This window comes from Pinus tabuliformis, chromosome 8 (assembly GCF_031772625.1).
Source record: "Pinus tabuliformis cultivar Carrire ecotype Pingquan chromosome 8, CPIR1, whole genome shotgun sequence".
Taxonomy (NCBI): domain Eukaryota; kingdom Viridiplantae; phylum Streptophyta; class Pinopsida; order Pinales; family Pinaceae; genus Pinus; species Pinus tabuliformis.
In genome coordinates, this window is record NC_142294.1 from 1059456484 (window position 1) to 1059528572 (window position 72089).

Consider the following 72089-nt stretch of genomic DNA (forward strand, 5'->3'; position numbering starts at 1 on the left):
GGGGTGAATCAATATTATCAATTTAATAATATTTCATTTTCATAAACAGATTTATATACGCTACTTCGGTTAATGAAACTTGCGTATATACGCAACTATGTCTAGAGAAACCAAAGTACACCTTGTAAACTTATATTTTAGTCAGTTAATCTTTAATCTGTGTATCAGAACCATATAAGCAATAAAAAGTACAGTAAAAAAAAACAGAGCAGACAATCACACACAAGAACACAAGAGATAAGGTGGAAACCTAATGTGGGTGAAAACCACCTATTGCAATTCGTCTCGATCTTCTTTTAATAAGAAACTTACTTTTACAATATTTTTGTACTGGTGCAGTCTTATACCAGTATGTAGGCTTCTACTTGCAAAAGGATACAACCTTCTCTCATTCTCCAGCTTCTCCTGTGTTAGGGCCTAAATCTACCTCAGGATAAGAAAGGCAAGATCTAGGGTAACATCAAACCATGCTTAACCTGGTAGCTAGCCCTACCAGGTCGGGAGAGGGCTCTCTCCTTGTCAATCTCAGAAAAGATGGCCAATGAAAGCTTGAGATGACTAATGTGATGACTGATTTTAGGCTAGGTATGTGTACAGAGGTGTTTGATTGAATTTAATGATGTTTTGTTGGCTCAAATGTGAAATGCAGATTTAGGTCCGGGGAATGAGACTAAGTTTTGCAGAGATCTCTATGGGGCAAGGTAGGAAAGTGATTTGGTACTTCAAATTGAGTGAGATGGAGAGATTTTAGACAGGTGAGGAGTTGGAGAGGGCATGAAAAACTCAAGGATCCTCTTCAAATAGCTGAAAACATAGATAACTAAACAAACCCTAGGTAGAGCACTGCACTTTCAATGTATTCTACCTTTTATCCTTGTTTGATTTAGTTAAGATGAAACAAAGAGATATGATGACATATATAAAACCATGTAGACTTACAACTATAGAAGAAAACACAATACCAAAGAAATATGCCACATGAATCCCATAAAGTGATGCAAACCACTGGTCTACTCCTTAGCCAAAATGTTGAAATGAGTATACAATAAGCTCCAAGCTTTCCCAAAAGTCCAAAAATGCTAATGACTGAAAAATTACAAGATATAGGCAACCAACAACTCATCCTAGCCTCTAGGGGTCGAGCTCATAATATTAGTAGCTGTTCCAAGAAAATCTAAACTAAGAACTAAAAAGAAGGCAGTGGAATAGCTTGCCTTTAAAAACTAGGAAACTGATTCATTCCGTTGCAAACTACCTTTTAATGGACGACTCTACCTCTATGAGTGAAAATTTAGCATAGTTACATCAAAATCCATCATGTCACATTAAATTACATCATGAGTTTGACAATTAGAAGGAAAAAAGTCAAACTGTGAAAAACTAGGCGAAAAACAGAGTTTTTGACCAAAAATGAGCAAAATTCCTCCAATGCGCCGCGCTGATTTCCCTATGCGTAGCACCTTTTTTCAGCTGATTTTGGAGGCCTTCCCGGTGTCCAAATTTGCTCCAAGTGGGCTTGTTTGAAATTTATACCTATCTACCTTCCAGCACAAGTGGAATTTTTGAATTTGACCTCCATTTGGCCCTCCAAAACTAAGTTTTCCCAACACTGCTTCCAGTGTGTCAAAAAAGGGGCAGAAAGGTCATTTTTGAGGTGTTTTTGACCGTTTTGGAAGCTCAAAACCTGTCAAAATTTCTTGGCTATTTGTGAGCATGCATATTTTTCCATGAAAAATCAAAAAATGCTGAGTTTTCCTCAAAAGGGGGCCCCCATCAAAAGCGAGCCCTAGGTGGCGCAGCGCATTGGGCAGAAAGCCTTTTTTTTAAGGCAAAAATTCCAAAATTGCAAAAAGTGTCCCAAACTTTTTGAAATTTGGGTTGAGTTTCCTCCATTAAGTGTTGTGCCAAGGAAGCCTCAGCCAAGATCTGAATTCCGTCTTTCTCTTTTTGCCTCCTTGATGCCTTCTTCAACTTGGCTTTCAAATTCCTGATTCTTGCGTTGCACACCATATTTCTTGACAAGTAGTGGTATGCCATGTTTCTAAACATATTTTTCTCATTGATGGCCTTCTCCAGCATCTTCTCCAAGTGGATATTTTCCCTCTCCAACCAAGATTCACGATTGGCATTGATTTCTTGTTCAAGTGTTGTGAGCTTGACTTTCCTCCTTTTGGTAGCTTCCCAGTTTTCTCGTATGTTTCGTAGCTCTATTATGGTTTGCTGATCCTCTAGATGTTTGTTTCTTTGGTCCAGATATTTGATTATCTACTTGGCTCTTTCTAGGTTGAGAGACAAATGCTAAATTTCATCTTGTTGCTCCTGGATGATCTCTCTAAGCTTTGAGCTTTGTGAGCCCAAATCGGTGTCATCATCCTGAATAAGAATAAAATCTGTCTCTTGCCCTCCTGAAGGCCCCTCATCCTTTAATGGATGCTTGCCCTTGTCTTGTACTTGCTCTGCTGATGGAGGAAGCGAGACCCCTTCCACCCTGGGTGGAGATAATACTCACTTTGCTACTGCAAACAACCTTCTAGTGCCCTTTTGGTAGGTGACAAACACTGGCACACTAGCGGTTTGTGTCTCATGAATCTCCTGCCGATGTGAAGGTCCACCTGTCTCATGAAAAGATGCTAGAGGTACTTGAGGACCTATGAAGATCTCATGTGAAATGAAATCCTCCCATGAGATGTTATGTAAACCAAGCTGATGCATGACCACAATCTTGATTAGTGCAAAATGATATATGCTGTTATACTGCTACTGAGGAGTCTTCTTGTGCACTAAGGTGGTCACATTCTCAATGTTTCGGCAAATAAAGTAGGGGAGATCCATCATTCTCACCCTAGTGAAGTGCATCAACAATCTGATATGATAGGCATATAGGCGAGAAGATCGTCCCTCACAGCTAAAATACTTAATTATGAGTTTCATCAAGGGAGCATATGAGTCTTTCAGATACCAGAAGGGAAAAACTCTGCTGAGATGTCTCTAATAACCAGCCTTGTTGTACGGCTCATAATGTTCTCTGTCAATCTGCTGCCTTTTATTCCACTGCTCACCGACATTTGGAATACCAGTTGCTAGAGAAATAGACTCCGGTGTCAAGGTGGATGTCACACCTGCTAGAGTGACCTGCACAAACAACTTGGCCAATTCATGATGGTACTGGACTCTCTCTACCATCTCACAGAACTGATAACAGGATTGGTGTTGAAAGCATGTGATAGCAAGAGGACAGGCCTGCAACTCGGCAAGTGAAGTAGGCTCCTCTCATATATGTTTGCCACCCTTGTGAGGTCTTCTTGGTGCATGAATTTCTCTAGGAGAATCACTGTGTGTCTCCTCATCTCGGTCATAGGAAGGATCAGACTCCATGTTTGCAAATGTGTGAGTTTTCTTGATGAGTATGAAGAGATTTATGGTGTCTTTTGGTTTTTGCTGTCAAGGATTAAAATGTATGAGGTACTGTGAAGGGAAGTGTATGACGGGTTTTGGGAATGTTGTTGACAAGTTTTTTGGGAAATAGGGGGTTTAGGGAATGGTATGTAGGCTTGGGGACAACAATTAGGGTTTAGGAATTTGTAACTAGGGTTTGGGATAGTGGGAGTTAGGGATATGGGTTTAGTGAATTTAGGAATATGGGAATTAGGGAATGAGTTGATGAAACTGGAAAATAAATGAAGAAGTCAAAGAGTGAGGGAGTGATGGAGTGGAATTGGTAGAAAAAACACAAATTATAAACCCTATGCAATTGTTTTTGAGCAAAACTTGCAAGAAAGTAGGGTTTGAGTTTTATCTCATTAAATCACCATAAACTTTAAGAGAAAATCATTCACTGGCAGTGGAAGAAGGCTTGACTTACTTGAACAAGTGGAAATTGAGCAAATTTGGCAGTTTGAATGAGTTTATGGGTGAAATCGGGCTTGAAGCCCTGTGCACCATGCCACAAGCCCAATGCGCCACGCCTTCTCTATGCGTCGCGCCAGTGTATTTTTTTCACTGTGGAGAGTGGCCCAATGCACAGTGCCAACACTATGCGCTGCGCCCATGACCCAATGCGCCGCGCCCCTGAAACTTGCACAGTTTGCTGTGATTTTACTCTTTTTCTCCAACACGGCCTTTCTCTTGCTCAATCCTTCTCCTTTAGATGCAAATGAGCTCTTTGAACATGAAAAATGATTTATATACAAGAGATTTTAATTTTTCACTCATAAAACCCACTTTTGTAATGTTTGCATTTTCACTTACTTTTCAAACTTTGTTTTTGGGCAGTTTACTTTATTTTTGCCTTTGATGAACTGAATGATTTTGACTTTTTGTTTGCCTTGCAGGGGATGGAGTTTCTAAAGCTTGGCAAGGTGACCAGGGTTGCCACTAAAGTTATTTACATATGAAAAAATTGAAATTACATCAAATTTATACATAAAAACATAAAATACTTTGTTTTTCCTCAAAACAGGGTTTTGAAGAAAAATCAATCACTGAGTGAGTGATTATGGAAATTTTTGTTGTTGGAACTTTATTTGACCTCCTCATGTGCCTGCTGACTGTCACTGAGCATTTTGAGACCTTATTGACGAAAACCATAAACCTAATGAGACCTAAAACCCTAAAAATAATTTTTACAGATTTAAGGACAAAAATTGACTACAGATGATCTAGATGAATGAAAATAGGCCAACACATGATGTAAAATGTATAATAAGCCACTACCATCAGATGATCCATGATCCCAATGGAATGCAGCTAATCGGGTGAGACACCTAACATGCAATGCAACAAGAGAATTTGATCACTGACGGAGGGATGAAGATGCCGACACTAACATCCTGGAAGGGAGCTACAACGCCCTTAGCTCTTATACTAGCTGATGTACTAGTATGTAGGTGCTGACCTACAGAAGGATACAACCTTCTCTTTTCTTCCAGGGACCACGTTTCATAAATTTTCAGACTGGATCCATTAATAGCATCAATCAAACATCAAAATATATCTGCATCAAACAATCTCCCTTGCACAAAACAATCACTTCTCTGAATGTTGTAACCAGAATACAGTAACAGTACCAGAACCCAACCAGACCCAAAACACTACAACAGTAAACAGAAGTATATAAAACATATTTTATGAGACGTACGCTACTTCAATATGTAGAACCTGCGTGCATACACTGCTATATGAAGGCAAACCTGCATATATGCTGTTTTGAATTGCCGAAACAGCGTGTATACGTGCCTTTGCTATACTAAACCCGCATACAGATCTGTAATAGATGATTTACCCTTTTAACTATTCAGACATCAGTTATACCTAGATCATCTGATTTATAGATCAAGACATGCGCCAAATATAAAAGATCAAAATCATAGAAAGATACTTCTCTTCAAGCCTTAAGATCTTGACTCATCAATAGAACTTATCCTTCTTCTAGCACTCAAGTTCCTCCTTGATTCAGATCCAGCTATGCACCATAACCCAATCACCAGTATTCTAGATCTTACTCTTCATTAGATATTCAATGCTTGAGTGCTTTTGCCTAATGATCTCTTCCTCCTTTTATAGTCTTAGGCCTTACTCAATACCGTGGTCCAAAACCACTTAGAAGCAATACCTTGGACCAAATACTTGGGGTCAACACTTCAGTCAAGATACCTTGGATCAATACCATAGGTCAAAATACCACGGACCAAAACCAAGTTTTCCAACATGTACGCACTTTTCCTTGCATGAAAGTGCATGTATATGCATACGCGTCTTCTGGACTGCTAACTCGCGTGATACACGGCTTGGTCAAGGGGAACCCGCGTATATCTCTTTTCCTTCATTCTGAGAGCCTGAACTATGATCTGTCATTTGAGTGAGTTGCCATCAAGGAGGACACCTGTGTCAGAGCGCCAAACTTGTGTCATAATGACAACAATCTCCCCCTTTGGACTTGATGGCAACCCCAAGTCACTCAAAGTCATTCTTCCCCTTTGTCATCAAGGGCAAAGGGTTATGCTCCCCTTGAGTACATGCTGAACTTTTCAAATATGTTGAAGTGTACTGTTCATGCTCCCCCTGACTGAAGGCAAGGTCTGCAAAAAGATGTTCTATAAGAAGAACATGACTCTATACATCATAAATGACCTTCCTATCACCAAAGACTCATACATATATCCATCTACTAACCAAGTGGGGATATACTATGGTTGACTCGTCCACCCAACCAAGTGGGGATACACCAAACGTTTATACATGATAAAACAAGAACCTTACATCATCCATCCCAGGCATAATGGGGAAACAAAATAGGTCATTACATGACCTTGATAATAAAAGATATACATGAAATATCTAAAACAATACTATGATAGTCATCAAAAACTATCATCAATAGCATTTGTCAATCACCATCCAGACCAGCAACCATGATCTCCCTCTGTACCTGTTCCACCTGAATAAAAAACAACTATAAAATTGTACCAAGTATCTTCTAAGGTAATGCCAATAATGATAATGCATTATTAGAAGTATATGCTCCCCCTAAACTTGTTCCAGATGATCACTGATAGACCCATATCAGACTCTTTTCATCCTGAGTCTGGCCCACTGATATTCTTCAAACCAACATATACGCAGTTGTATCCACAGAAACCGGCGTATGTACGCGGATACGCTTCATGAAACTTGCGTACAACCATTGTTCTCTGAAATAGATAAGTGTCAACAATAAGATGATGCATCAACTACTCCCAGCTTCTATATGAGGTATTCAAATGTCTCTCTGGGCAGTGGTTTGGTGAATATATCAGCAACTTGTTCCTTCGAGGGAACATACTCCAATTTGACCTTTTATTCAAGCACTTGTTCCCAGAGAAAATGATATTTGATAGGTATGTGCTTGGTCTTGGAATGCATGACTGGATTCTTTGAAATAATGATTGCACTTGTATTATCACATAGAATGGAGATGGGTGGAGTACATGTGATCTGAATGTCTTGCAATGTTTGCATCATCCAAAGGAGTTGTGTGCAACAAGATGCAACAGCCACATATTCTGCTTCAGCTGTAGATAATGCAATTGAACTTTGTTTCTTGCTGAACCAAGACACCAATCTGGAACCCATATAGAATGCACCACCACTAGTGCTTTTTCTGTCATCCACGCTTCCTGCCCAATCTGCATCTGTATATGCATGAAGTGTGAGATCTGTATCTCTGGGATACCATAAACCAAAGTTTTGTGTCCCTTGAAGATATTTAAAAATCCTTTTGATTGCTTGAAGGTGTGCTTCCTTTGGATTTGCTTGGAATCTTCCAACTATTCCCACTGCATGCATGATGTCTGGTCGGGTACCTGTTAGATAGAGCAAACTAACAATCATAGATCTGTAGGTTGGTTGATGTACTGCTGTTGATTCATCATTTGTGCTGAGGCTGCATCCTATTACCATAGGCGTACATAATGGTTTAGAATCTTCCATTCCATATTTCTTCAAGATCTGCTTGAGGTACTTGGTTTGTGATAGAAAAATACCATCTTTATTTTGTTGAATTTGTAAACCAAGAAAATATGTGAGCTCACCAATAAGGGACATTTCAAATTCTTTTTGCATTACCAAAGCAAAGTTTTGACTCATGGCTTATTCATTACTCCCAAAAATGATATCATCAACATACACAACAAGTATTAGCAATTTATCATTGTCAAATTATATATATATATTCCTATCAGCTGATCCTTTTGAAAAAACCTTGTTGATGAAGGTATTTGTCAAGACAATAATACTAGGCCCTTGGAGCTTGTTTTAGACCATAGAAAGCCTTTTTGAGTCTGCATACAATTTTTGGATCATTTCCAAGGATGAATCCGTCTGGTTGCTCAATATATACTTCTTCTTCTAGGTCTCCGTTAAGAAAGGCAGATTTCACATCCATTTGATATACTTTGAACTTCTGAAAGCTAGAAAGAGCAAGGAACATTCTTATGGCTTCAAGTCTAGAAACAGGTGCAAAATTTTCTTCAAAGTCTATACCTTCTTGTTGAGCATACCCTTTACAAACAAGCCTGGCCTTGTTTCTAATAACTTCTCCATTTTCATTCAGCTTGTTTTTGAATATCAATTTGGTTCCTATGACATTCTTATCATGAGGTCTAGGACCCAAGTATTATTCTTTTCAATTTGCTCAAGCTCTTCATTCATGGCCTTGACCCAACATTCGTCTTTGCATGCTTCATGTACATTTTGCGGTTCTATGGAAGAGAGCAATGCTACATAGCTTGAAGCTTCTGTAATAGTTCTTCTTGTCTGCACACCTGCCTCTTTTTGTCCCAAAATTTGAGTCTCTGGATGATTTTTCTGAACATATCTGGATGGAGTCTTTTCTTCTGTCGCTATCTACTCTTTTGGTGCTTCATTGGTTTCTTGTTCTTTAGCATTAGTCTGATTTGATGTGGAAGGATAATCCTCATCATCTTCCCACTCTTCAGTTTTTACTTGCTTTGGATTTTTGCCTGCTTGGTCAACCACAACATCAATACTTTAAACAATTTTTCCTAGTCTTTTATTATAAAACTTGTATCCTTTACTTCGAGAAGAGTAACCAAGGAGAATGCCTTCATCTGCTCTAGGTTCAAACTTGCCAACTTTTTCATCAATCCTTTTGATGTAACATTTGCTTCCAAAAACTTTGAAGTATTTTATAGTAGGAGTCTTACCATACCAAAGTTCATGAGGAGTTTGAGTGATGTTTACTCGAACATTTGTTTTGTTGAGAATAGTGATGATGGCAAATGCAGCTTCACCCCAGAAGGTTGCAGGAGTTCCAGACTCATCTAACATAGCATGAGCCATTTGTTGAATAGTTTTGTTCATCCTTTCTACCACTCCATTTTTCTGAGGAGTCCTTGCGGTAGAGAATTCCCTTCTTATTCCATGTTCTTCAAAGAAGTCGAAGAATTCATCTGAGGTAAATTCCCCTCCTCAATAAGATATGAGACATTTGATTTTGCGATCTGATTCATTTTCAACCAAAGCTTTGAAGGCTTTGAAATTTTCAAATGCTTTGTCTTTATGCTTTAGAAGTCCTATCCAGCACATTCTGGAAAAGTCATCAATGAATAATATAAAGTATTCTTCTCCACGAGGTGACTTTTTCCTTGATGGACCACATAAATTAGTATGGAAAAGTTCAATCAGCTTACTAGCCGATCCTTCTTACATAGGGAAATGTGTTCTGGTTTGCTTACCAAATTGACATGATTTGCATATTGTATTTTCTATAATTCTGATGTCAGGAAGATCGCGAACATACTGGAATTTGCATGCTTTCCTTATCTGAGGGAAGCTTAGATGCCCCAAAATTCTGTGCCATAGCCAGTGTTCATCATTGTTGCTTAGATAGCATTGCTTTTGTCCTCCCTTAAGTATGCATAAATTATTTGGAGTTCTTATGCCTTTGATCACTATATTCCTGTATCAAGCTCACGAACAACACATCCATTTGATTGAAATACTACTTCATTTTCTTGATCACACATTTGACTAACACTCAACAGATTATGATTTAAACCATCAACATACATAACATTCCCAGCTTTGACTTTTTCTTTTAAGAGAACAGAGCCTTTACCTTTTATGACTGCAGGGGTGTCATTTCCAAATGAGACCTTCCTTTCCTTTTCTAAGGCAATATATGACTGAAGTTTTTCTTTATCACCCGTCATGTGTTTCAAGCATCCACTGTCAATGTACCATTGATTTTCTTGTCCTTCTGCATATAAGGCTATACCACAACTTTCGGTTTGCTGTTCTTTCTTTTTCCATGTTTTGGGACCCAATGAAGCTTGCTCCTTCTGAGTTGTTTGCTGAAATATATTTCCGCATTCAGAGTCTTCACGACCAAAGTTGTTACAGATAGAGAATTCTATTTCATTTTCAAGAGCAGAAAAGTTGTTGTAGGTCCTTTTCATGATCCCAGTCACATTCTTTTGATTTCGTACTTCTCTAGTCATGATGGTCTTATAAGCAACACATTGAGCAGCTTTGTGTCCAAAGTTATGACATGAAAAACATTGGCCATTAAAGAAATTCCTGCGGTTATCGAATCTACTGACCTGATGATTGTAGTTTCCATTGACATTCATTCTTGAAGCAAATTGAGAATGATTTACCTGTGGTTGGTTATAGCTTCTATTCATCCTTGAAGTAGATTGAACCCGATTTACTTGGTGATCTACTTTAAGCCTCTGCTGACGATTGTCAACCTGTTCATTTCTCCTTGCTACATCAAGATAGATTTTGGAGGTTGATGGCTTCTGTGCTTGAGATGGTTCTTCAGTATATCCAAGACCTGTCTTTATCAAACGGGAACGCTACACTTTGATAATTTCATCTAAATTTTTTGATCCTTTAGAAAACTTAAGATTGAGAGCTTTCGTTTTCTCAATTTCTTTTCTTAGACCCACAATTTCACATTCTAACTTTTCATTGTGTTTTTCCCTTTCAGCAAGTTGGAATGTAAGAGTATCTATAATCATACTCTTTTCTTCTAAACAGATTTTAAGTTTATAAATTTCTTCATAGAGACCATCTTCATCTAAAGCATCCAAGAAATCATCATCTTCAAAAGCCATCAGAAGTCTATAATCATTACTATTTTCATCTTCATCACTATTTGATAAACCATTACCATCTTCATGCATATAGTAGCTCTTCTCATTTACACTTTGTTTTCTATTCCATTTTGTTGATTCCTTACCTTTATCAAGCTTATCTTTTTGAGGACATTTGGTAGCATAATGACCTACTCTTCCACAAGAAAAACATTTGAAAGCTAGTTTACCTCTAAATCTTCCAGAACCCAGTTGAAGGTTCTTGACAAAGTTTGATTCCTCCTCTCCTTCTGACGTATGTCCTGACTCATTGAGTTCTCCTTTTCTCGAAGCTTTGAATGCAACTTCTCTCATATCTGATGGACACCCTTTTCTCATTTTGAAATCAGTTAGGATTCCGTGCAGCTGTGACATAGTAATACTCTGAAGATTTCACTTTTCTTCTATGGCAAAAACTTTTGATTCAAATTTAGAAGACAAGGATCTTAGAACCTTTTCAACTAAAGTAACTTCTTTTATCTCTTCACCCAAGTTTTTCATGCGATTAATAATCTCATCTATACATAGGAAATAATTCACTACACTTTCATCATTGTGCATTCTGAGAGTTTCATATTGAATTCTAAGAGATTGTAGTTTTGCACGTTTTACCTGATCGTCTCCTTCATAGCTTAGAATGATCTTGTACCATATTTCTTTGGCGGTCTTGAGCTGCATAACCTTAACGAATTTTGATTGTGATAGACTCCCCAATAAAGTATTGACAGCCTTTGCATTTGTTTCATACTGCTTTTTACCTACCGTATCTATAGGAGTTGCTGATGGAAATGTGTATCCTCCTTCCACGATATCCCAAACTTCTGTTCCAAGAGATTGAAGATAGGTTGTGGTTCTTACCTTCCAATAGATGAAGTTGCTCCCATCAAAAATTGGTGGCCTGATGGATGCCTTTTTTTCGTAGTTGCTCATGATGATAGATCTTCCTTCAAGCGATCAAGCTTCTTCTGAAGGACCTGCTCCGATACCAATTGTTGGAGATAATACTAAGAGGGGGAGTGAATCAATATTATCAATTTAATAATATTTAATTTTAATAAACAGATTTATATACGCTACTTCGATTAATGAAACTTGTGTATATACGCAACTATGTTTAGAGAAACCAGCATACACCTTGTAAAATTATAATTTAGTCAGTTGATCTTTAATTTGTGTATCATAATCATATAAGCAGTAACAGGTACAGTAAAAAAAATAGAGCAGACAATCACACACAAGAACACAAGATATAAGGTGGAAACCCAATGTGGGTGAAAACCACCTGCTACAATTCGTCTCTATCTTCTTTTAATAAGAAACTTCTTTTTACAATATTTATGTACTAGTGCAGTCTTATACCAGTACATAGGCTTCTACTTGCAGAAGGCTACAACCTTCTCTCGTTCTCCAGCTTCTCTTGGAAGGGAGCTACAATGCCCTTAGCTCTTGTACTAGCTGATGTACTAGTACGTTGGTGCTGACCTACAAAAGGCTACAACCTTCTCTTTTCTTCCAGGGACCACATTTCATAAATTTTCAGACTGGATCCATCAATAGCATCAATCAAACATCAAAATATATCTGCATCAATCAATCTCCCTTGCACAAAACAATCACTTCTCTGAATGTTGTAACCAGAATATAGTAACAATACCAGAACCCAACCAGAACCCAGAACACTGCAACAGTAAACAAAAGTAGCTAAAACATATTTTATGAGATGTACGCTACTTCAATATGTAGAACCTATGTGCATGCGCTGCTATATGAAGGCAAACCTGCGTATACGTTGTTTTGAATTGTCGAAACAACGTGTATACGCACCTTTGCTATATTGAACCTGCATGCAGATCTGTAATAGATGATTTACCCTTTTCAACTATTTAGATATTAGTTATACCTAGATCATCAGATTTATAGATCAATACATGCGCCAAATATAAAAGATCAAAATCACAGAAAGATACTTCTCTTCAAGCCTTAAGATCTTGACTCATCAATAGAACTTATCCTTCTTCTAGCGCTCACGTTCCTCCTTGATTCAGATCCAGCTATGCACCCTAACCCAATCACCAGTATTCTAGATCTTACTCTTTATTAGATATTCAATGCTTGAGTGCTTTTTCCTAATGATCTCCTCCTCCTTTTATAGTCTTAGTCCTTACTCAATACCATGGTCCAAAACCACTTAGAAGCAATACCTTGGACCAAATATGTGGGGTCAACACTTCGGTCAAGATACCTTGGATCAATACCATGGGTCAAAATACCAGGGACCAAATACCACAGACCAAACCAAGTTTTCCAACATGTACGCACTTTTCCTTGCGTGAAAGTGTGTGTATACACATACACGTGTTCTAGACTGCTAACCCACGTGTATACGCGGCTTGGTCAAGGGGGACCTGCCTATATCTCTTTTCCTTCATTCTGAGAGCCTGAACTATGATCTGTCATCTGAGTGAGTTGCCATCAAGGACAACACCTGTGTCATAGCGCCAAACTTGTGTCATAATGTCAACATTTTGCCTTGTGAAAGCCCCCGCTCCAAAAGTTCCTATTGAGAAGGGTAGACCAAGTGGCTAGTCCAAGAATACCCCTATTGCAAACCATCCAGAGAAAGAAAATGCATCTCCCACTACAACGAAGGCTACTCAAGATGGTAAACTCCCACCTAAGAATGGCAAAACCAGTATGTTTACTCTGCCCTATCCTATTTATAACATTGATTACAATATTGTGGATGATCTCAAGAAATCTAGGGTTAATCTCACATACTTTGATTTGCTAAAATTAACGCAGCAAAGAGATTTGCTCTTGAAAGCTATGAATGAGCTGAACTGTAAAACTCCTACCATCCTGAGCAGCCAAACCCAGAATTTAGTCTCCAGACCTGTTAGTACTCCTAGCACAACCCAAAAGCCAGCAGCCATGGAAGCTACCCTATCAAAAATGAATCGAAAATCCAAAAATGTCAGTGCAGCCATGATAGGAAGGAAATCTAAATCCATGACTCCCCCTTTCCTAATCACATTTGAAATCTTTAACATGAACGTACACAACTACTTGGTAGACTCAAGTGCCTCGTCCACTATGATGCCTTACGCTGTTGCTAAAAGACTCCATGCGATACCTAAGAAAACTGGAACTCGAATCATGCAATTAGACAGGAAAAATGTGAAAGTGATTGGGGAATTTAAAGATGTATTGATTCGGATGACTGCTAAGCCTCAATACACACAATTCTTTGACATAGTGGTAGTCGACATACCCGAGGCTTATGGAATGTTGCTCAGTAGGGACTGGTCATCATATCTAAATGGATATTTCTCAACTGATTGGTCCCATCTCCTGTTGCCTCAGAGGGGAAAAGGTGATATGTTGAGAGTTGATCGTGAAAGATACATGAAGTATGTGGTGACACAGCTAAATGGTCCCAATGACCTTGTAATTTTTACCAACTCTATCCTTGGGAATTACAGTTTCAATGTTTGTGCCACAAAAACATGTTTTTGGAAATTCCATGCTGAAACAAGTGAAGGAACTGCAATAAACACATGGTTGAAAGTTCCCCCCCATAGTCCAACTGACAAACCACCCTGTAATATATTAGATGATAAAACTATTCTCGTGCGAAGCAATTCAGTTAATGTAACATTAGACTCTAATGTTTGGAAACTCTATTTTAATGGTTCTAACTGCCTTGAACGTGCAGGTGCTGGAAGCATTCTTATTGACCCACAAGGGAACCAACATTCGATGGCCAACTGATTGAAGTCCGCATGCACCAACGACACGGCATAATACAGAGGCTTGCTACAGGGCTTGAAAAGGGGCCTTGATATGAAGGTGAGAAATCTCAAAGCTTCTGGTGACTCACAGATAATCGTGGACCAAGCGAGGGAAAGAATACATTACAATTCACCATACTTGGAAAGATACCAACATGAGGTATGGAGTTTAATTAACAGTTTTGATTCTTCTAATATCATACACATACCTCGATGGCAAAACCAAGATGTGGATCTGATGACTGGTTTGGCTGCAAAACCTTTGCCTGATATTAGCTTAAACAAGAATAAATATTATGTTGAATTGATTTTCAAGCCATTCATACTTGATAACATCTCAAATTAGCAGCCAGTCAAAGGTGTCATGCAGATCCGTGAACTCCTGCATTGCAGGAAGACATTCAGAAATGAACTCGTCGTTAAAAGGGAGCATGACAGGCTTATGAGTGAGAGTAAAAATGAGGTAATATCTTTCATTGGGAAATCCATTGTCAACATGTTTGTCATCCCTAACACTCTCATGTTTAATAACGCTTCCTATTTTTCATCACTAAAGCTAACTGAATTCGCTATAGATAAATCAATTCACATAAGATATGCATCGAGCTATTATCCCTAGGGAAATAGAGTTGCAAAATCCTCAAATAAAAACTTCATCCTTGTGATCCACGTGTTTTTCACTGACGACCAGGGGAATTGGCACAATGCTCTGATACACGCCCCCTGGTCTGATAGTGTCACCCCAAAGGGTGAGCACACGAAATTCCAACATTTATGGCTAGGACCACTCCAAGTTGAGGAAAGAATTGGCCAGGGAACTTACAAATTGAAAATTCTACAGGGAGATATTAAGAAACTCCCTGTTAATTGCCATCACCTTAAGAGATACTTCCAGTAGCCACCACATGGTGGTTAGTTCCTAATTAGGTTAGAATTCATCTTATTTTTCTGTTAGTTTAGTTGCATTTCTGTCTTTTTCTTTTGTTTCCTGCAAATTTTATTTCCCTTCTATTTAATTGCAGCCCTTTTCAGCCAGCTGATTTCGGTCCTCTAGTCTTGTTCTACCTTTTAGATTTGCCCTCATTCACCACTTTCAGCCTTTCCCTTCCTCATTAACCTGCTGATGATTCTGTTGTTCTTAAATCCATCATTACCCTGCAAATCAAACGAACTTTCTATCAGCCCATGAGAATTTGAAAATCAGTTGTAGAATTCAAACCAAGCCACTCACTGGCATCTGTTGAGAACTGGGTAATATCTATTGATAACTTGGATATCTGGAGCATGTAGGGGCATCTTTATAAAACAAGAATGTGTAACTATAGTTGGACTGGCATGGAGGGACGCTGCATTTTGAATAAATCCCACTCAAACCTAGCATATACTTTCCTATAAGGTTTACAGTCATTCTCCATTGGTCCCATCCACCACACTAAATTGTCCAATACCTGTTACCCACAAGTAAACCTCCTTTCATGGGCTAAGCTCACTGTCATATACCTTGTGGCAAATCCAATTGTGCTCTAGTCCTTGTGCCTGAAACTGGAAGGAATTATCTAAAAGGAAATGAAATGTCAAGTCCTTGTGCCAATCTGGAAGGACAAGTTTTTTGGGAAGCCGGTTAGAGTAAGGACTATTGTTGGGCTCAGAGTACTGGTTGACACAGCAAGCCCAACCTTGCTTAAGCGATTTAAAAATATGGCATGATCCATGATTGTGCCCCATTCAATCAACGAAAATATAGCACTAAAATTATCATATAAAGTGCAAGATAAACATGTCTACATCAAATTTGATGGGAAATAAAGAGCTGAGGTATACGCCTAAATAGGTATGGACAGACCAGTGATGGCCCCAAAAGGATTTTTTAAAGTGGGAAACAGGTAAAGGAAGGTCAATAAACCCCATAATACTGCCATTGGAGAATGCCTGTCAAAATCCTATCAATAAGTAGAAGCTATTTGTATCTATTCCACTTGAAGCAACTGATGTTGAAGTGGAACCCATGCTTTTTAATTTGTATAGTTTGCATTTCAAGTTTATCTTAACACCCTGATGTTTTATTGATCTGAGGATTATTTGGAAACAGAGATAACTTGTTCACCCAGCGGTTCTCCATTTTTTGTGGCCACAACTACCACCCTATTAAAACATGCTCTGATAACATGTTTTCAATGGGTCCCCTAGAAATTTGATCTTTCATCTTTCGGAATGATCTGTTTTATCATATGGATGTTAACTCCTTATCTAGTCAAATTTTCAATGACAGATGACTAAGCCATTGAAGAAACCTCTGCTGCATGGGTCATTCAGGACACAACTTAGCCCTTTATTCACTCCCTTCATCGGGACCTTTTAATCTTCACAAACATGCGTGGTACATTTGTGCCCGCACAAACCATCACCCCCACCCTTAGTATAATCATTTTTTTGTTTAACTCACAAAACCCCCATCGCATCATTATTTCCGTCGTGGCCTTTTATAGCAGAAATGCTCAAAACACACATATATCCTCCCTTTTCTCTTATCGCATATAACCTTGGCACATAACGCATACCATAAGGCATTGGACCCAACGACACTATTAACCATACTTCATATATATGTCGGGTCCGAAGCCCTATTGTATATCGCAATCAGCCAAGGTCCAAGGTTTACATATATATATATATATATATATATATATATATATATATGGCATGCCACTGGCCTCTAGACCTGACGACATTATTAACCACATTGTATACATTGTCGGGTCCGGCTCCCCATCGCATATCGCATATTGGCGGAGCCTGGGCCTTATACACAATATGCACAGCGATATGGCAGACCCGCTGAGCCTATCAAATATGATATATATTTTCGGGTCCGAAGCCCCATCGCATATCACAATCAGTGGAGTCCCAGGCTTGTGCATATTGCGATATGCGATATGCCAGACCCGACGATATTTATAGGCCCCAATATATAAAATTTGAGGTCCGACCTGAGTGATCGGGGCGAGATTTTCTTTGTTTTCCTGTGTTTTCCAAATTTTCTGAAATAACAAAGGGATCGGGTTTTTAGTGTAAAAGGTGGGCTTGTGGAGTCCTGATAGTGTAATTGCGCATTGGGGAAGTGGAAGGCATGGGTAATGCGACCCACGAAGGGGTTGATACTCGATTGCAATTAAAAGAAGCCCTCGAAAACCATGCCAAGCCTATGGATTGAGCGAGAAATTGTGTGTTTCCTGTGTTTTATGCGTAAATCTTTTTCACACTTGTTCTCATAGTTTATGAAAGTTAATGAAGGCAATGTTTATGTTCTATGTGAATATTTCTGTTATATTGTTCACAATCATGAAGCTAATGATAGCTATCTCTGCAGGTGAGAAGTAAAGGATGCAGGAGTGGATTCAAAGAGCCATGTATGCAGAAGCGTTGTGTTTGAAGGTCTAGCCTTAGGTGTTTCAGGTCGGAATCCCACGCGTCGCCTGTGCATTCCGAGAGCAAAGTTGTCTTGGTTTTTATCATGGAAAGGTGACACACAGTCACCCTTCTTATCAACATATGTTCACTTCCTCAGGAAATGAAGCGCTCCAGCAGATACGCTTTCTACGTGTCAGCGGTTATGCTAACGGTCCTATCTCTTTTATACTCGGTTTGTATATCGGAAACAGTGGGGGAAGATGAAGAGGCAGGGAAGACCGAGAGTCAAGGGCTTTTGCATAAGTATTACCCTCGAAGAGGAGAAGGGGCTTTTTGTTTGGATAAGAACAATTTTGACTTATTGTGAATAAAGAGGACTGTCTGGTTCAAGAAGGGGCCTTTAGTTTCTAATTTATTTTTCTTTTGCTTTGAGGTGTTTTGAAGCGGGGTGTTGTTGTTGGCATGAATATAAATGTGATTTGTGTTTATGCATATTGATGGCATGTTGTTCATGATTAGTCTGGTTTAATTGAATATGATTCAATTACATGGTTAACTTATGAGCGATCTCTAATTCAAAACCGTATTAAACACCAGTTGCTAGTTTATTTGTACCAAAAGGAATGTGTATTCCTGTATGAGTAATTTGATTGCAATCAAGCTCTAATACAACCTTGTTCATCTATGAACTCAGTAATTGATTCTTTTGGACTTGGAATTTATTTATGGTGTTTAATCTCTTTTATTTTACTCCTACAAGATAGATTAAGATAGCTAGGACTAGATTGGAGTATTTAGAAGTAGCGTAGATAGAATTTAATACATAAAGGTTAGCTGTTTTATTTTGTTGATTTAATTGAAGTCTTCTTCTCAGAAGCAATCCTTCAACACCTATTACAGTTCACGGGGTCCTTTAAAACCTGTTGGAACTAGCCATTCCAAATGAAAACATGCCTAATTGGGGCCTGTGATCGGGTTAGTTCCCCTTGTTGGTATAGCGAACATTCACCATGTCAACGAACATCCTCCAAAAATTTCACTACATTCAAATTTTAGAGCCTACTTTACCATCGTATATAGTGTCACCTTGGTCATCAAGTGTTATTTCTTATCATTTTATATGTTTCAAGTGTCATTGAGTGTTAACAAGTGTTGTCGCATTGATTATAACATCTTTAGTGCATTTCATGGTCGTAATACATTTGTTTCTATAAAATGACACTTTTGGGTCGCAATCGAACACACTTCACCCGTTTTGCTTGGGGAATGTTTGTAAAGTGGAATTTTGATGTTTAATTATCATTTTTCAATCTTTTCTAAGTTTTCTTGATGAATTGGTACATGCCTCACTTGATTTTATGTCTAAACTCATCATGTTCACCCCTTTTCCTATCTTCCAGACATAAACTAATTCCAGTCTTAAAATGAACCCATTGAGGCAAGAAGCGCATGAGCAGACTCTGAAGCCTTGATCCGGAATCCTTCATTGTTCAAAAGTGTGCCATGCGCCCTCCAAGAGCATATAGCACACTCCTTAAGCATCACCCCCTTACTTTTTCCGAACTGTGCCCTTTGAGAAACCAAGTTTTCCATTGAGCGCACTTCTTCATTTTGAAGGAATGTGCCATCCTTGAGCACATGAGCGCACCCTAAAGGCCTTATGCTCCATCATTCAGCCTTCCATAATGCACCATGCACCCTCTTAACCCTTTGAGTGAATGAGTGCACTCCGAAGGAAAAAAGCTTCCTCCTTCAGCCTTCATACTTTCACCATGTGCCCTCCTTTCCTTGTTTGAGAGAATGAGCACACCCCAAAGGCATGCAACTTCATCCTTAAGCCTTCGAACTTGCACCATGTGCCCTCCTTGGCCTCTTAAGTGCATGAGTTCACTACAAAGGCATGAAGCTCCATCCCTTAGCCTTCAGAAGTGTGCATTGTTCCCTCCTTCTCTCCCTTGAGCGCACATCAAGGCATATCTTTAAGTTAATGATAGCCAGGCCCTATTTTGGATGGGACTCCTACACAAAATGGTGTGAGGTCTAATTGGGACCCTTTATCAGGGAGATCCCCTATATGTTGGCAATATCTAGCACCATCGATATTTTTGCGCTAGAAGGAGGGCAACCGATTTTTTAATGGTTGACAACTCCACACACCCTAACCATTCATCTTTTGGACAAGGTGGCAACATTCTGAGCACCATTCAAACTCCTATTCCCGAAGTAGGAGGGTCTTCTCATCTTGGTTCAGAGTTGGAATATGAGGTTACCTATGAATAAATCTAGGCACTTAGACCTATAAATCATTGGTTTTCAAAACCTATCGGTTGGGGTATTGCTCAAAATTTCTCGTACCATCCGAAGAAGAAAGAAACAACTCATACTGGTGTATTAGTTTCAGCAGTGGAAAATTTTATTTTTTCCACCCTTGAAGAGTTATTAGAGTCCTTAAAAGACGTATTACAACAAGATTTTCTTCCACCCATTAACGATGGGTACGAGGAAGACATTTTTCTTTTTGATGGAGTTTTTGAGTTTAGTGATGGTTTATACAGTCAAGGAGAAGGCTCCTAAGATTCTAAAAAGAAGGAACCCAAAGATGAAGACATGGATAAGAGGACCTATATTGGTTGGCCCGACAACCTCTTTTCTTCCAGATAATCTTTATAATATGCCTAGACATCTGGAAAAGTTGGTATCAAAGTTTGATCTAGATAAGAAGACAAAGGAAAAAGATCACATCGACGATTTCTACATGAATTTATGGATGCTGGAGGTAAGGTACGATGATGTTGCTTACATAATTTTTTCTTTTACGTTAGAAGGTAGAGCAACAACATGGTATCATAGTCTACCTGTCAATTCGGTCCATAGTTGGAGGGAGCTTAAGAAGGTATTTTATGAGAAATTTGCTGATGCAAGACTCCTTCCATGTTATTGAAAGAACTCGGAAACAGTAAGATGGCAGAAAAGGAGAAAGTGAAAGATTTTAATCAAAAGTTCAATAACGTATTGAACAAGTTTCCCTTGGGTAGGAAACCACATGATCTAATTACTATTGATTATTACACGTCTTCATTTCCCACTAACATTTCCTCATTCATTAAAAGAGCTGCACAGGGAACTTTGTTATGCAACAAACTCACAAAAAATATAGATCAACCACTTAAAAATTATCCTCTTTGAGTGGGGAACCTACTTTACATTACATAAATGAACACTTATTGGATGATTCAAATGATAAGACCTCCTTGGTATATATAGGAGTCTAAGGGGTCATAATATAATCAGAGCCTACATATCAATATTAAAGTAAGGTCACAACAATAACAATAATGGGCTTCTATGGGGCACAATAATAATAACATGGGGGATATATGGGCACAAAAATAACAATAGGGGGCTACATTAATAACAATAAGGGGAATACACTAGTATTATAGGGACATAACATGCCCCTCTCCTTCAAAAAAGTGTTGTCCTCAACACTTGAGTAGTTTCAGATGCTTCTGTATAAAATTCTCATCCTCCCATGTGGAATCTTCAACGGGTAAGTTCTTCGACGTAATGAGATACTCTGAAATTAATCAATTTCATAACTGTCGAGTTCTTGTTTCCGTGACTGCTTCAGGCTCAAATATGATTTTTCCTTCTTTTCCAAGTTCTTACAACACTTTTTGAACTGGGAGCTTATCATCGATAACCTTCTTTAACCATGAAACATGGAAAACTGGTTGTACTCAAGAAGATGTAGGCAACTCCAATTTGTATGCCATAGTACCAATATTTTGCAACACCTTGTAAGGACCATAGTACTTGAGTGATAATTTATTATCTTTCTTAGCTTGCTTGAGGGGAATTTGTTTGTATGGTTGTAGCCGTAAAAATACCTAGTCACCTACATCTAAAATTCTTTCACTGAGATGATGATCTTCCTGTTGATTCATTCGATTCTCCACCAGAGTGAGGTTATCCTCTAAGAGTTGGAGAACTTGTTGTTGATGCTCGATATGATCTTCAATTGCTTGAACCTTAGAATTTTCTCTTAAAGATGATGTGATGGATTGTGGATGATATCCATAAAGTGCCATAAAGTGCCATAAATGGGGTCATTTTTGCTGCGATATGGAAGGAAGTTTTATACCACCATTCAGCAAGAGGTAACCACTCAACCCATTATGTTTGTTTATCCAATACAAAGCAACGAAGATATCCTTCCAAACATTTGTTCACTATCTTAGTTTTCCCATCATATTGAGAATGATAATATGAGCTATGAGTTAGTTGAGTACCAAGACAAGAAAATAATTTCGTCCAAAAAATTCCAATGAAAATGGGATCTTTGTCACTTGCAATAATCTTTAGCTTTCCATGCAGCTTTTAAATTGTTTCCATAAATATAGTAGCAATTTTACTGGCTTTAAAAGGATGAGATAATGCATAAAAGTGTGCATAATTGGTAAGTCTATCAACTACCACCATGATGACACTCTTTCCTTCAAACTTGGGAAAAATTGTGATAAAATCCATTGATACCTCCTCCCAATGCTAACTTGGAAAGGCTAAAGGTTATGGGAAACCATACATTCTACCACAAACTTCTGAATATGATATTTAAGGTCATCCCAAAAGAATTCCTTCTTGACGTTGTGGTAAGTTTTCAAAATAATACCCTCCTAAGGAGGAGGTGTGCAATTCCAAAAGAATATTTTTCTTGAGTTGTGAATTCTTACAAAGATATAAGTGATCTTTGTACCATAATGAATCATGTTTCCAGCTAAATGTATAATATGTACTAAGATCTTGCTGCAAATTTTGACTGAGTTCCCACACCTCTTCATCATTCTTCTATTCATCCCTTGCTTCGGTTATCCAATCAAGTTGGATAATAGAAATGTCACAAAGAAATGCTTCCACATCCTCATTCTTTCTTGAGAGTGCATCTACAACAACATTTTGCTTCCCTTTTTTATATAGGATTTTAAAGTAATAATCCAACATCTTTGTGACCCATTTTTGTTGCTCTTCTTATGATAATCTTTGTTCCAAATATTATTTAAGACTATCACGGTCTGTTTTTACCTTGAAATGTCTTCCCATTAGGTAAGGTATCCATTGCTTTAGTGCATGTAGTATTTCCAACATTTCCTTCTCATAAATAGGTTTGTGTAAATACTTTCCTTTGATTGGATGACTTTAAAAAACAATGGGTATTCCTTGCATTAAAAAACACCAATTCCATTTCCTGAGGCATCACATTCCACAATAAAGGTTTTTGTGAAGTCAGACATAGCTAAGACCGGTGCTTGGCGCATTGCCTCTTTAAGATGTTCCTTAGTTTCTTCTGGAGTCCAAGAAAATGCATATTTCTTCAGTAGTGTTGTTATAGGTGTTGTTATTCTCCCGTGATTCTTAAAAAAAACTTGTGATAATACCCTATCAACCCGAGAAATCCTTGAAGATGATTTATGGTTGTGGGATTTTCCATTCCTTAATGGCTTTAATTTCGTTAGGTTCTACCTTAACACCCTCATGAGATACAATATGACCCAAATATCCTACCTCTTGTACTCCAAAGAAACTTTTGGAGGCTTTTGCATATAATTATTTCTCCTCCAATAATTTGAGCACCTTGTCAACATGTTGAACATGATCCTTCCAAGACTTGTTGTATATTAGTATATCATAAAAAATTACTTACACAAATTTTCTAAGGGTGGGTTTGAAAATGGAATTCATCAAAAATTGAAATCTTAAAGGTGCATTAGTAAGGCCAAAATGCATTACCAAAAATTCATAATGATCCTCATGAGTTCTGAATGTTGTCTTTAGAATGTCTCCAGTCTTCATTCTAATTTGATGATATCCTAAATGAATATCCAGCTTGGTGAAGTAAATTACTCCATGTAATTCATCCAACATTCATCAATTACAGGAATGAGAAATTTATCTTTAATACTGAGCTTGTTGAGCTCCCTATAATCTGGACACATACAACATGATCCATCTTTCTTGTGCACCAATACTACTGGAGTAGAGAAAGAACTTTGACTAGGTTTAATTATACCAACCTCTAGCATTTATGCAACCATACGTTCAATTTCACTCTTTTGGGCATAAGGATATCTGTAAGGTCTAATGTTTGGAGGAACACATCCTGTAATAAAATGAATAGCATGATCATGATCACAAATAGTTGGGAGACCTTTGGGAGTCTCAAATACCTTGGAATGATTGTCCAAGACTTTTTGGAGATCTTGAGAAATAAATGATTTTTATGTTTGAACCTCTAGTGATCATAATTGTGCAATTAGACCTCGTTGTTCTTTCTTCAAAAGATTTGTCATGCCATTAGAGCTGATTATCTTTTGCGGTTTTCCTACAATACCCCTTAATTAAACTTCCTTTCCTTCCCAAAATTTTTTCAAGAAATGTTCTTGAAAATTAAAAGCTATTTTCCCCAAAGATAGTAACCATTAGACTCCTAGTACAACATCAACACCACCCATTGGAATGGAAATTATTGGACTATTCAATACATATTCCCCCATGGTTAGCCTGATATTATGCAACTTTCCATAGCAATTTATATTTCCTCCATTATCAACCATCACTTGACACCTGGGTGCTGGATATAAGAAGAAATTCAATTCTTTGACTATCTTACAATGAATAAAATTATGAGTACTACTTGAATCAATCAACACTATTACATTTTTCTTCTTGATATATCCTTCTATCTTGAGAGTTTGAGGAGTGGTAATTCTTGCCAATGCATTGCAAGATATGGTCAGATTCATTTTTTCTTTCTTTGGGGTTGGTACTTGGTGTATATCCTCATCTTTTGATGTTTCTTGTTCCTTTTCTTCTTCCTCTTCACAATCTATGTATAATAATTTCTTCCAAAAATATTTATGGAAAAAACATGTGATCATTTTATAACCAACGTTTCAGACTAACTATGTGACTCCATCATCAGGGCTGTAATCTGCATTTTGAGAAGAGAGAGCATGAATGGTTGGAGAAATTAATAGTTAATAGTTAATAGTTTAATGAGAAAAAAATCATTGTCGCCTTTTTATCTGCTTAATTGATTATCATTTTAATTATTAATTTAAGTATGTTTGATTTTAATTTCTAGTTTATTAATAATATTATATATAAAAGTCTAGTTTATTAATAATATTATATATAAATGTTTGTTATTGTTTAATGATTAACTTAAAAGCATATATCAAAAATTAAATAGTTATAAAAGATTAATAACTTATTATTATTTTAAAATTAATCTTATTAATGTTGGTTTATTTATGTAGTTTTTAGGTAATTGTATTAAAATGAGTGAATTAAATAAGGTAGGCTATTAATTATGTTTAGGATTAATATTAATATTTATATATGAAAAACTCCACAACCAAAACTCAAAAAAGAAATTCTCTCAAAAACCCTAAAAACACCTTACCCTATATAAAACAAACCACCGAAAAAATTGCTAGAATTCTCACCAAACATAAGTTACATCATGGTTGCATTCACTCCCCCTCAAACCATGAAAAAAATGCTTGATTCTGCCAAAGATTTAATTGACCCGAAAAATCACAAAGGATTATACTCTATTCCCTGTTCATGTGGGAAAGTATATATAGGTGAAATAGGGAGATTTGTGGGCATAAGGTTAAAATAACACATAAATTACATTGCAAAGAATAGATCGGAAAAATCAGACTTGGTAGAGCATGCATGTTCCTCCTCACACTACATTTGAATGGAACATGCAAAATTAATTCACAAAGAAGACCATTATTTAAAAAGAAGAGTGAAATAAGGCATTGAAATAGAGAAATCATCAAACTACATGAACAAAGATGATGGTCTAAAACTAAGTAGTCCTTGGAAAGCCTTACTAAAAATAGAATAAATCATAATTAATTTTTAATAAACATTCATATATAAATACTAATATTAATCCTGATCATAATTACTAGCCTGCCTTATTTAATTCACTCATTTTAATACAATTACCTAAAAACTACATAAATAAAGCAACATTAATTTTAAAATAATAATAAGTTATTAATATCTTATAACTATTTAATTTTTGATATATGCTTTTAAGTTAATTATTAAACAATAACAAACATTTATATATAATATTATTAATAAACTAGACTTTTATATACAATATTATTAATAAACTAGAAATTAAAATCAAACATAATTAAATTAATAATTAAAATGATAATCAATTAAGTAGATAAAAAGCCAACAACGAATTTTTTCTCATTGAACTATTAACTATTAACTATTAATTGCTCCAAGCATTCACGCTCTCTCTTCTCAAAATGCAGATTACAACCCTGATGATGGACTCACTTAGTTAGTTTGAAAAGTTGGTTATAAAATGATAACATGTTTTTTCCACAAATATTTTTGAAATTCAACCAACCTGTATGGAGTCACTCTTTAACAGAGTAATTTCTTCTTAGAAAACTTATGACCTTTAGTGTATTTTCTATCAAAACTGTAACAAATCCCTTTTTCTCTTTTTTCCTCCAATTATTATGGCATCAACCTTTTAGGTTGTGGAAGGCTAGGAGCAGCAACACTACCATCATTATAGTTGTGAGTGGTAGACTTCCTTGTTTCCATAATTTTTCTTTCAACTTTTCTTGCCACCCTAAATGCCTTCTCCAATGAATCAAGTTCCCAAAGGTGAACCTCATATAGGATGTTATCATTCAAAGTCCCTATGAATACATTAATCCTATGCTCCTCTAGAATATCAGTTACCCTAATATTCAATTTTTGGAAGTCCTCAATGTGGTTTGCCATTGAACCCTTTTGTTTGAGATTTATCAATTAGCTAAAGAAGGTGTTTCTCTTTGTATCCTCATAATGTGCTATCATTTCCTCTATAAAAATTGACCAAGTGACAAGTGGTTTACAAGAACAAATCCATAGATACCATACGAATTGATTGGGTTCTAAATATAAAGACGCAATGCATACCTTTTGTGTGTGTTTCACATTATTTAGATCGAGATATTGCTCCATCTGTAGTATCCATGTTACTGAATCCTTGCCATCAAACTTCTTCATATCTATCTTTGGAATGTGGTGGTTCTTAAACCCCACATTATAGTCTCTAAAATCATAATTCATATTCCTTTTGTCCTCATCATGATTATCATGGATTACCTTGTCACCACCGAGAAGTCTTTCTTGCAACAACTTTGTCGAACCTTCCTTCAAACCTTCCATGTCTTCTTTTAAAACTTCCATATACTATTTTAAACCATCCATGTCTCCTTTTACTTTTTTCTCTAAACCGTCCATCTTAACATTTATCACTCCAATTCATTTTTGTTGTTCTTGAAATTTGTTGCACTTGGTCCTGTAACTTTGATATATCATGTTGCATTTCTTCCTCTTCATGCGTCATATTAGAGCTTTCTAATTTCTTACTAGGTGTGTCCCTTTTTCTTTGTTTTAAGGCATATTGGAATGAAATAATGATATTTATGATTCTCTATGCCCTTTGAATCACTTCAAACCGATTCTTCAAGCAAAATTTATGCAAATTAAAAAAAAATATACACACATTTTTTCCTTGTTTTTTGGAGCTAGATATTAGAACTATTGTATCTATACAATTTCGGCTCTCCAAGATCTAGAATTAGGTCCTATTGTAGCCCTTAGAGTCTTCCTTCAAATGCCATAATTTAGACCAAATTTTTATTCTTCAATTTAATGTTATTCCCAATCTCCCACAATGACCTAATTATGGACTAGTTCAGTAGAGCAAAGTTGTACAAGATACCACATGTCATTGTTTCAACATTCGGCCCTCAAAATTGATACATAAAAAACTCCAGTTTGTTGAATTTTAGCGACATTTTACATAATTCAAATATGATCTCTGAAACAAAAGTTATGACAATTTTACCTAGGTTGCCTGTTTGAGATGGAATTATGGAGCCTGCAAAAACCTTAACTTACCCAGATCATATATCCAAAAATATAACAAACCAAGATTTGAAATTTGTACACAAAGATAACCCATATTTAAGATCCGTGTGATCGAAATCTCAGCTTCTGAAACCTCGTAGAAGAACAGTTATAGAGAGAATTCCAAGATGGCATGTTTGAAGAAGTGAAACTCTAGAATCCAAAGCTCTAATACAAAATGTTATGCAACCATCTCACAGAAAAAATAAATCAACGGCTTAAAAAGTATCCTCTTTGAGGGGGAAACCTCCTTTACATTACATAAATGAGTAAATTATTAGATGATTCAAATGATAAGACCTTCTTGGTATTTATAGTAGTTTAAAGGGTCATAATATAATCAGAGCCTACATAACAATAATATTGTAAGGGCACAACAATAACAATAGTGAGCTTCTATGGGGCACAACAATAACAACATGGGGGACATATGAGCACAACAATAGAAATAGGGGGCTACAATAAGGGGAATACACTAGTATTATAGGGACTTAACAAACATGACACTAAAATTTACAGAATCAATCGTCGTCGAGAAAGACTTTCATTCCATTGGAGTTATTATTGATGATGATGAACCAAAAGACTCCAAAGAGACTAGAAGGAAGCCTCATCCTTCTTAAAGTAAGGCTAAAGAAAAGGATTCTTCATATATTGAAATATTAACCACGATGGTAAAAACTCTTAATAATGAGATTTCATAATTAAAGAGAAGGTCAAGCGAGACTTCTACTAGTAGAAAGCCTCCCAATTATTTACTATTCTGAAGGAATAATAATATAAACAACAATAATCAGCCCGCCAAGTCTGCCTAGAGTTCAAATGTTGTGTTGAATATAGAAAGTATGGGTATGTACAAATATTTCTCTTTCCACCAGGAATATCATTCAAAAAATACATTGCCCACAATGGAACCAGAACATGAATTCTCTAGGCGCACACATTGTGGATTCCTTATTAGAAGATGAGTAGTCAGAACAAATGGAAGAAATAGAAGAACCTGTAATGTCAGAAGAGAGTACGAGCATTGGACATGCACTGAATTGTTTTTATTATATTCTTAATGATGACAAGAAAATTGCTGAAGCACCACCACAAAGTGATCCCCCCCACTAGAAGCAAAATAGTCGATATAGTTTGAGGAGCAAAGGGCCCATTTATGAATAGGAGGTGACGAGATAGAAATTGAAAGAGTAATTGTTAAGAAGGATATCACCACTAGTTAATATTTCTCAAAATTCACAAAGTAAGTCTGGAAACGGTGCTATTTCTAAGAACACTTCCTCCAGTAATAAAAGTAAGTCCATCACTCTAGAAGTATCAAACAAAGCTACTCCTCTAGACATTTGAACATTTCCTACTAAAGTTGAGACAATTGAATATAACATAGTCAGATATTGGAAGAGAGCTCAAACCAATATTTCCATCTTTGAGCTTGTGAAGATGGAAAGCCAATGTAAACTTCTGGTCCAAGCCTGTTCACAAACTTCGTCAGGTGACAAAGCTTCTACCCCTCAAAAGGTATATGGTAAGTCTTTTTGTTCCCTTGAATCTATAGTTAATGTTGTAATATTAGAAGCTAACCATCTTTTCCCTCCATTTTTATTAACTTTTAAATTTTTTAATTACAATGTCCATAATTGTTTAGTCAATTCTAGTGCATTTGTGAATGTAATTCCATTAATTGCCAAGAAAATAAATGCTAAATGGGACAAAATTGATGCACAAATTATTCATCTGGAAAGATCCCTCATCCAAGCTATTGTTGAACTCAGGATTGTTCTTATCCGATTATCATCTAATACTTGAGTTAACCAATGTATAAATATTGTAATTTTGGACATCCCTAAAGCCTATGGTGTACTCCTCAGTAGAGACTAGTCTAACAAATTGCAAGGATATTTTGCTATAGACTGGTCAGAATTATGGCTTCCATACAAGGGAAAGAATAACCAAATTCAAGTGGAAAGTGATCCATACATGAAACACACCGTGACACCACTTGAGGGCCATGTTACCCACTACATGTGGGTAGTGTATATGGGATAATTTTTTTCTCCTAGATGGTCCTCAGTCAGCAGCCAACAACCCATTGCAGCCACCAGATAGATCAACATGTCATTATCTCTACCACCTGAGCCAAACATGTGGTCTCTCACCCACTTGTTATGATTGTATGTTTGAAGGTGAGCCTCCCAAACTTGAAGGTATGGATTTTCATTGGTATAGTTGAGTAAGTTTCCTTACTTGTAATGGGAACTTTCAGGCATGGATTGGTGGGGAAATTCGGTGGAAAGAGTGATCTAGGTCTATACTCTTGTCTCCATTGCCCAATTTTGTGGTCAGTCTTGTATCCTAGCCCTGTGGGATCTCCTTTACTAGCCATTAGATTTAGGGTTGGAAATACATGGGAAATCCAAATTTTAGTTGTGTGGTCCTTCTTCCCAACACCACATAAATCACCCCCTTCTGCTCTTTTTGGCCCTATTAATCTCTTTTCCCATCTGGGTCCACATGTGTTCACTAGGTTTACATAGGATCAACCTCCGCCTCCCCTTGTTTGCACCTTGGGTTGGGCCTGAAATGATGCCTGAAGGTTGTTGTAGCTAAAAAGAAAAGAAAAAGCATAATTTGGTCACTCTCAACAGGAAATGTACCACAAAATGCAAAAGTTTGTTGTGACATACACATTTAGCACGTGGATAAAATCCAAACATGAGCTCTACCCCTTCCTTATCCATGGCCATAGCCTTGGTTACTATGGGCCCTAGATGAGCCCCCCCCATCATTAAGGAACCCATGATTGTCCCAATCCTTGGCAGGCAATGAGCTACCCCACCTTAAGGGGGTATCCATTGCTATATACTACACATCATGCTCTCATACCTTAGAGCCTAAAGTAGTTATGAAGAAAAATCAATCAAAGGAAAAAGGCATATGAAGAAGGGTGGAAAAATAATGGTTAGGGTAACTCATGTACCACAATATTCTCCCTTCTACACTCATATACCCAGGTGTGGTCTTCCCTTATTATAGCTACCCTTATATCATAACATGTGGTCTGGATGATTTCCCTGATCCTCACTTTGTTCCATTACTTTATATTTTACACATGTAACTTGAGGGATGTACCATGAACATGTCACCCCCTTTAAATGATTAGAGAAACTTGTACATGTCAAATCCCGCTATGGAAGGGCATGCCACCATGAAGTGCCCCAATGATTCCATGACCTATAAGCTCTTTTACTTTATTATTTTAATGATTTGTTGTGTTAGATGTCAAGGGGACACAATGGATCTTATGCAGGATTGCAGGTGGGTCTCCATTTGGGGCTTGGTCTCTCTATATGGGGTCCTAACCCTCTAGAGGGCCACATTGGCACTTTTAGGGTGAGCATTAAGATCCTTGGGCCTTCAACATAGCAGAGAGTACTTCATGGATCCCTAACACCACTCATTGATTGCTCGTGTTCCACCCTTTTAGATGAGGATGATGCACCTAGTTCACTATGCCCAGTTGGATGCACACTTCCATCATACACTTGGAAGATGATCCAAGGTCCTGATGAGCACCATAGAGGGCTTATGACATCATACTAGCCTATACAGATGGTTTACAGGCATTTTCAATCCATTTTGAGGCCCATGAGGATGTCCTTGTGCCCCTCACAGCCACTTGGGTGCACCACAGGGATTTTGGTTGGAAACAAGGGACCAACCCCTTGTCCACTATGTTTGGGGTCCACTCTAGCATCACGAGACATACTATACTTCATTACGCCTCCTCAAAGGACCAACGACTCACTTTATTGATCATTCAACCTTTTTGAGAGGTTTATTATTATGCTATTGAACTATCTTTGTGGGCTTGTCAGCAAGGAATGTTGTTATTGCATATTATTTTATTATTTGGGTCTCAAATACGCCTAATTAGGAAAATTGAAGTCATTAGTGATTGTATAAATAGAAGTGAGGTGATTCATTCTAAGCATCATCACTTGGATTGTATTAGTATCTCTTGAGATATTTTCAGACTTTTTGTTGGGAAAAATTTTGGAGTTTTCTTAATGCACTATGATGTTTTGATTTTTTCTACTGTCTTTGGAGCTTCTTTCTAATGAAAAATTGATGAATGGATATACTCTCTCTTTCATGTAAGTCGATTTTTGATGCTATTCTTTTTATTTTACTAGTTTACCGCATGTTATGATTATCATTATTCTTGTATGGGTTAAATCAAATGCGAAATTGTTCTAGGAGCCTTCAATAAGTGATTTAATGTATGCATTATACCCTAAGAGAGTGGGTGAATGTTCCTTGAGGCACCTATTAGGTTGAAAGACCTCAAATCTTCATCTCTTCGACAAATTTGAAGTATAAATCCCTATTGACCTAGTTTCTACCCTTGGAGAGGCTAGTAAAACTCAATTAGGTCTCCTTAGCACATGAAATTATTGATATGTGTATCTTTACTCCATAAAGCCCAAGAAATAAGGCATTGATCCTCGTATCCCTTTTGGTGGTCAAATTTCCCTTTCATTTCTTCACATTTCCTAATTCTAGGCCTAACCCCAGAAGGTCTCCTAGGGCATCACATGAAATATTTTGTAGCCATCCAAGCACCTTGAAAATTAGTCCACAACTGCACTAGAATCTTCTCAAGGGGTCCTCCAAATTTGAGCACAATCCGATAGTGGAATCCCAAGATATCGCAAGCCCTAACTCGAGGATCATTTCTCTCCCTAGGCTTATTTTGGGTTAGTGTCCTCACTTGGACCATTGCATTCAAATTAAAAAAAAAAAATAGTTTTTTTTATCCTACTCTCTTCCCTAATTAGGTCGAGTCCCTCTTTGGATGATCAACTCCATACCCTTGACCTATTTTGGGTCCACCTGGGTTCTCTGCGGTCCCGCAACTTTATAACTCAAAGTCCACAAGGAGTACATAGAATCCATTTCTCCATAAGGATTCTTAGGTATAGGAAGCACCTTCTCAAGGCATATCCTCTAACCCTAGGCCAAAGTATTCTGATAGCCCTTCTTAAAGAGCCCATCACCTTGATTCTCGAGCAAGTAAGTTATTTAATTGAGCCTCTCTTGTGCATAGGCATTAGGAACCAGTCCTTATCCAATCATTGATCCATTTGTCATTGTGATTCCTCATATACTAGGTCTCCTCCCATCGGTAAAATTCCGTAAAGAACAGGGAGCCTTAGTTGAGGTTACATTGGGCTATTGCTCCATTGTTTCCCCTTTACCTAGTATTTTCTCTATGGGATCCCCTCCTAGGACCCATGCTAGTTAGAGCAGTAACATTTTGGCATCTTTTCCAAGGACATGAGACGTGTGTTTTATTACCCATACAACATATTGGCATATCATTATTAGCGACTCCATTGGAAGAACGTGTTGAGAAATATAGGGCATGTAGTAGATACCAAATTCTCTTCTTGATAATTTCTTGTGATGTTATTTTACTTTCATATTCTTGTATTCAATTCCTTGTTATTTTATTAATGTGTTCTTTCATCAAGACAATTATCAATATGAAATAATAAAAGAGACAAGTGACACAATATATAGGCTTCTCCAGCCAGGGCCAAAACCTCTCACCTCTTGAGAGGAAAACCCAATCAAAATTCTTCTTCTTAGATCTTCAATTGATAAGTACCAAGACCATGACACAAACCCTTGACTCTTGTATCCTTCCAAGAACCTTGTCACCAACCTAGATACTCTGCCTCTTCTTTTGCTCTACCTTTCTCACACTTCTTTCCTTGGCTCCTTCTATAGAACTCGATCTTTATCCTTCTTACTGCTTCTCTTCGGCTTTCCCTAGAGAATCTCGGTCTCTAGGTATTTCCTAGCTTCCTCTAGAGAGGCTCGGTCTCTATGTCTCTACATCGACCTCCCAGAAGGTTCCTTCTTTTGATGCCCTAACTTCGTACTTCCCAGAAGATTCTGCTTCCCAAACTTCACACTGCTCCAAAATATTCTGTTATCGAGAAGAATTTTCATTGTCCTAGAAGATTTTGCTTCCTAGAAGAAATTTTGTTATCCTAGAATAATGCCCTTTTTCTGGTCTAGAAGTAACCCTAATTTCATATTACCCAGAAGAATCCTCTTTCTTTATTCACACTTCTCTTTGTTTTCCTTCATCGTACTGATTCTTCAATTCCTTTTTTTTCACTTCTTCTTGTCTCAAGTGAGTCGAGTTATTGTCTAATGGAGGACAAGTTATGTTATATATTGATCTGAAATTGATCCAAGACAATTAATAAGGTATTACAAACTCATGTGCATGGAGGTGCCTATGTTATTTTATGAAACGGATTGATAAGATTGCGAAATACACAGAAAATGAAGCAGTTAAAGAAAACATAACAAGAAAACATATAAACACAACAAGTTTAATAAGGAGTTCACCCAACACTCCGGGGCTACATCTCCTAGTCTAACCTTTAGTGGTGGCCTCTCTATTATGTTTTCAAAGCAGATTTTTTTTTACAACAGTGAGCTCAATTTGAGTCTTGCACAGCAGATACAATTCAGTACGACTGTACTTGGATCCCTCAAGTCTTTGGAGTACATAGACTCTCCGTAGTGAATCGACCTTTATTGGTCACCGTAGTATGAGCCCAATATGAGACTCATACATGACAGACATATACAGAGGAGTTCGCTTGAACCTCTCAAGCCTTCTCTAGAGCACACAAACTCCCTAACTCTCTTTGCCTCTATCTTGACTCTGGCTTGATGTTGCCTTTGCTTCTGTAGGTCATCTCGGCTTCTCTTCTCTGCTTCTCACTTTCTTACTTTCTTCCCCGCTTTCTCTGTCAGCCTGTGGCTTTAAAGACAACTGCTTCCTGATTGTTTATTTCCGCTTCTCGGCTTCATGATTCCCTGCCTCTATCCATCTGAATCCCTTTTTTCGAAATTTTCAGTCACTACATAATGCTTCATAGAGATGTGACCACCTATTCAGTAATGGATGAGGGTGTCAACTCTATTAGACATGTTTGAACGGTCGTTATTTCCATTTGCTCCAAGAATGCCCGTGAAACCGAATCTTTTACCAACTCATGGTCCATGTCGGACTTCAAATCCCATGTGATCTTGCTCTCTAACCTCGTCAAATCCAGTCACCCATCTAGACACGTCTCCGCCATTAATCTGGGCCCCCCAAATCCTACGGTTGTCGCTCATATCGGGCGGTTGAGTAGCTCGATGGTTACCCACCCAATGTGAGTGGTTTTCTCTCTCTTCCACTGGACACATGGCAATCGATGTGTGGCATCGGGTGGGACTTGGTTGAAACCACTTACCGCCTTGATCCCTTCCGATATCCTGTTGGTTTTGTGGAATCCCGCCCCTGACGAAATCGGTGCGATATCCGATACATTTTATAATCTTGCGGGTCCAGGTGCTCGGGGCTTTTCCTTCTTTGAGGGGTTTTGCCCGGCGATATGGGATTAGCGAATTATCAATAATCGCATATTAGAAACCACCCCCTGTTTCTCAAAAAGGCATCCTATTTTGCTAATTCTTGACAACGTGCGTTACCATGGGCTGATAGTCTACGCACTTAACCGAGGGTCCTCGTTGCTCTACGTTGATCACAAATTACAACTGTTACCAAGATATCTCTGATAAGATTGACCTTCATAAGACTCTGAAACTTGGCATAATTTTTAGGAGTTCATGAAAACTTAGAGTGTGTTCTAGGATCCAATTCGGATCATATATACACCTCCTTCGCTTCCCTTTAGGCCAACTTGACAACTGGAGTTAGGTCGACTTGATCTAGAAGCTTCCTCATCATTTGTAGGCCAACTTGAAGAGGTTTGTTGAAAATTTCTTGGAGGATACTTTACATAGATAATCTTGACCTTTTTCAAAGTGTAACATGACTTCATTTATATGACAATGACTTACATTTTATGACTACATGAAAAATAAATCCTAAAGACTCTCAATTGGAGTCTTGACTAAAAAAAAAATCCTTTCTCATGAAACCCATGAAGAAAGTCAATAAAATAATTTCATTTTTCCTTATTTACATCTTATTACATAAAATCATATTTACATGTCATTATGAAGACCGAACCTACTTACACTTTTCAACACTCCCTCTTAACTAGGGAGGTATTCATAATGGTACCTTGGACTTTCTCAACTTGAAGACTATCTTAATAAGAATTCGGATTTGTAACTCATTTGTTATAGCATTATACCAACCAACATTGTCATATAGCAAGGCCTTGACTAACAACTCTATCTCTCCACAAGATCAGAGCACAATTCTGGTGAGGCTAATGATTTATAGACATGATCATCATTGTCTCTCTCGGAACATGCCCCACTCGGGTTCTCTCAAGGTATGCTCCATGAGGACTATTCTTATCTTGGACTCCCTGGTCCTCAAAGAATATCGGTCCTCCATGACTACTCTTACTATTGGATGCCCTATCTCATCCTCAAAGAGTATCGGATGCCAAATGATTACACAATCCTCCATCCTGCCTTCCCAGATGAAGAACAGAACAACATGTCTATCTCTCCTTTTCAAACCAGGAGGATATATTCCATTAAAGGAATGTACTCATTCCATCACAAAGGAATGTACCTAAGCTTCCTGCTTAGGAATTTCCAAGTTTCTTCCAAGTAAGAAAATTCTTTATCATGCTCCCTCTTAACTAGGGACTTTCCACAACTTCTCTTGTGGAGATTCTGGAACAACCAACTACTTGAAGAGCTCCTTCCTTTGATGTCATGAATTTCTTCTTCATTAAGGAGTCTTCACTTTTGGGGACTTCTACATAGGGCACAACTCATTCATCACTTTTATTCATGAGTTAGTCATGTCTTCAACTCATCAGAAAGTGATTCATTGAGTCTTCCATCTGTGTTTTCTTCATGTTATTATGCTTTCATGCCATATTTTTAGAAAGACATTACATCCTTCTATATGGTCCACCTACATAAGCTCATCCAGATATTAAAAATAATAAATGAACATATCAAATCAAAGTTAATTTTACCATGACATATTCTTTTAAGTATCAACATCCTTCATGAAGATTGACACATCTCCCACTGATATTCATTGTCAAGGGTCTCTTATCTTTTTTCGATTTTCATCAGAATCTTCACATATTTTCGGGAGATCTTCTAGTCAAATGTTCTTGGACTTCAGATGTTGAAGACTTTCTATATTTGTTTCATCACGATCTCTTCCTATCTCTTCACACTTTATTCCTAGGAGCTTCCAATCTTAGTTCCTGATCGTAGTCAGCTTCCTCATGATTCATATGAGAACATATTATGTTGATTTCATCTGGTGTGACTTATGCTTTGCTGCAAACTTTTGGAGGAGGAGATCCTTTTCTCATAGTGATCCATATTATCTGCAACCATATGACTTCTACCATAACTTGTGTAAGAATACATACCTCATCTTCCTTTCGGCCATTCAGACTTCCTGTAGCAGTTTCATTTGAATGAGGGAACTTTATCTTGTTATTCTTGTGATGTCATCATACCTTCATTCCTTGAATCCCGTGAGATGAAATTCTTGTTGAAAAGATCTTGATTTCTTTCTTGATTAGTGAATCCTCTAATGAGAATTCCATCAGAGAGACCCAAGGATGTTTCATATCCTCACCTGACAAATGTTTTCTTTGTAGATTCTATACGATGACTCTATTCTATGATGACCTTTATTTATTTCTTCACATATCACCAAGGTTTCATAATATCATCATATTCTATTGTAAACAATAATATTTATCCCAGACATACTTTATTCTTCCCATGTCATGATCTCTTACTTGTAATGATTATATCATGATGGTATGATGATGTATTATATCCTATCTATAATTTACAAGTTAAAATTACCTTCTTGTGAGGAAGATCATCTCATTCATAATAGAGATCTTTTACTTCTTCTTTCTTCAGCTTCTTAGACTTAGGTTCTTTCACTTCTTCGATGATGTGAGGTTCTTCCCTATTTCTCTTGTCCTTACCATGTTTAGGAAAATATCTTTTATAGTGCCCTAGTTCTTGACATCCATAGCATCTTAATTTATCCATGTTCCTCTTTTTCTTTTGAGGACCAAACCTTCCAAATTTTCCTTTCCTTCTTGTTGTAGTAGCATATGCTTGATTCTACTCACTTAGTCCAACATCAAACTGTGCCTTTAGTCTCATTTCTTCGATTTTACAGAGTGACCATAGATATTGAAATGGAGTAGTGTCTTTCTTCCCATATAAACTTGAAGTGAAGTTACCCCATTATTTCGATAGTGCATTCAACACCATTGTGGTCATCTCACTATCATACATTACATCTCCTAATTCTTATAGTTGATCCTAAATTTATGATATCTTCATAAAGTATGAGCCTATTCCATCTTCCTTTGACATATTTAGTTTGTAGAGTTCTTTCCTTATAGAAATTACTTCTCCCACAGTACTTATCGAAAACAACTCTACCAATTTGTCATATATAGCCTTTGTTGTTTCCAACTTTGATACATATGGGATTAGAGAGTCTTTTATAGTTTCTATAAGAATCCCATCAGCTCTCACTTCTCCCTTCATGTATTTAGTATGTGCTTGAGTATCTTCCTTTTCAGGTTTTGTTACCATTCCTTTCATGTGATTCATGACCTCATTTTCAATAAGATTAAGGTCTGTCTTTTTCTTCCATGCAAGGTAATTTTCAGCCCCAACCAATTTATTTCTTTCCTTGCAAAAGGACATTTTAATATTATCGGATGTAGTCATAGACTTACCTGAGAGTTTTTTTCATGCTTCCTTCTTGATGTTGAGAGAGGCTCTCCTTCTTGTGAGGTTGATGAGAGAGAGCTTGATTCACAATCCTTCTTGAGTGTTCTATTCTTCCTTCAATTTGAAGAGCTTCAACTTCTTCGAGTGATGATATTAGAAGAGCTTCTAGGGTTTTTGATCCTTCTTCTTGTTTTCCTTCTTGAAGATGACTTCAATATAGTAAATGTATATCTAGGGTTTTAGATTGATGAAGATATATATTTCTTGCTTAGGGTACTTCGACTTTCTTTGATCCTTCTTTGAATTTTGTCTCTTGTGTGCTCACTTGCCTTGACTACCCTTTCTGGTCTTTAACACTTGTTAGCCTCCTGCTGCAGCAGGTATTCATCTTTCATGATCAACATTTTTACATGCCAAATATGTCATACTTTGCATGCTGCAACACTCCATATTTGCTACAGAGGCCAGAGAATTGCCCATGAGAGTGTGCTAGTCTAAGTGCCACTGCTATGTTCCATTTTGATGAGTTGATCCATTTTTGATGAGTTTTTCAGTTAAGGGAGGGCCAAACAACTTAATCTTGGTCTCCCTAGGTTTCAATTTCCTATTGTAGAATATAGAGAATAATTATCTGTCCAAACAGCTTAATCTTGGCAGATTTGTAGATAGGTAGTGAAACAAGGGTGCTCAACTGCTTAATCTGAGCCCCTGGACGAAATAAGTGTAGATGTAGATAGGAGGACAACAAGAAAAAAGAATGAAAAGCTGGGTATGCTAGTTCAAATGCACCCAAACCAAAAGAAGAGAAAATGATAGGTGAGTAGGCTGGGTAGGTAGTTTTGGTGGTTGCAGAATCATGGCTTGTGACCCATTTCATCTTTTCAAGTGTCATATCTATTTAGATCACAAGTGCAAAGCAATTTTCCCTTGGAGGACTTCGAGCGAGGCATGACTAACTCCCCCTTCTTCTTATTCCCCAAATCATTCACTAACCTCCCCAAAGAGGTCAAGATGTGCTTGATATCTCTTAAGTTTCATCATTTGCCATATCATTGCCTAAGTAAAGATCTGCTTTGCTTAAGGATGCTTATATTTCTTATACGAGTCATTTTCCCCTTAATAGCCTAAGATTTGCATACTTAGCGCTCTCTCATCACATTTCATATTAACTGCTAACTTTATTATGTAACTCCCTATCTATCTCCCCTCCCCCGACTAACGCTATGTTAATAACTCCCCTATATACTTATCCCTTCCTCTGGTTGAAATATAACCATAAGTATCGCTTGGGAATTACTAAGTTTACTTGAAACTTAGTAAGAACCCTCATTTCGCTCAAAAAACCATCTTCCTAAGGTGTTTGGACTCCTTCCAAAACACAAAAACCCCCTTTAAATGCTATCGAACTCATTCCGATGCATCAAGAACTCTTCCAAAACTTTAAAAAGCCTCTTCCGATCGCATTAACCCTCCTCCGATGAGTTTTCCTCTCCTCCGACGCGATATCGCTGTCGGAGGTCGCAGCATTCATTCATCGGCCCGCCCCTTTATACTTTCCCGATATCGCTTCGCCGATGCGATTTCGCGATCGGCAGTCGCAAGTTTTTGTAGCTACATACAGTTGCCCCCCCTCTCATCCGCCGATGCGATATTAATATCGCATCCGAAAGCATATCGCATCGCGATCCATTCATTTCCGCAATACTTCCCATTATCGCACAGCCGCATGCCTTGTCGCCTTTCCGAAATCAGCGATCACTCCCATCGCATCACATATATAAAAGCCATTGCCCCCCGTTGCTGCCGATTGCCGATCACCGATTTAATCCCCGCTGTACTGCAACATCACCCTGCCACGTCACTGCCGTACTGGGACCCACTGCTGACATCATACTGACATCATCACTAAAGAAAGGTGCGAAGGGCGCAAATCGCAGCAAAGAGAGCCCGGAATAAAAAACTGAGGCAGTTTTCGATGCGCGATTAGCGCTTAGCGCTAATTGCGCATCGCTAAGAAAAAATGACCAAAATGGAAAGCCTCATATCGTTCGGCTACCAAGAGGCCCGAAAATTCGCAGTTTTGACAGGATTCCTTCATTTATGTTCGTATTCAAATCGGCCAGTGCCTGTAGCATTCTAGAAGCCACGAAAATCATTTGCAGCAGCCATTCTTGCCTTGAAAGGACAGAAAGCGGGCGATTTGACAGTTTCAAACACGTCGAGGGAGAGAAAATGGCCCGATTCAAGTGTCAAAGAGTATCAGAGGAAAGATGAAGCCTTGATTAAAGTAAAGAGTATCAGATCGAAGCGGGCAAACATTAAAGGCCCCCAAGAGAAGTCAAAGAAAGTGGTAAAGCCATTTAAGGGCTCTCAGATCACAGTTAATGCACATCAAAGCTACTCAAGAGCAAGGGATCAAAGCCCAAAGCATAGCTACGGCTGAATGAACCGCACAGAACCATAAGGACAGATTTGACTCGTTTTTTGAGGTAGCTGCCCCAGCGCGGCACTTAGATATCTTCTTGCATTTATTCCACGACAAGATTAGATTAAAGAACTCATTTCCCTCAGATCCATTTAAGATCTGCTGTAATGGATATTTTTAGATATTTTCCCTATATAAACCACCCTAATTCATTGTTTAAGGGGTTGGTTGGTTGATTTGCTCCAGGAGAGACTCGCTCTGTATACTTGATGTTCTCATTAATCAAAGACTGCTGAAAAGCTTGGAGGATGGACTGTCTACTGTATTATTAATGTTTTGAAGAATGAATATGGAATCCTTGTGCTGCAACATGACTCAATAAGTGTTTCTTATCTCTGTTTCAAATTCATATATGTTTATATCATACATATATCACCATCTAAATAGCAGAAAGAAAGATTAGCTTAGAACTTGCTTGGCTGCACTCTATGCTCAATTCCTGCTGTTTCTTTATGTTTTCATCCGAATTGGTAATGAATATGAATTCCCTTTGGCTCGTATTCCCCCTAATTCACTCATGTTTGACAGTTATCTAGGGATTCTTGACTGCTCCTAGATAGAGCTCATTCACCTTCCCTCTGTTAAGCTGAATGAGAAATTCTTAATTGCTTCTCATTCCTTAGCCCTCATTCCATCCTTTTAGCCTGAATCATTGTTTCATGTGCAGCTAGCTTGCTCCATATTCTTCTTGTGACCAAGAAAATGCACCAGCAGTCCTACTCCATGACTCCACGCCCAATGGTTTGAAACTCTCACACTATACTTACCTCTCTACTTGGAAGCCTCATCCATCCCACCAAAACTCAAACAAAACCCCTTGAACTCAACAACTAGCCTAAAATCATCATCAACAAAGCTAAATCATTAAGAGAGAGCCCTCTCTGATTGCAGGTGGGCTAGAACCTGCAGTCCAAAGATTGGTTTGTGGTTACCTCGGTCGTATCCCTTAAGGAGCTTCGGGACAACCTGAGTGATAACATAATGGCGACTCCACTGGGGACCTTCTTCAGATAATTTTATAAATCAAGTTGGAAAGCTCCAAGAATCTGACCTCCAAAAGTTTCTTTCTAACCCGCTTTTCTTAGAAAAATCCCCAAAAAACAAGTTAGAAGCTGGCTCCTAAGAAGAAAATACATAATACCAGGTCAAACCCAGACCCAAATCCACCAGCTATTTTTGAAAATCCGAATTTAATCCCAAGAAACCTCAGGAAATTAGAGCGAAAAGAAGATTTTGCTGATTCTAGTCCTGAGATAGTTCGGCCAAGCGGTGTTCCCACCCCTGTCAAAGTTTTATTTCGTTCAACTCCTAGTTCCCCTTGTTCTTTATCCACCTCTCAAAGCACTCCTTCCACACCTTCGTTCATTGCGCACACTACCACTACTACTCCTATTATCCCAGTTGTTCTAGCTGTTCCATTTATCCCTGTTGCTCCACTTATACCTGTTAATATGGCTAATAGATATGCACCCCTACAGCTGCCTGCTAACCTCGGGGCTATGCCTCAGGATTACCAGACTAAAATAACTTATTTTGATGGCACAAGTGCCTGCACAGCCCTTCAGCATACAAAGAAAATGTAGGATTACTTTGAAAGCTATGAGATTGATGATGATGGGGTGAGAATGAAGATTTTTGTCCAAAGTTTGACAGGCGATGTCAGGACTTGGTTTAGAGCACTCCCAGCTAATTCCATAGCAGACCCAGAAGCCTTGTACCAGTCATTTATCAACAGATGGGAGAAAAAGAAAGACCCCTTGCACATACTAGCCGAATACGATACAATTAAAAGAGGCCCTCAAGAGACTGTTTTGGACTATTGTGCAAGATTCAATAATGTCTACAATGCAATACCACAAAACTTAAGACCTCCACCTGACCTTGCCTTGTATAAATTCCCTGATGGTTTCGACCCAGATATGGCATACCAGTTAAAAGAAAGAGCCCCTAAGAGCCTTGCCGAAATGCAAAATGTGGCTGTCACCGTGGAGGAAAATTTAATTGCCAAAAGAAATAGAGCCAGAACAGAGAGGATAACAACCTTTAAGGAAGAACCCTCAGCCATAGACCAAAAGCTGGATGCCCTTATCAGTGGCATGCATAGGCTGGTAGACAGAGTGGACAATGTTGAGAAAAAATCATCATGGGACGGGCAACAAACCAACGCTGTCAGGAACCCAAACTTCAGAAGGAATCAAAACCCAAATGCTGGAAGGGCGAGCCCAAACCATGAAATAAGGCCTCCTTTCCAAGAAAATTATGCCGAGACATCAACAGCTAATGAGCCCATGGAAGACACTCACATAAAACTAATGGGTTTGAAGAACGAGCAACATGTCTTCTTAACTAAAGAATACCAAAATAACGATAACATGCATCAATGCCAAACTCAAACCCAAGAATCTTTCGACTTTGAACAAGCCTATGACCCAGTCGTTTATGAGCTAAAAAAGCAATATAAGCTAAGAACCAGAACGATTGATTTACCCAAGCCCATCAAACCAAAAGTAAAACAACATCCCGATAAAATCAAAGGCAAGGATGTTATAACAGAACACGTTGAACAATCTGTCCCAACCCACAACACGTAACCATAGGTGATATAACTATCGAACAACTTTCTAAAACGCAGCCTGTTGTGCCTTTTTCCTCAAAGGAAAATGTGCACAACATTCCAAAAATCCTGCCCATAACTGAAAAACGCAAGCGATCACTCTCCATGACGTTGGCAAGCGAGAGAAAATCGCTGATAATTCAAATGAAAAAGAAAAATATTCGATCATCAACACCAAGACTCCACTGGAAAAGCCATTTAATTTAGAGGCAGAGATTGGAAAACTTAAGATATCCATTCCCCTCTCAGAGCTTGCCAAGCGTGATGTTTATAGGCAGCAAATACAAAGATCGTTACAGATGTCAGAGGTTAAGGATGATGTAAATGTTTTAGATGATACCCCAGAGCTGCTCTTTGGCCCAGAAGTCAATGGAAAAACAGTCAATGGAGCAGTTTTTCCATTTTATATTAGTTTGTATATCCATGATAAAATTTTACATAACGCAATGTTTGACTCAGGTGCATCACACAATCTTATGCCCAAAGCGGTAATGGAAAGACTAAACCTTGACATAACCAGACCATACAAAGATTTATTCTCCTTTGACTCAAGTCAAGTCAAGTGTTTAGGCCTAATCAAAGACTTGTGTGTTCCTTATTCTAGTATCCTAACAAGACAATCCTCATGGATGTGGTGGTTGCTGACATTCCACCGAAGTACGGCATGCTCCTATCAAGATCTTGGGGAGCAAAACTCCAAGGATCCCTCCAGCTAGACCTCTCTTACGCCACTATATCAGTCTTTGGGCAACCAAAAAGACTATATAGAGAAACACTCATGAAATATATGGTGAGTAGCGAGGATGAGCCACAAAACTTCCCCATCTACTCAATCCATACTGATATGGATTCATTTATTTTGTTTAATAATGATAGCCGCCCTTTAACTGATGTCAAGCCTTTGGCTTTAGAACAACAAGCACACATCAACGAAGAATCAGTTGCACATACCCATGAGACTGTCACAACAGCCAATGCAACCAGCACACAAGAAGAGCCTCACCAAACACGAGACTCAGGTCCGCCCAATCGTAAAATGACTGAAACTCTCAATACTAACCACAAGCAAGAAATCACATGGTATTTAGAGTTTGATGGTTCAGTAAAAATTTTAGGAGCAGGGGCAGGTGTATGGATTCACAATACACACAACAATCATGCACAAGGTCATGCATATAGACTAAATTTCAAATGCACCAACAACACGGCCGAGTATGAGGCACTCCTCTTAGGCCTTAAGCTGCTCAGAGCTTTAGGAGCTGCCAAAGTGTCTATTCTAGGTGACTCCGACCTAGTAATCCAATAAATGAAAGGTAACTTTGTTACTAATGACAATAGAATGAGGGCCTATAGGACTGCTTCCACTAATATACTCAATACATTCATTGAATCCAAGCTTGCCAAGATCTCAAGAGATCATAATATTCATGCACACAGCCTAGCCACTTTTGCTAGTACATGCAAGCTTCCCTTTGAGCCAAATCACCATTTCACTGCCGAGATAAAACATAGGCCTGTTGTCCCAAATAACGTTAAAGATTAGCAAGTATTCGAAAATGATGCCCAGATTAACAATTTCCTCACTCTTGATCATGAATTTTCAAATATAAACATTGACATGGATGCCACGAACGACTCCCAACAACAAACAAATGAAAATCAACAGGCTGTAATAGCTGTAACAGCCATACAAATCCTAAACTCAACTGTTTTTGACAATGCAGACATAGAAGAGCTGAAACAGATGCATTTGGAGGAAATAGCCAAAACAGAGGCCGAGATCGTTGATCTAAAAGATAACTTTCTCCCTGCTGGCCTCACTCCATTAGAAGATATGTTTGATGCAAATGATGTGCCCAAAAAACCAAAAATGCAACCCTTAAACGCCGCTATAGAAGAACATAACATTGGGACAGCAGAGAAGCCCAAAATGATCAAACTATCTCAATCTTTGCCACCTGATCAAAAGCCCAAATATGTTGATTTGTTCAAAGAATTCCAAGATGTATTTGCTTGGAGTTATGAGGATTTGAAGTCCTATGACACCTCAGTGATCCAACACACCATTCCCTTAAAACCAAATCAAAAGCCCTTCAAACAGAAACTAAGGAGAATCAATCCTGTGCTTCTCCCGTTGATTGAAAAGGAAGTGAAAAGAATGTTTGAAGCAGGCATCATAGCACCCATCAGATTTTTTGAATGGGTATCCAATCTTGTTCCCACAAGAAAGAAGACAGGTGAGATTAGGCTATGTGTAGATCTAAGAAATTTAAACCAAGTCTCCCTAAAAGACCACTACCCTTTACCAAAAATGGACCACATCCTACAAAGAGTAGTGGGGTCATCAAGAATCTCTTTGCTAGATGGCTTTTTAGGTTTTAATCAAATACTAGTTCACCCGGATGACCAGGACAAGACAGCCTTTACCACACCGTGGGGAACATTTAAATATGTGAAGATGCCTTTCGGACTTAAAAACACTGGTGCTACCTTTCAAAGGGCAATGGATATTGCATTTGCCAAGGAAATACATGATTTCCTAGTTATCTACCTCGATGACTTAACCCCTTTCTCCAAATCTGATCAAGAGCACCTAAAACATTTGAGGCAAATATTCATGACATGTAGAAAATATGGCATTTCCTTGAACCCCAAGAAGTCTCTCTTTGGCCTTGAAGAAGGCAAACTACTTGGCCATATCATCTCAAAAGATGGTATTAGAATAGATCCGGAAAGGATCCAAGCCATTTTACAAATCCCGTATCCAAGAAACATAAAAGAATTGCAAGCATTCCTTGGAAAGATCAATTTCTTAAGGAGATTCATCCCAAACTTGGCCGAACTGATAAGAACGCTAAACAACATGCTTAAGAAGGATGCCAAGGTAAAATGGTCTCTTCAAACCAAGCAAGCCTTTGAGAGTATCAAAGCTGCCTTAACCCAAGCCCCTGTCCTCACCAGTCCTCAATTTGACAAAGATTTTATCATTTTTTCTTTTGCATCTGAGCACACCATAGCTGCTGTCCTTTTGCAAAAGGATGATCAAGGAGCTGAAAAGCCAATTGCATTTTTCAGCTGAGCCTTAAGAGATGCTCCCTTGAAGTACCAAATCATGGAGAAGCAGGCCTACGCTCTTGTTAAAGCAATCAAAGATTTCCGAGTTTACATTTTATATTCACATGTGATTGCCTATGTCCCAAATGCTGTTGTAAAAGACATATTAACCCAAGAGGGATTAGAGGGAAAAAGAGGCAAGTGGATCGCTAGCATCCTTGAGTATGACATTGAAATAAAACCAACCAAGCTCATAAAGGGACAAGGTTTAGCCAAACTGATGTCCGAAACAAACTTTCAAGCCTTAGACATTAACCAACTAGACAATAAACAAGAGCTGGTGACTCCACAGATCAGTGAAACCTTTTTGCAATCCCCATGGTATGCTGATATATGCTTTGTATTGTTAAACCTGTTTGCTCCCCCAGGATTGTCCAGAACCAAGAAAAGATTTTTAAAGATGAAGGCTTCAAAGTTTTGTGTCATAGATGCTGCATTATTTTGGAAAAATCATGAAGGCATATTGATCAATTGTTTAACCATGAACGAAACTAACAATTTCATGAAATAATTCCATGCAGGGGACTGTGGAGGACATCTATATTGGAAGTCCACTGCTAATAAAATTCTAAGGGCTGGTTTCTATTGGCCCTCCTTGTTTGCAGATGTAAAGAAGTTTACTACCTCGTGCCATAAATGCCAAATATTTGAGGGCAAAAGAAAGCTGTTGCCTTTGCCTCTTAAGCCCATTTCAACCGAAAAGCCTTTTCAACAATGGGGTCTTGACTTCATTGGAGAAATCCATCCCTCTTCCTCAGGCCAGCATAAGTGGATTCTAACAGCCACCGACTATTTCACCAAGTGGATTGAGGCCATCCCATGTAGGCAAGCCAATGATACCACCATTATCCAATTCCTTGAGTGCAATATCCTTTCTAGATTTGGCTGCCCTGAGAAGATCATCACTGACAACGCTGCTGCCTTCAAATCCAAAAAGATGATCAATTTTTGCCATAAATTTCACATCACCTTGGGCCACTCCACAGCCTATTACCCTCAAGGTAATGGCTTGGCCGAGTCATCTAACAAGAGCCTGATTAGTATTATCAAGAAGATCTTAGAAGAAAACAAGAAGAACTGGCATAGGAGGCTCACAAATGCCCTATGGGCAGATAGACTTTCAACAAATAAATCCATTGGGATGAGCCCTTATGAGCTAGTATATGGCATGGAGGCCAGATTTCCATCTTCCTTGGGCATTCCTATCATCAAGTTGTTACAAGAGATCCAAGCAGAACCAAATAATATTCAAAGAAGAATAAATCAGACCATTCATCTCCAGCAAACCAGAGAGCATGTGTATGACAGAGCTCAAATTGTGCAAGAAAGGCTAAAAAAGGCATTTGACAAAAGGACTAAAGCTAAGGATTTCTTTATTGGCGATAAAGTGTTAAGGTGGGACTCATGAAGAGAAGACAAGGGAAAGCATGCAAAATTTGATTTTCTATGGAAAGGCCCATTTGTTATCAGTGTTGTGCAAGGCAATAACACGTATTTTCTCAAAACTATAGATGACAGCACAGTGGAAGACGGCCCTGTAAATGGCCGAATGTTGAAACATTATCGAGACCCCTTTTAAGGGATACAATTCCCCTGTGTATATATTTGTATATTAGTATTTGTATATATGTCAGCGCTTTCCTTTTTATGTTTGTATAAGCAATCTGATTGCTTGGAACGAAGCAGCATTGTTATATCAAATCAAATTCAGTTAGAAATGCTACAATCAAGCTTTCCACTTCAGTCAATAGTATCAAAACAGAGGAGCGTTTTTAGGTTTCGTATCTGTTAGCACTCGAATTTGCCTCAGGCTGAGGAAGGCAAAACTCAAGGCAACATCAAACCACGCTCAGCCTCGTAGCTAGCCCTACGAGGACAGGAGAGGGCTCTCTCCGGGTTAATCTCGGAAAAATATAATCAATTAGGCTCAAGATGACTGAGAATGTAACTAATCTTAGGCTAGGTATTAAGTGCAGAAGTTCAAAGGTGAGTTTTTTGGGGTTTTTGTTGAATCAAAGGGAAAGGCAATTTTGGGTGCAGGGATGAGACAAAGTTTTTGTAGAGGTCTGATTGGAGCAAGGTAGGCAATTGTTTGATGCCTTAAAAGCAATGAGGTGAATAGATCAGATAGGTGAGGAGCTAAGGAGAGCAAGAAAACCTCAATAGTTCTCCTTAAACAGATGAAAACATAGGAGATCAAACAAACTTAAAGGCAGAGCATTACAGATTATGAATTCTACCTTAACACTTCATTTGTTCAATTACAGAAGATGAGAGGAGGAAAATGATACACATAACAAACTTACAAGTACTGAAAGAAGCACACCATCAAGACATAAAGCCACAAGAATTCCAAACAGTGCTGCAAAACCCTAGTCTTTCCTTTGCCAAAATGCTGAAGTAAAATGTACAATAAAGTCTCAAAGCCTCTTCCCCAAGAGTCCAACCATGAAAATGACTAAGAAAATACATAATATAGGCAAGCCAAACCATTCCCTTGCCTCTAGGGGTCGAGATCATCATCCCAGAAGCTGTTTCAACCAATTCTAAACAAAGCACTACAATCTAGGCAGTCAAAACAACTTGCCTCTATAAGGAAGGAAACTGATTCATTCATTTAATTTTCACTTTTTAGTGAATGAATATTCTAGAACAAGTAATAAAGTGTCAAAATTACATCATGTTTCATTAATTACATCAAGAGGAGTGAAAAATAACATCACAAGTCAAAACTGGTCAAACTGGCTTCGTTTCCTGAGCTGAAGATGAAAATTGTGCCAAAAAACCCTGATGCGCCGCGCGCCTTTCCACCTGCTTTTGGGGCACTTCCTGACATCCAAATTGAGCTCAGGTTGGCTTGTTGGAAAGCCCTAGATGTCTACTTTCCAACCCAAGTGGAATTTTCCAATTTGGTGTCCATTTGCCCCTCCAAAAGTGCATTCTCCCAAGACTGCTTCCTGTGTGTCCAAAAAGGGGCAGTGAGGTCATTTTTTGCATGTTTTTTGGGCTTTTGGGGACCCAAACCTTGATGAAATGCCTTGGAAATAGCGGAGCATGTATATTTCATCATGAAAAATCCAAAAATGCAAACCATTTGTGATTTGGACCTCCCAATCTTATGGGTCGCGCGCTGCGCGCTACGCGTATAGCCAAAAAACCTGTTTTTAGAGCCAAAAATTCAAAATTGACAAAATTTTCTCCAAATTCCTTGAAATTTGGGCTGAAGGTGCATCATCAAGTGCCATGTTCAGCCAAAGAGGCTTCGGCCAAAATTCGAAGATGATCAAGCTCCTTTTTTCTTTTTTGCTTCTTGACCGCTTTCTTCAATTTTACCTTAAGACTCCTAATTCGCGCCTTCCAAACTAGGTTCCGGGCCTTGTAATGCATAGCCATGTGTTTTAATAATGCATTTTCTCTATTGGCTTTTCTCAGCCGCATCATAATCTTGCTCATAGTTTGACTCGGTCTCTGACATGTTTTTGAAGACAAGATAGCTGGAATATATATATGCTGATGTGTAAATTGCGTGCACAATTGCCTGTAAACTGTTCTTTTGTTCTAAAAATGCTGTGACAAAGGGGACACAAATGCACAAGGGAATATTAGGAAAGGGGAAACATTAGGGAATCAGGGAATTTGGAAATAAAAACAAGGGACTTAGAGAAGGGAAGGGAAATGATAAGGATAATGTGTTTTGTAATAGAGGTGAGGGACTAGGATTTGAGGGATTATAGTGTAGGATGAAGGAGGGAAATAATGGGGAAAAATAAGGGTGAATTTGGGAATGTGAAACAAATGGAAATGGAGAAATAATGACAACCTTGGTTACACTATGTTTTTGAAACCCTTACAGCAATTTCATTGACAAGGAGGGCTTTCCACTTGGATTTCTAAGGCAAACATATCATGAATCCATTACATTTATCTTTCAAAAACCAAGCGCAAGTGGTGGATGTGAGCCTACCTCCAACTTGCTTACAAATTCACAACTTCGCTTTGGAACGATGCTCTTCACTCTTGGCATGCAAAATGAGTTTAAAATGTCATGAAATATATTTATAAAGACTCCCTTTTGATTTTTGCTTGGTCCATGACCCATTTTGTAATGTTTTGTTGTTGACACTTTTTCAGGATTAATAGACTTCTGACCTTTTTGGTTTCCTCCTTAAATTTGGTTGAGTTAATGATTTTCTTTGCAATTCTTTGCAGGGATAGCTGTGATATGATCTGGCAAAGGAGACCAAGGCTGCGCTTGGACGATTCAAGAACTGAAATTTTCGAAGATTTTTACAAAAATGAGATGACGACTTATCTTCAAAACAGAGTTTTGAAGAGAAGTCCTAATTTATCTGTATAATGATGAAAATTATTGAAGTAACCACCTATCGAGGACATCCCTCTGGCCTGCTGGTCTTCTTAGACTTTGCAAAACAAGACTGACTCAACCCAAGACCTAATGATCAAGAACCATTGTTATGACCCAGAAATTTGAAACAGGACTGTACATGACCTTTGAAGACTTGTTTTTATGAATAGACCTGAACCAGCAGTGCCAAGCACGAGGGGTGTTATCTCAAAATCATACCCTGATAGGCTGCTGGTCAGGTTGACTCTAAGTAACTATTTCAAACCTACTTTAGGCTGAGGCTTAGCCTCCTCAACCTGAGAGGGCTCTCTCTTGATGGATTAATGATTTTGATAAAAGATAAGATGGCTAACTCTTATAGAACAAGTGTGAAAAATATGAATGCTGGAAATACATTAAACAACTATCCATTGGGCTTATGGAGTCAACAACACCTCAATATAACAGTGAACTCAACCTTACATAGAAGTCAGGGCACTCAGCATTTAGACATTCAGAACATAACTCATATGGGACCACAGTTTATAAATGCATACAGGAAATCAGAGCACATTCAGTGAATTCTGAGTGATTATACATCTATACCACTGTAAAAATTATGGAAAGGACAAGATCACATATTCTGAACATAAGAAATCCTTCATGAATCCTGAGAAGTAAAGTCAAAATTATATTACTGAAAATGAGTCTTTACATAAGCCAAATACAAGCTGTATCATAAAATTTTCCAACCCTCATTACATTGTTGTTTCAGCTATATATAGAACTCTTATTCTAACTGATCGAGATTCCTCCTCCAGCATGAGGGGAATTCGAAAACTACTTCTAATGACACCTATTAACCTTTTAACTAACTAATAAATACAACAAGGTGCTGACTGGAGTTTTTTTAGAGATCTGAATCAACTATGACTCTAACTCCATATTACATGCATGATGGCTTTAATTACAATGATCCTCGTTCTTTGACATCTGCTCCCCTTTAGTTTGGCTGTAATGGATGTTCAAAGCTCCATGTTTGATCTTTAATGACACATCCTTTCCAATACCCTGAAACATATGAAACTGTCCCTGTGTATCGGTCTTTAGTCTGCCTTAACATGTCCGGATCCAACGAAGTATATCCTTTATCTTTTAATTACCCCAAAATGGAGCAAACGGCCATGTCTTTGATGTGCTGTCCACCGTTTGCATATGTGAAAGCCAAAATTTTTGCAAACTGTAACTGTTTCACATATCCTGAAGTGTGATAACTATGAAATATGCTTCCTTTATGACAAAAATCTAAAGTTGGATTCGAATGCATATTATCTCCACGTGTCTTGACCTGGTTAACTGTTGGATAGCTTCAGATGATGCCTTGTATGCCTTTTAGATGTTTCCCTTTCAAAATTCTCGCTTATAATTCAAAACTGCTTGATTTACGTTAAAATCATCACCTACAGCAGTTTCGTAGCGCGCTACGAAATTGACATGAAAACTCATTTAGCAGGTAGCTGACTTAGCTGTGCCTTCAGATCTTCAATTTGTTTCTTCATAGCCTTATTCCCAGCTCTCAGTTGCATATTGATCCTTCTGATGTACTTGGCTTCTTTGATTGCTGGTACTGTCCATGTGTGAAATTGTGAATGGCCATCAACCACTGAATTCAACTGGGCTTTTAGGGTTTCATTCCCTTTCCATAGAGCTTTATAATATTTTGCGTGTATGACTGCATGTTTTCTAGCGGCTTTCTTCAATTTGGCAATCTCATATTTAGCTGATTCTAATTGGCTCTTTATGGCTGCTATATTATCTCCTTGAGATGTGATGACTGTTTTGCTTGCGTTTTTCTGTGTCTCTTCCCCTGTTTCCTCTATTCTTGGCAGTGCTTCCTGTACTTGCTGGAATCTCCTTGTCATAGGTCTTCTAGGTTTAAAAACGAATTCTTCAGCTGGCACATCAAATTTAAGCCTTTTTGAGGCCTTGGATTTCTTGGTGCTTTCTTGTTCTGACTGCATCAATTCGATTTGAACTGGTAGAGACTGCTCGAATTCAATAGCCTGTAATAAATCATTTAAACTTGCCTTGGACACTGGACTTTCTTCAACTGCTATAGCTTTACCTTTTTCCTTATTTATCTGACTTCTTGTTCTTACCCTTGAGACTACTTCAGATGTGCTTGTTTCAGGTACAGTCTTTTTACCTTGAGCTTTTTCCTTAGTTGATTGCTGAGGTTGATCTTGGATGACGAGTGGCTTCACTTGTTTTCTTACTTGTGACTTTGGAACTCTTTTAGCTCTTACTTCTGTTTGGAGCTCAGCTATTGTAGCATCTCTAACAGGTTGAGGAGTGAGGCCAGTCTGGCTTTTGAAGCCAGCCATAAAAATAAATGAATTCCAATCTCTGTCTACCTTTTGGAGCCCATCTAAAACCAGTAGTTTAATTAAACCATGATGAAACAAAGAGGTTTCACAATTCTCTTTCCTCAGCTGTACCTTATCACACATCTTGCTCAAACTACGGAACAGATAAAAAGGTAAGTCTATGGAGACCTTCCCGGTGAAGTGCAAAAGGAGTTTGAAATGGTAAGAATAAACCTTGTTATACCTTCCTTCACAAGTCAGATATTTCTGTATGCAGGTGAGTAAGTGAGCATAATGTTCTTTGACATAATTCCTAGGCACTGCCTTACTTAAATCCTCATTTACATAATCATCCTTCAAAAACTTCTTGCAAGGATTCATGTCAAATTTGAAATTTTTAAACCATTCCTCTTTTCCTCGTGGGATCTCTGTTACAGTAGATATCACTTCTGGCGAAACCTGCAGTTCTAACATGGCTACCTTTGAATTCAAACCTGTGAAGTTAAGTGCAAATTCCTTAGTTACCTGTGCGTGTCCTCCTTGTAACTTTTTGCAAAACTTCCAGCACCCGGCATTTTTAAATGCTTTCTTCACCTCTTCATTTCTCAGCGTTATATCCAGGCCTTCAGGTTCAGTCCTTAGAGGTTTACCGGATCTGTGCTCTTTTTTCTCCATTGATTCTTTCAGATCTTCACAAACAATGACTACCAACTCCGGTTGGAATTGTGATTCGGCTTCTATTTGAATTCAGCCTCGCTTGATTATCAGCCTCGCTTGAATTTTGAATTTTTTCGTTTAAAACCTTTCAAGATGTAACCTTGCAGATTTTTCACTCATGCAAGACTTACGGCCATCATTAAGGTTTATGCACGGTTGTCTTTCTTGGGAATGATAATTCGTGCGTATCAACAGATCTAGTGGTGGTGATAGTGGCAATGAGTGGTGAAATGTGATAAGAGGGGTACATGAGCTGACATGAGAAGACATGGCCTATGACTCACCTAACAGACTTGACATTTCGGGAAAAATTCGTTGCGGAAGTACGAATCCATGATTTCGCAGCGCTGTCAGTTTAAAATTTTAATGATGCGCTGCGAAACTGCCTAATCATGATACGCTGCGAAACTGCCTAATTATGATTGTGCTGCGAAACTGCCTAATTGGCATTGCGCTGTGAAATTACAACAAGACACGGTGACTGACATAAGATAACCGGTGGCTATAGAACAATGGTAGATGGAGGGGAACCAATGGGAGCTGAGAATAACTTGACTCAAAAAACTCATCAAAACTCCAGATTCTAAGGGAAAAAATTAAAACCAAATTAAACTAACACTGACCTTCATCATCGGGCTAGGATGGAAAGTTGCATGTATCAATTTTAGTTCTAAGTGATAACAAGGGGAATGAGTAACACAAAACATTCCGTCAGAGTTATGGCATGCCTAACGAAATACAACTAATCGAAACTGATGGGACACCTAAACATGAAATGCAAAAAGAGCTTTGATCTCTGACGGAGGGATAACTAGACCGACTCTAACATTGGCTCCAATGGGGATGGTAGCTCCTTGGAGGTGCCAAGAACCGCAGATCTCTGGAAGAGCTAGACAGTGCCTTCGTCCATTGGGCTATGGAGTCATTATTTGACAAAAAATACAAGACTTTGACTCATTTATTGACTGAAACTTGATTCAAATTGACTCAATTATGAAACCAACATGACTGAAAACTGACTCACAAATGACTCATGACTGACTTAAAACAAGACTTTACAAAGCTTTTGGAAAAACGACAGCAATCCATCAAGATTTGGAATCATGATGACAACCACCTGCATACTAATGAAATATGTACCATCATGTATAATTGGCTTTCCAATGTAACCAATCAAGCAGATGGCTTCTTGACTGATTTCCCTGATCAGATCTGCTGGTCAACAATACAAACTGATAACTGGGCATCCAAAAACATAGCTGACCATGATCTCCTTCATCACTGAACACTACAATAATCACTTTCACTGCTGACTGTAACAAATCTGCCATTGGATCCTGAAAAACATGAAGATTTACCTCCTGTTGAAGAAACAAGGTGTCTTTCTCTTCTGATTCTGATCTGTCTTTATCATGTACTTCAGTAAAAGTATGCTCCTGGGCTTCAAAAAACTCTGAACAGGTAGATGAGCAGATCTCCTCTTGTAAAAACATTTCAACACATGAAACATATGAAGAATCTGAAAGGTAATCTTGTATGCTCTGATCTTCTGTAGTCTGACAATATGGTAGGTCATCTTCATATGATATCACAACCAAATTATCAAGTTCCTTATTACATTCTTCAATCATAAGGAAAGAAACTTCAGCTGATTCTTGAAGTGCAAAAATGACATTTCTATCATCTACCATAACTTCATTCAGAGAAACTTTTTCACCTGCTTGAGCAAAGATCTCACCTTGCTGTTCATGAGATGACTGAATGACCTCCTCATGCAGGCTCTGTTCTGATGGCATGAAAACATTTGGATCAAAAACTCTGTCTATGATCTCAACAGCAGAGCTCTCTTTGATGGGCTTCAGCACAAGATATGCTTGGTAATTACAATTTGAATGTAGTTCTGAAATAGCTGACTTGACTGCATCACATTCTGAAATTGAATCTTGACTGCCCTGCACGTTGTCTTCTTCTGTGGGCAGATCTGAAACGACACTTTCTCTTTCATCATTTTCAGCCATATGGCCATCTTCAACCTGCTGATCTTGATTCTGCTGCAAAATTTCCTGATCATCTTGATGGGTATCCACTAGGTTCTCTTCATGTTGCTGAAATGGATTCTCATACAGAGCCTCCATGATCTCATCATCCATAAAATTATCATCTTCATAATATTTCTCTAGTCTTTCAATAAAAGTAGAAGCATGTTTGCAACAGTCATGAACTAAATTTAATGATGGATAAGATGCTTGATATCTTTCAATGAACAAGGCATGAAAATCCTTTAAACAGTAAATACAGGCCAGCGGCAAATTTTCATACCAGGATTGGGCTTCACCTTCCAGAGTGGCCAGGAATATCTTCATCAAGCAATCTTCAGGAAAATCCACCTTCAACTTGCGAATATGCATATGAAATCTAACTAGATGTAAAGCAGCATCCTTCTTACCATCATCGTTAAATGTAGGCAGATTCCTTGACCAATCTACCTTGGGCATCTTATTCGGAAAACCTGGAATGTGATCTCGGCTCATGGGAGCATATCTTCTTGTGATTCGGTCCATCTTGAAAATCTCACAGCTACTGATCTCCCTGCAGTGAAGTCACCATGAAGCATTGATTTCTGAATTTGTCAGTGAATGAAGTCACCAGGTGAATGATTTCAGCCTTGCCAGTGTCTGATTGTTGTCCACCATCAACAATCAGATCTGAACTTGATACATGTACTGGGGCAATTAACAAGTTAGATGTCACGATTACAAGCTAGACCGGAGATTGATTGAAGCAGCATTTATCTACTTTCGCTAATGCAAAGCACAAGCGTTTCGAAGGCTACCTGGCATAACTTCAGGCTTCGTCTGTAGCTTATAAAACAAATGAAATCAACAAGCAAATCATGTTCTTCCCCAGTATGGTCGCCACTATGTTAGCGCTTGAATTTGCCTCAGGCTGAGGAAGGCAAAACTCAAGGCAACATCAAACCACGCTCAGCCTCGTAGCTAGCCCTACGAGGACAGGAGAGGGATCTCTCCGGGTCAATCTCGGAAAAATATAATCAATTAGGCTCGAAATAACTGAGAATGTAACTAATCTTAGGCTAGGTATTAAGTGCAGAAGTTCAAAGGTGAGTTTTTTGGGGCTTTTGTTGAATCAAAGGGAAAGGCAATTTTGGGTGCGGGGATGAGACACAGTTTCTGCAAAGGTCTGAATAGAGAAAGGTAGGCAATTTTTTGATGCCTTAAAAGCAATGAGGTGAATATATCAGACAGGTGAGGAGCTAAGGAGAGCAAGAAAACCTCAAGAGTTCTCCTTAAACAGATGAAAACATAGGAGATGAAACAAACTTAAAGGCAGAGCATTACAGATTATGAATTCTACCTTAACACTTCATTTGTTCAATTGCAGAAGATGAGAGAAGGAAAATGATACACATAAAAAACTTACAAGTACTGAAATAAGCACACCATCAAGACATAAAGCCACAAGAATTCCAAACAGTGCTGCAAAACCCTGGTCTTTCCTTTGCCAAAATGCTGAAGTAAAATGTACAATAAAGTCTCAAAGCCTCTTCCCCAAGAGTCCAACCATGAAAATGACTAAGAAAATACATAATATAGGCAAGCCAACCCATTCCCTTGCCTCTAGGGGTCGATCTCATCATCCTAGGAGCCGTTTCAACCAATTCTAAACAAAGCACTACAATCTAGGCAGTCAAAACAACTTGCCTCTATAAGGTAGGAAACTGATTCATTCATTTAATTTTCACTTTTTAGTGAATGAATCTTCTAGAACAAGTAATAAAGTGTCAAAATTACATCATGTTTCATTAATTACACCAAGAGGAGTGAAAAATAACATCACAAGTCAAAACTGGTCAAACAGGCTTCGTTTCCTGAGCTGAAGATGAAAATTGTGCCAAAAAACCCTGATGCGCCGCGCGTCTTGCCACCTGCTTTTGGGGCACTTCCCGGCATCCAAATTGAGCTCAGTTTGGCTTGTTGGAAATCCCGGGATGTCTACTCTCCAACCCAAGTGGAATTTTCCAATTTGGTGTCCATTTGCCCCTCCAAAAGTGCATTCTCCCAAGACTGCTTCCTGTGTGTCCAAAAAGGGGCAGTGAGGTCATTTTTTGCATGTTTTTTGGGCTTTTGGGGACCCAAACCTTGATGAAATGCCTTGGAAATAGCTGAGCATGTATATTTCATCATGAAAAATCCAAAAATGCAAACCATTTGTGATTTGGACCTCCCAATCTTATGGGTTGCGCGCTACGCGTTGAGCCAAAAAACCTGTTTTTAGAGCCAAAAATTCAAAATTGACAAAATTTTCTCCAAATTCCTTGAAATTTAGGCTGAAGGTGCATCATCAAGTGCCATGTTCAGCCAAAGAGGCTTCGGCCAAAATTCTAAGATGATCAAGCTCCTTTTGTCTTTTTTGCTTCTTGACCGCTTTCTTCAATTTTACCTTAAGACTCCTAATTCGCGCCTTGCAAACTAGGTTTCGGGCCTTGTAATGCATAGCCATGTGTTTTAATAATGCATTGTCTCTGTTGGATTTTCTCAGCCGCATCATAATCCTGCTCATAGTTTGACTCGGTCTCTGACATGTTTTTGAAGACAAGATAGCTGGAATATATATATATATATATATATATATATATATATATATATATGCTGATGTGTAAACTGCGTGCACAATTGCCTGTAAACTGTTCTTTTGTTCTAAAACTGCTGTGACCAAGGGGACACAAATGCACAAGGGAATATTAGGTAAGGGGAAACATTAGGGAATCAGGGAATTTGGAAATAAAAACAAGGGACTTAGAGAAGGGAAGGGAAATGATAAGGATAATGTGTTTTGTAATAGAGGTGAGGGACTAGGATTTGAGGGATTATAGTGTAGGATGAAGGAGGGAATTAATGGGGAAAAATAAGGGTGCATTTGGGAATGGGAAACAAAGGGAAATGGAGAAATAATGACAACCTTGGTTACACTATGTTTTTGAAACCCTTACAGCAATTTCATTGACAATGAGGGCTTTCCACTTGGATTTCTAAGGCAAACATATCATGAACCCATTACATTTATCTTTCAAAAACCAAGCACAAGTGGTGAATGTGAGCCTACCTGCAATTTTGTGCAGAGAGGAGGCGAGTTCATGCACTTCTAACCAAATTTCGGGCTTAAAACCCCAGTGCACCACGCACCTTACCCAACGCGGCGTGCGCCTCTGATGCGTCGCGCGCGTGTATTTTTGCACTGCAATTTCTTGCCTGATGCGCCATGCACTCTTGATGCGTCGCGCACCTAATCCAACGCGTCGCGCGCCCCTGAAACTGCTCCAACTTCCTTACAAATTCACAACTTCGCTTTGGAACGATGCTCTTCACTCTTGGCATGCAAAATGAGTTGAAAATGTCATGAAATATCTTTATAAAGACTCCCTTTTGATTTTTGCTTGGTCCATGACCAATTTTGTAATGTTTTGTCGTTGACACTTTTTCAAGATTAATAGACTTCTGACCTTTTTGGTTTCCTCCTTAAATTTGGTTGAATTAATGATTTTCTTTGCAATTCTTTGCAGGGATAGCTATGATATGATCTGGCAAAGGAGACCAAGGCTACGCTTGGACGATTCAAGAACTGAAATTTTTGAAGATTTTTACAAAAATGAGATGACGAATTATCTTCAAAACAAAGTTTTGAAGAGAAGTCCTAATTTATCTGTATAATGATGAAAATTATTGAAGTAACCACCTATCGAGGACATCCCTCTAGCCTGCTGGTCTTCTTAGACTTTGCAAAACAAGACTAACTCAACCCAAGACCTAATGATCAAGAACCATTGTTATGACCCAGAAATTTGAAACAGGACTGTACATGACCTTTGAAGACGTGTTTTTATGAATAGACCTGAACCAGCAGTGCCAAGCACGAGGGGAATGAGTAACACAAACCATTCCGTCAGAGTTATGGCATGCCTAACGAAATGAAACTAATCGAAACTGGTGGGACACCTAAACTTGAAATGCAAAAAGAGCTTTGATCTCTGACGGAGGGATAACTAGACCGACTCTAACAGTATCAGCACCCTGGACAAAGCAAAAACAAACGAAATACATCAGTTTTGATCCATGTTTTGAGACTATTTCAGAAGGCAAGTCTCAAGCGAAAATGTATGTAATATCAAGCACGCAGAAGAAAGCAGGCGACGGTATATAGTTCACAGTAATTCAGTTGAGGAGAGTGTTGTTCAGATCTCAAGATCCCAATTTTTTAGCAGTCAACGAAGAATTGTTTTCAGTTCCACAACAACAATAGAAGATCAAGGCAGTCTGACCTGTTGTTCTTGGCTTTTCACAAGGAAAAGCCATCCCCAAGTGGAGCCATTGTTAGCCTCCTGCTGCAGTAGGTATTCATCTTTCATGATCGACATTTTTACATGCCAAATATTTCATACTTTGCATGCTGCAATGCTCCATATTTGCTACAGAGGCCAGAGAATTGCCCATGAGAGTGTGCTAGTCTAAGTGCCACTGCTATGTTCCATTTTGATGATTTGATCCATTTTTGATGAGTTTTTCAGTTAAGGGAGGGCCAAACAACTTAATCTTGGTCTCCCTAGGTTTCAATTTCCTGTTGTAGAATATAGAGAATAATTATCTGTCCAAACAGCTTAATCTTGGCAGATTTGTAGATAGGTAGTGAAACAAGGGTGCTCAACTGCTTAATCTGAGCCCATGGATGAAATAAGTGTAGATGTATATAGGAGGACAGCAAGAAAAAAGAATGAAAAGCTGTGTATGCTAGTTCAAATGCACCCAAACCAAAAGAAGAGAAAATGATAGGTGAGTAGGCCGGGTAGGTAGTTTTGGTGGTTGTAGAATCATGGCTTGTGACCCATTTCATCTTTTCAAGTGTCATATCTATTTAGATCACAAGTGCAAAGCAATTTTCCCTTGGAGGACTTCAAGCGAGGCATGACTAACTCCCCCTTCTTCTTATTCCCCAAATCATTCACTAACCTCCCCAAAGAGGTCAAGATCTGCTTGATATCTCTTAAGTTTCACCATTTGCCATATCGTTGCCTAAGTAAAGATCTGCTTTGCTTAAGGATGCTTATATTTCTCATATGAGTCATTTTCCCCTTAATAGCCTAATATTTGCATACTTAGCGCTCTCTCATCACATTTCATATTAACTGCTAACTTTATTATGTAACTCCCTATCTATCTCCCCTCCCCCGACTAACGCTATGTTAATAACTCCCCTATATACTTATCCCTTCCTCTGGTTGAAATATAACCATAAGTATCGCTTGGGAATTACTAAGTTTACTTGAAACTTAGTAAGAACCCTCATTTCGCTTAAAAAACCATCTTCCTAAGGTGTTTGGACTCCTTCCAAAACACAAAACCCCTTTTAAATGCTATCGAACTCATTTCGATGCATCAAGAACTCTTCCTAAACTTTAAAAAGCCTCTTCCGATCGCATTAACCCTCCTCCGATGAGTTTTTCTCTCCTCCGACGCGATATCGCTGTCGGAGGTCGCATCATTCATTCATCGGCCCGCCCCTTTATACTTTCCCGATATCGCTTCGTCGATGCGATTTTGCGATCGGCAGTCGCAAGTTTTTGTAACTACATACAGTTTCCCCCCCTCTCATCCGCCATTGCGATATTAATATCGCATTCGAAAGCATATCGCATCGTGATCCATTCATTTCCGCAATACTTCCCATTATCGCACAGCCGCATGCCTTGTCGCCTTTCCGAAATCGGTGATCGCTCCCATCGCATCATATATATAAAAGCCATTGCCCCCCATCGCTGCCGATTGCCGATCGCCGATTTAATCCCTGCCGTACTGCCACGTCACTGCCGTACTAGGACCCACTGCTGACGTCATACTGACGTCATCACTAAAGGAAGGCGCGAAGGGCGCAAATCGCAGCAAAGAGAGCCCGGAATAAAAAACTGAGGCAGTTTTCGATGCGCGATTAGCGCTAAGCTCTAATCGCGCATCGCTAAGAAAAAATGACCAAAATGGAAAGCCTCATATCGTTCGGCTACCAAGAGGCCCGAAAATTCACAGTTTTGACAGGATTCCTTCATTTATGTTCGTATTCAAATCGGCCAGCGCCCGTAGCATTCCAGAAGCCACGGAAATCATTTGCAGCAGCCATTCTTGCCTTGAAAGGGCAGAAAACGGGTGATTTGACAGTTTCAAACACATCGAGGGAGAGAAAATGGCCCGATTCAAGTGTCAAAGAGTATCAGAGGAAAGATGAAGCCTTGATTAAAGTAAGAGTATCAGATCGAAGCGGGTGAACATTAAAGGCCCCAAAGCAAAGTCAAAGAAAGCGGTAAAGCCATTTAAGGGCTCTCAAATCACAGTTAATGCACATCAAAGCTACTCAAGAGTAGGGATCAAAGCCCAAAGCACAGTTACGGCTGAATGAACCGCACAGAACCATAAGGACAGATTCGACTCATTTTTTAAGGCAGCTGCCCCAGCGCGGCACTTAGATATCTTCTTGCATTTATTCCACTACAAGATTAGATTAAAGAACTCATTTCGCTCAGATCCATTTAAGATCTACTGTAATGGATATTTTTAAATATTTTCCCTATATAAACTACCCTAATTCATTGTTTAAGGGGTTGGTTGGTTGATTTGCTCCAGGGGAGACTCGCTCTATATACTTGATGTTCTCATTAATCAAAGACTGCTGAAAAGCTTGGAGGATGGACTGTCCACTGTGTTATTAATGTTTTGAAGAATGAATATGGAATCCTTGTGCTGCAACATGACTCAATAAGTGTTTATTATCTCTGTTTCAAATTCATATATGTTTATATCATACATATATCACCAGCTAAATAGCAGAAAGAAAGATTAGCTTAGACCTTGCTTGGCTGCACTCTATGCTCAATTCTTGCTGTTTCTTTATGTTGTCATCCGAATTAGTAATGAGTATGAATTCCCTTTGGCTCGTATTCCCCCTAATTCACTCATGTTTGACAGTTATCTAGGGATTCTTGACTTCTCCTAGATAGAGCTCATTCACCTTCCCTCTGTTAAGCTGAATGAGAAATTCTTAATTGCTTCTCATTCCTTAGCCCTCATTCCATCCTTTTAGCCTGAATCATTGTTCAATGTGTAGCTAGCTTGCTCCATATTCTTCTTGTGACCAAGAAAATGCACCAGCAGTCCTACTCCATGACTCCACGCCCAATGGTTTGAAACTCTCACGTTATACCTACCTCTGTACTTGGAAGCCTCATCCATCCCACCAAAACTCAAGCAAAACCCCTTATACTCAATAACTAGACTAAAATCATCATGAACAAAGCTAAATCATTAAGAGAGAGCCCTCTCTGATTGCAGGTGGGCTAGAACCTGCAGTCCAAAGATTGGTTTATGGTTACCTCAGCCGTATCCCTTAAGGAGCTTCGAGACAACCTGAGTGATAACAACACCTATGCTCTGATACCATGTTGAGAAATATAGGGCATGTAGTAGATAACAATCTAGCTTCTTCAATTCCTTGTTAGTTTATTAATGTGTTCTTTCATCAAGACAATTATCAATACACAATAATTAAAGAGACAGGTGACATAGTATAGGCTTCTCCAGCCAAGGCCAAAACCTCTCACCTCTTGAGAGGAAAACCTGATCAAAATTATTCTTCTTAGATCTTCAATTGATAAGTACCAAGACCATGACACAGACCCTTTAATATTATATCCTTCCAAGAACCTTGTCACCAACCTAGATATATTCCTCTTCCTTTCTCACACTGCTTTCTGTGGCTCCTTCTAGAGAACTCTGTCTTTATCCTTATTACTTCTTCTCTCTGACTTTCCCTACAGAATATCGATCTCTTGGTCTTTCTTGGCTTCCCCTAGAGAGACTCAGTTTTTAGGTCTCTACTTCGACCTCCCAGAAGGTTCCTTCTCTTGCTTCCCTAACTTCGCACTTCCTAAAAGATTCTGCTGCCTAGACTTCGCACTGCCCAAAAAGATTTTGTTGCCCAGAAGAATTTTGGTTGTCTAAGAAGATTATGCTGCCCAAGAGGAATTTTTCTATCCCAAAAGAATGTCCTTTTTGTTAGCCCAAAAGAAACCCTAGTTTCACATTACCCAGAAGAATCCTCTTTCTCTCTTCGCACTTCTCTTTCTCTTCCTTCTTCATACTGCTGCTTTTCTTCTTTTTCACTTCTTCTTGTCTCAGGTGAGTCAATTTCTTGTCTAATGGAGGACAATTTAGGTTATATATACATATCCTTTGCTTCCCTTTACAACTGGAGTTAGACCAACTTGATCTCACAACTTCCTCATCGTTTGTAGGCTAACTTGAAGAGGTTTGGTGACAATTTCTTGGAGGATACTTTACATAGATGATCTTGACCTTTTTCAAAGTGTAACATGACTTCATTTACATGACAATGACTCTTACATTTTATGACTAGATGACAAATAAATCCTAAAGTCTCTCAATTTGAGTCTTGACTCAAAAGAAATCCTTGCTCATGAAACCCATGAAGCAAGTCAATAAAATAATTTCATTTTTCCTTATTTACATATTATTACATAAAATCATATTTACATTTCATTATGAAGACCGAACCTAGTTACACTTTTCAACAGAACGAAGCCCTAATTCTTCATTGAACTTCAAAGTTAATTCTTGTAGGGTGAAGCAAGCATTTATCAAGGCATTTTAATTCACCATGGTGACTCCATTTTAATCCTAATATGAAAAATGATGAAAAATGGACCATTTTCAAAAAGAGATTAATCTTGATTATACATTTGCAAAACTCAATGATCAAGACCTTCAAGAACTGCAAAAGAATGTGGACAAATATGTTGAGTTTTATGAAGATTTATTGGAGAAAATAGATAAAGAATTCATGCTCAGGTTTCATTGGACAACAAAAAAGAAACTCTACATAATAATGTGTGCCGATGAGAAAGATCCTAATCGTCTCTTTGAATTTGCTAGCCGAACTTGTTCTTTTAGCATTTTGACTAACCTTATTAATGAAAAATATTACAATCAATCACAAAGTCTCATAGAATGTAATTAGTTGGGTGATCATAGTGACCTTGAAGAAAATTCAAGTGTGAAGGATCATCATGAAAGTGAGGAATATATGGACGAATGGGATCAATCTAAAGAATATCGCAATGGAGGCCTTAAGGATGAAAATTTAACGACTGAGAATGTCCATGACATGAGTGAAAGCCCTATTGAAGTCTAGGAGGATGAACACAATGAAGTAGGGACCTTCATTCAGAAAGGAGGGTTTGAAGATATGGATATTGTAGCCCCCTCTAAAGATGAAATTTCTAATTTCTTTTGCATTAATGAGGAAAGATGGGATATGGGCAGCCATCATTTTGACAATGATCTTATTTATGATATTGACATGGAAAATGAGGTTGAAATTGACTCTTCTGCTCTCCAGGGAATTATTCATAATGATATGACTACTCACACCATTGAAAGGGAGGGTCATTGTTTTCCCACGCATGAAGAAGGTTTATTGGAAATAACGAGTCCCATTTATGATATCGATGATGAAACTGACAAAGGCTTTATTTTTCCATGCCTTCTCCAGGTTTCCGATGACATAGCTACATTATCGATGAACCCTCACCTTGGCTATTATAACAATGTCACAAATATTGATGATCCCTTTCCCACTCCTAGGCATGATGTTGAGGAGGAGCTATCCATTAGATGTACCCTTCCTTCCCCTCATGCCTTCAGGATTGTGAATATGATCATCATGCGAAACCTACCCCTTGTGTTATCCCATGTCATCAGTCTCTCTTTCCTCCCAATAATGACATTATGGTGGACATGAAGCATGATATTAATGATAAGGACCATGATGGGGATGATATTCCTAAGGTTTCCATCCATCGGAAGTATATGAGCTTGATTATTGATATCTCTATATTTTCGTTCGAAGAAAGGATCCTGTGTAATATATCACATCCCTTTGCTCTCTCTTCCCCTATGATACTCCATGATTGGTTACTTCATTTTCCTGCTTCCCGCCCTTGTGACCTTCCATGTTTTCATTCTTGCCCTTGCCTATGGATCTATTGCATGAGTAAGCACGAGGGCAGTTGCTTTCATATTAACTGGATGATATGTTGGTTGCATTGAGTTTATGATTATACTTAGTATTTTGGTGATGTAACATGTATGTTAAGCTAGGATGCATTGCTTTTCTCATTAGAGCAACATCATATGATATTTTCATGGTAGACTAGTTGCATTCAAAATTGCATTTAAAATAAATTTTATTTTCCTGTTGATTTTAACGCATAATACTAAGCTTGGGTGATCATAAGACACCGCAAAAACATGTTTCCATGTGTGCTTGGTCTTCGATATGTGAAGTTAACAAGTCTGTAGTACCAAGAGATTTTTGGTGTTCTCATGACCTCCCATTCAAGTAGCTTTGTGGACATTTCCGAGAGTTCATGTCCTAGTTGGAGCTAGTTGTTACCCACCACCTGTGAGTAGTTTATATAGTGTTGAAGAATGTAACTAGGTTCGGTATTCATATTTATATTTGAATCATTATGAAATGTATTTATCAAATAATGAAAAAGAAAAAATATTATTATTACAATGAATTATTAAAGCATGGGTTTTATGCTTGGGTCATCATCTTATAGGTCAAAGTCCCCATTGAGGACTTCTAGGTTTTATATTGAGTCATTAGAGTCATTATCCATTTAATGAGACCCTTCTTGGGATTTTGAATAATGTAAAAAGAATTATTATTGAGTCAAATATGTAATTTGTCACCTCCACACCAAGTCGGCCCTTACCTGATGAAGGCGGCCTACAAAAGGAAAATTCGACCCAAAGAAGAGGCTATATATACAAGTGTAGTTTGATCTATTTGGTCATCAATTCAACAAGTTCGATACAAAAGAAGGGAGTGCAGAAAAGTTTGAAGTTCAAGGAGAAGAAGGAAGGATTGCAAGTCAAAATTTTTGGTCTATCTATTTCTCTCTCTCTTTTATGAAAAGTTACTGGGGCAAATATTTGCTGCTGGGAAGGTCAAAGGTCTACTGCTGGGAAGTTCAAAGTTCTAGATTTTTTGGGTCGAATTATTGCTACAGGGAAGGTCGGACTTCTGGATTTTTTGGGTCAAAGTTCTACTGCTATAGGGTCAAAGATATAGATCGAAGTTTCAGGAAGGAAGGGTTGACTTAGTGGTTGGAGGAAATCTATGTCTAGGTCAAAGAGTCTTGGATTATCTCGTCTTAACTACTGAAGGAAGAAGTTTCACTCAATTTTACCTTAGATAGGGGGCTTTTCCATAGCTAATTGCCTACATGTTGTGTCTCTTGTTCTTGTGATCTTCATACACACATAATTTGGTAATTTCTTAATGAAAGATAATATAATAAAGAAGTAAAAGAAGCCAACATAATTCACAAGTAATTATCAAGAAAGAGAAATAAAAGCCTAATTCTACTAGAATTGATTTCTCAACATGGTATCAAATCTAAGTTCAAGAAAGATTGGATATCACTTTATTGGATTGAAAGGGAAAGTTACTCCCTCTGTGATAAGATACTTGAAAATGGGATTCCATATTGCAAAAAGTTGGATCGAAAGAATCATCTAAAACTTATTCAATAAGGTCAAAAGCAAAGGGTTATTGGTTGCGCTCACATGTTCACTCAATGATGACAATGCATGGATTATTGATAGAGGAGCATCAAGGAACATGAAAAGAGATAGAAAACAACTTCACACTCTATCAAAGGAACAATATTCTCATGTAGTGGAATTGGGAGACAAGAAAGTTATACATTTAAAGGCTTGGGATCAACTTCTTTGAAGATGGACAATGGAGCAAAGCTACATCTCAACAATGTACTCTATGTTCCAAGTTTGAAAAAGAATTTACTTTCAATTTATCACTTAGAAGATAAAGGTGATAAAATTTATTTTTTAGATGAAAAAGTTCTGGCTTGGGGAAAACATTCAAGCATCGATAAATCTTGGGTTATTGGAGTACGTGGAGGAAGTCTATATAGAGTCATAACACCACATCTGCAATCCCTAGTTCACATGGAAATGAATCCCATTGAACTATGGCATAAAAGATATGGACATTTACATTATAAGTTTATTCCCTATCTCAATCAGTTGGTAAATGGAATTCCCAATATCAAAGAAGATCGTGAAGGAATATGAAAGGGATATGCCTAAGGAAATAATACAAGGAAGACATTTACAAGCAATGAAACAAGGTCTAAAGAAATATTGGACCTCATACATTCATATCTATGTGGGCCTATGTTTGATAAATCACTTGGAGGCCATATTTATTATGTAACCTTAATTAATGATCACTCTAGAAAGACATGGCTCTATCTACTCAAATCAAAGGACAAAGTATTTGAAAAGTTCAAGGAATTTAGATTTGAAGTAGAGACCTTAACCGAAAGAAGAATAAAGACTTTGAGATCTGATAATGGTGGGGAATACACTTCAAAATAACTAAGTGCATATTGCAAAGAAGCAATAATTAATAGAGAGCTTATTCTTCCCTATAATCCCTAACATAATGGAGTTGCATAAAGGAAAAATAGAACACTTGAAGAATGTATACAAACAATTATTTTTTATCAAGATATATCAAAAATTATTTTGGGAGAAGAAACAATGATCGCGATATATATACAAAATAGAAGTCCTCATAGAATCCTCGATAATATGACACCTGAAGAAGCTTTCACAGGAAGGAAGCCATGTGTGGACCATCTCTGAATATCAACTTTCCAAAGGAAAAACGAAAGAAGCTAGATTCTACAAGCATTGAATGGATTTTCATTGGATACAGTCTTTCTTCAAAGGCATATAAAATCTACATCAAGGAAGGAAGAAATATTGAAGTTAGTAGGGATGTTATATTTGATGAAAATCATGCCTACAAAAGATCCAAAGATATGCCTATTGATTACAATGATGAAGACACACCACTATTTGAAGAAGAAGAGCACCACAAAAACCCTACTACAAATCAAGAAAAAGAAGAAGGGCCAAGTGAGAATATTCAACATGTGATCATACCTACTCTTGAAGATGCCAAAGGACACGAAGTTGCAAAAGGAACTTTTAGAGAAAGAAAAAGACCAAAAATATATTCTGGATATGTTGCATACATGAGAAAATTAATAGAAGTTGAACCAAATACATTTGAAGAAGCTGCTCATGAAGAAGTATGGAAAAAGGAAATGCAGGAAGAATATCAATCCATCATGAAGAATGGGGTTTTGGAAATAGTTCCTAGACCAAGTGACAAATTGGCTGTCACTTGTAAATGGATCTACAAGATCAAGCATCTTGTTGATGGAAGCAAAGACAAGCACAAAGATATATTTGTTGAAGGGGTTTCTCTCAAAAGGAAGGCATAGATTATGAAGAAACCTTTGCACCTACCACAAGATATACCACTATAAGATCCTCAGTTTCATTGGCTACTACAATGGGATGGAATACCCATCAAATGGATGTAAAAACAACATTCTTGAATGAAACCATCAATGAAGAAGTATACATTAAACAACGTGAAGGATTTGAAATAAATGGAAAAGACACTCATGTTTGTAGACTCAAGAAGGACCTATATGGTTTGAAGCAAGATTCTAGTGCATGGTATGCAAGAATGGATGCACACCTTCTAAGAATCGAGTTTGTCAAAGGTACTGCTGATCCAAATCTCTGTATCAAAGTTGTGGATAATGAGCCAGTCATTATTCTACTATATGTGAATGGTCTATTTATTACAAGTGTAGAGTGAAGGATAAAAGAATGCAAGAAGACGTTGGAAGCTGACTTTGAGATGAAGGATCTGGGATTGATGCATTATTATCTAGGTCTGGATGCATGTTAGAAACCTAGGGAGATATATATGGGGCAAGAAAAGTATATAATCAAGTTGTTGTAGAAATTTGGTATGATGGATTCCAAACCCATGACTACTCCCATGATCACCAATCTCAAGAAGTTGATAAGATATGACTCAAGTCTCTTTGATCCTACCACCTATTGTAAGTTGGTGGTTTCTTTGATGTATCTGGTAAATACGAGACCAGATATATGTTTTGCTGTGAACACTCTTAGTCAATTTCAATTGGAGCCTCATCATGATCATTGGATAACTGCCAATCATATATTAAGATATCTATGTGGTGCTATACATCATTGGCTAAAGTATGAAAACAAGGAAGTCAAATTGAGAGGTTTTACAAATTCTGATTGGGGTGCCAATGAGATAGATGGAAGAAGCACTATTGGTGGATGTTTTAGTTTGGGATCTACAATGATCTCATGGATGAGTATAAAGCAAGATCATGTTTCTTTGAGTAGTGTTGAAGTTTATTATGTGGTTGCATGTGAGGTAGGAAAGGAGGATGTATGGTTGAGGAAACTTATGTTAGATTTGTTTGAGAAGTCTCTAAGTCCTTCTTTGATAAATTGTGATAATCGAAGAAACATTAAGATGTTTGAAGATCCAGTGTTCCATGCAAGGACAAAACATATCAACAATAAGTACCACTACATTATAAGTTTCGTACAGGATGGGATTGTGAAGCTACAATATGTCCCGACTGACAAACATGTAGCTGATAGGTTAACAATGTCTCGTCCTAATAAGAAGTTTGAATATCTTAGAAGCATGCTTGGTTTGGTTGATATCACTAATCTTGTTGATGACAAAGGTTTGAGTAGATTTGAGGAGGCATCTTGTGTAATACAAAATGCATGGGAGGACATCTACCCACCCTATGTCTTGATGTCTAGTTCCCGAAGTAGGGAGGGTGGCGTTGGTCATATAGCTTTGACCTTGCATTACACACCTAGTTCCCTGGTTTGATGATTAGCAAGTAAGACTGATGGTACCTAGAGAGGCTGAAAGCTTTAGTCCATCTTATTCCTACCTGGATAGATTTCCTTGGTCAGGAATCTAGTCCATGGCACCATATGTGCCCAAACTCTTTATAGTTATTATGTTTTGAGATCTTCCTTGTACTTGTATATATATGTATATATATGTGTGTGTGTGTAAACTATGAATACCTCCCTAGTTAAGAGGGAGTGTTGAAGAATGTAACTAGGTTCAATCTTCATATTTATGTTTGAGTCATTATGAAATGAATTTATCAAAGAATGAAAAAGAAAAAATTATTCTTATTAAAATGACTTAGTAAAGCACAATTTCATGCTTGGGTCATCATCTTATAGGTCAAAGTCCTCATTAAGGACTTTTGGTTTTATATTGAGTCATTAGAGTCATTATCCATTTAATGAGACCCTTCTTGGGGTTTTGAATCATGTAAAAGGAATTATAATTGAGTCAAATATGTAATTTGTTACCTCCACACCAAGTTGACCCTTGCCTGATGAAGTTGACCTACAAGAGGATAATTTGACCCACAGAAGAGGTTATATATACAACTGCAGATCGATCTATTTGCTCACTAACTCAATAAGTTTGATACACAAGAAGGAAGTGAAGAAAAGCATGAATTTCAAGGAGAAGAAGGAAGGATTACAAGTCAAAGTTTCTAGGATATCTCTCTCTCTCTTTATGTGAAGTTACTGGGTTATTGTTGGGTTAAAGATCTGCTATTATGAAGGTCAAAGTTCTGCATTTGCTGGGTTGAAATTTTGTCATTGGGAAGGTCAAAGTTATGGATTTGGTGGGTTGAAGTTCTGCTACTATAGGGTCGAAGATCTGGATCGAAGTTGCTG